Source organism: Helianthus annuus, chromosome 13, assembly GCF_002127325.2.
Source record: "Helianthus annuus cultivar XRQ/B chromosome 13, HanXRQr2.0-SUNRISE, whole genome shotgun sequence".
Classification (NCBI taxonomy): Eukaryota; Viridiplantae; Streptophyta; class Magnoliopsida; order Asterales; family Asteraceae; genus Helianthus; species Helianthus annuus.
This window is the reverse complement of record NC_035445.2, coordinates 20,018,990-20,091,078: the sequence shown is the minus strand read 5'-3', so window position 1 is coordinate 20,091,078 and position 72,089 is coordinate 20,018,990. Positions and strand designations below refer to the sequence as shown.

Genomic DNA, 72,089 nt, shown 5'->3' with positions numbered 1-72,089 from the left:
ATACGTGTAATCGTATAAGCATGTATTTATACAAAACTTATATAAAATATTGTATTGAACAAGCAAGGGTGTTACAAGTTGGTAATCAGAGCTCATGGTTAAAGAATAAAGTGTGTTCCGTTCGAGGCCTGATCACAAATCCGGTAAGTACATGTATGTTAATGATTTAGCATGTTAAAGTGTTGTAAACAACACATATGGTTATCGTGTAATACACGTTACACCAATAAAACGATATAGAGCAGATATAGTCAACGAAATTACAAGCGTTGATGCGTATAGTAGAAAAGCCTTGTATTATAATGCGGGCATCCATTAATGTCGAGATTGCTAACTTTTGTGAATGTTTTAATTGAAGGACACTCGCATCTGAAGATGACGAGAGTTGAAGGAATTGTGGATTTGACGGTGGAACGGTCCGAGGTATGACGAGAAGAGCATACTCATCAAGGAGCTAAATCGCGTAGTGATCGCAAACAAGGATAAAGGCATGGAAAGCCCGTTAGGGTAAGCACTACCAGGTGCACGCTTTTAAATTTAATCGCACGAATAGTAATATGCAACAGATACGTAGAGACTGACCGTTGCATATGTAGATTAAAAACTTGGAAAAACCCAAATAGAAAATGTATTCGGGATATTGTTTCCAAGAGAAACAAATAGAGGCATTACTTACATAGGGCGTGATGTGAAAACTGTAAAAAGGTCATGCGTGTCATATGTTAATCGCTTACTCTGGCCAAGTAAGTAGTTGCATATGATACCATGAACTTCTTATAGCGGACACATTTACATCCGATGTAGTAAGGGCGGGGTGAATGGGACTAACTTAAATGGTACCCAAATGAATCAAATAAATAAGATGTTTGATAGTAAACGTAAACGCAAGTCGGACGACGGAAGCGTATTACGTTAAAATGACGAGCCCGAGAGAAGGGACAAAGATCGAAGTAAATGAAAATATAAACCAACTAATGAGAATGCTAAGGCATGGGGATAAAGGTATGACTGACATAAGTGATGAGATTCACATGGACAAGTCAAACGAATTAAACAATGAATAAAGGACTTAATTGAATAAAAGCGATGGATTTCGCTAAGACGACCAAATAAATTAAATGTCTAAAACCATATAAGAATGGTTACTTGATAATGAATATGGTAAAGATACCCGATGGACGGGTAGGATTGTGGGTGAATGCGTAAACCGAGAGACGGGAACGCGAAATAGAAAGTCAAAAGACTCGGAATATGAGTCATGACTAAAAGATGACAAGAATTTTCGCAAACATAAATTTTGGTAATTACGTTCAACCATTTCAAAGTTGGACGGGACAATTAAAGAATGACGTATGACATTCATAAGCAATGAAAATTCACCCAAAATGAGTCAAACGAGTCAATTAAGGAATAACGCTTAATATAATAGGAAAACGCAACCCGGTGAAACCGGAGAGCTAAAAAAACAATAAGATAGAAGGACCCAGGTAATGGGTTGTAAAGGAGTATAAGTATGAACCGGGTAACGGTAAGCGTAGGACAAACCGACGTGTAAATGACGTTAGAAGTCGTAAAGTCGGAAAGATAGTCCGAAAGTAAACAAATGAAACCTTAGACTACGGTCAAGGTCAACTAAAGTTCAAAAGCAAAATTAAATGATTCCAAACCTAACAAAGGATGCTTTAAAGCTATATATGTATAAATAGACAATTGAATAAAGACTAGAATAAAAGATGATCTACGGGATCATCATAACCTACGGGATATTAATTAATGTAAAGGTCTACGGGGCCAAAATGACCCACGGGTCATGAATTGAAGCAAAGGGATCATAAGGGCCTCGCCTTAAAGAGGTGAAAGCTTAAGGAAATAGCCTACGAGGTTAAGTGAAGGAACATACGGGTCGATAGTGTAAGGTGAGGGAACTTGTTACGATTCCCCGCGTAAAACGAGAACGGAAAATAATAAATTATGGGTTGTCAATTTTATTGATATGACTAGTTGACATTGTTAAAGAGAAAAACGCTAAACTAAAATTCAGTTTTAGTAAATAATAACGTTTTTACAAATATGAATTCTATAGACATATAAATAGTAAGCATGAAAGAGATAAGTCTTGACACAAATAGGTGCAAGACGATATATTCGAAAAGTGATACTTTTGAAAATAAAAAGTTGATATAAAATTTGGCATGACGTGACATGATCACGGTAAAAAATGCAATGTGAGGTGGAATCACATTATAACCAGGTGAGCGGTAAAAGGTAACTGGATTAATAAGTCTAGTTAATGAGACCGGTTAAGGTCAGCGTTTCAAATCAAGAAATTTAGTTTGCTTGAAAGTGGTGGATTCGGTATAACTGAACCGAATAAATAAATTTGAAAACAAAAGAATTTGTTGCTAAAAGTGGAAGATTTCACTAAAGACCTTTAAACGGGTAGAGGTAACGGATTCATAAAGAATTCGATAGTATATGAAAGTGATGAATATCGTTAAGTTAACTAAACTAGTGGAAATAACGAGATTACATTATTTCGAGTTGCACTATGTCGTATGAGATACGTAGACAATTAGTAACTAAAAGGATGTTACCATACTTTTCTGGTAATACTAACAATCGGTTAAAATATGAGAAATGCTTAATTGATTATCGAGAGCAAAAGCATTGAGTTTAAACTCAATGAATTATGTAAGAAAAGGTTTCGAGGACGAAACCTCTCTAAGGGGGTAGACTTGTAACATCCCGAAAACGGGTTTGGTAATCAAACTCCGTTAATACTAAAAGACGGGTAAAGTACCGTTAGTAGTAAAAATAACCCGGTAAATATTTGGATTTAAATAAGAAATCCTAATATTAAATACAAGCGAATCAAAGTTTTAAGGAATTGAGTTTATAAGAGCCCAAGTTAACGGGACTTAAAATAAAACGGGTTATAACTCCCGGGACCCACCAAGTAACTAGGAATATTAACCTAGTTAGTTAGTGTCTTGACATAATAGAACAAATATGGTTAAAATACCCTTTAAATAACTTGTGTAAAACATGAGGGACTAATATTGCCAAGTGGGAAACTTGGTTTATTAAAACCAAAAAATAAAACATAACACACACACACTTGGTGTGTGTGTGTGTGCGTGAAATCGGTCTAGGAGAAGGAGCAAGAGCTCCAAACCCTAGCTCATCCAAATTCATCAAATTGGAGGGCCAAACGACGCTTAAATTCACAACCGAACGTGGATTAACGATCACCAAGTCAAGGGGATCGTAAGGTATGTCGAATTTCTAACATTCGTGAAGTTGTAAAAATTTGATAATCATCCTAATCGTGAATTAGGCATGGATTATAGAAGCTATGGCTAGATTAGTGATGTATACTTGCTTAGGAATGAAACCCTAAGTGAAAATCATACATAATATGCTATGAATTGAATGATTGAATGAATTCCCACACTAGGCTAAGTGGGTATTAGTCATAAGATGGATTTGATGATATGATTATGATTAGAATCATCATGCATGTTAAGAAATCAGGAAATACTTAAACAATTTGCAAGTTTGAGTATTTGATCATAAGTGATAGTGGTTGAATTTTGATGTTAATCTTGGTAAAAATGACTAGTTATGAACTAGTTAGCAAATGTGTAGAATTATGCCCATTAGGTGTTTGCTAAAATGCCTAAATGAGAAGTAAAGTGTCGAAATTCAAGTGAAACGCGAAATTGGCAAGCTTGACTAATTACATGAGATATGGGATAAAACGGGTTCTAATCATAATGTTGATTTGCCTTAATCGTGCATATTATATGATTAAAGGTAGTTGACTTTAGAAAGTCAAACAAACCTATGATAAAGTCGAATAGAAGTTTCGACATAAGATCCGTAAGATGAAATAGTCATAATAATGATGACTAATCTAACCATCTTACGAATTATGATGCTAGTTTGACTCTTGACAAGCTAGATGGAGGCTTGGGGAAAGAAGCGGGTCAAACGGATCGTATACGCGGAAAATAGCATAATCCGGATACAAGGTAAGTAAAGCTTACACTCTAATTATTTAATACCTATTGGTTTGATAGGTCGTGAATAGAAATTCTTGTTTTAATTTATGATGTTCCGACACGGCAAGTGCGGTCCGGAACAAAAGACAATAGTCATAGATCATGTTTAATGGATAAAAAGGAGCTAATGCGGTTAATTAGTCATGAAAATGACTAAAAGATAGCGAGTTTTTAAATGGTTACCTTATAAGGTAAACCATTGCAAATAATAAGGGTAAAATGGTACTTTGGTCACTTGTTGACAATAACCGTTAAATTGGGGAAAGACACGTTATAGCATGGATTATAATGGGTCAAAGAAATCAATAGATGATTTACAAGTAGAACGACTATACGGTGTAAACCGGAGTTAGTCATATGGATAAGATGGTAATAAATACCATCTCATAGAGTTTCATGGTCCTTTAGACCAAACGGGTCAAAAGGTGAAATTATCACCCTTTGACAATATCGACTAATGGTTTGTTGAGCTATATGATTATAGGAATAAATATCAGATGGATATGTACATCGCTATTGCTTAGCGGCTACTAAAGCAAGGTATCGAAACGGGTCAATATATTGATCCGAGCCAGGTTTGTATAATGATTCAACTCATCATGTAGAACTTGAGGTTCTTTAAGAGTTAGACAAGGATAAAATATAGATATTCGGTTATCTTTGTGGTAAACCAAATAAGTTGAGTTATGATTATGGTATTCTAGAAATATAATAGTTTCTAAACAAGATTATAGTTTTAAAAGTGGGATTTTGGTCGAACATGGCTTTAAAAGTCCTTCGTCGTAATAGGAGGGGTAAAATGGACCAAAATGCCCTTATAAGTGAAATTGAGCAAACGACCCTTAAGGGTTGTTTAGAAATGAGAATGATGATCAAGCAAATACTTAGAATAAGTATAGAAGCTGAAAGAGGTATTATATTAGTCAAATGGCACTATTTGAGTTTATGCCGTAAAATAATGATTCGATAGGTAAAATTTGGTTTATATAGATCACCACATTAAACCCACCATAAATACAGTTGTGGTGGGAGATTATAGGATAAGAAATGAGGTGATGGAATGCTAGAAGCAATAGAAAGCGATTTTAGGCTCGAAAGTGCTTTAATACCCTTAATGGGTCAAAATAAGCATACGAGCGAAAACGAGTTTAAATTGTGTAATAAACCTGTGATTAGAACTTAAAATGGTAGATAACATTAATTTGAAGAAGTGTATGTGATATAGGGATCAACAAATACGTTTGTTTGATAAAATGCATAAAGGGGTTTAAAATTCGGTAAAAAGGTGACGAGTCGAAGGCCTAGAAGTCTCAAAATTTATTATGTTGAATGTTGGATTTTAACTCCTTATGATGGAGAATTAAATTACGGACGCGTAGGAAAAAGAATCGGGTAAAACGGATTAAAAACGAGAGAGTTATGCTCGTTTCCGTGAAATCGGGTCATGCTGGGAATGTGCAGCAACAGTTAAGCAACAGTCTGTGAAAAAGGGGGCTAGGCGTCACGCGACGCCCCCCAGCTATGAAAAATTGTATTTTTTTTGTTGTTTTGACCCATGGGACTTGTTTAAACTTATTATTAACTATCAAAACTAACTTGTAAGTTGGTTTTGATCATAGGTGATCGCCAAGAGTGCCCGGATGAAGATCAAGCTAGAAGAAGAACCGAACACAAGAGATTAAAGCTTCCGCACGGCGTTACGTCGTATCTTTTAAACGACGAATTCAATTTATTAAGTTATTTTAGTTTTAAATTGTAAAACTTTTAGTAAACTCGTATTTTATACATACATGTAATCGTATAAGCATGTATTTATACGAAACTTATATAAAATATTGTATTAAACAAGCAAGGGTGTTACACATACACTTTTACACTTAACAATTTTTAACCAAAACAACCCCCTCCCCATCTTGACCATCCCCTATGGGACCCACACACCAAAACTTGTTGACTAATATCTTGTTTAGTCAAAGATGCCACTTTGATATCCATGAGTTAATAGAATGGAGGGAGATTAATGACCATAAGACAAAATACCTTATCATCACCTTAAAACACCATCAAACCACATCATTATCATTTTCACCTTCACACCACAACTCACTCTCCCTCTCCTCTCTTGTGTTCGGCCGTGAGCCACCCCACCCCCATCCATCATCTTCAATCAATTTCAATCAAAACCAAGGCTCATCTAAGGTGCATTAAGGTGATACAAGAAGGTGTCAAGCATTGGATCTTGAAGGACCTCTCATTAGAGCTTTTAACCACCATTTTTCTTCATCATCATCTTCTAGTTTCTACCCTAGCCTTGTGCTAGTAGTAAGTGTATCTTGAACTCATTTTTACATCTTGTTGTAGTGGTTAAAGGTTATGTATAACTAAAAATCTAAAGATCTTACATAAACAAGAAGATGAACATAAGAACAAAACTAAAAATCATAAGAATATAAGTTGTTTATGATATGTGATGAACTTGTTTGATGATTTCTTGTGTGTATGGCGTTAAACACCACATAAGTGCTTGCTAGATGATGATTTAAAACATGATCTAGCAAGTATGATGTTGGATCTTGAAAGATCCATGTTGAGCATACTTTATGTGAAGCATGAACTTGAAAAGTAAGCATGATTTTGTGATGAAATTGGTTCTTACAAGGTGTAGATCATAAAAATGAAGGATTTCAAGTTTTAAAGTTTCTAAGGAACAAAGTTTATTTCATAAGAAGCATGATTTGGTTTTTGAAAGAAAGTGAACTTGTTTTATGTGTAAAAATGGAACACTTGAAATATTTAGAGCATGAAAAGTTCAAGAAGATGAATATTTGCAAAAATGAGTTATAAGTTGTAAAGATGGGATTTTTCCAAGAATGGTTTTTATGGAGTAAAAATCATGTTTTTAGTGTTAATGGATCATGTTAATCACCATGTTAAAAGACTACAAGTTTTTATAAAACTTCAAGTTCATAACTTCATGAGGAAAATGCATTTTGTGCATATGTTAGGATGTAGTGTTGTTGATGATTACTGATGATTTTTGAAAAAAAAAAGATATGCTTAAAGCATGGAAACCTCCATTTTTCAAAGGAAACTATGGCAAAATTTTTGTAGAATTTAAACACTTAGATAAATATGTTTTAACAAGTGTTTACAAGTAATCTTGAATCAGGGTTTTAAGTATAAAAATTGCAATAATTTTTGGTACAACAATTACAAGTAATGGAGGTTGATTTTCAAAAATAAAAATGACTAACTATATATTTAGGAAAATATATATTTAGAAATCACACAAATTATGTGCTATGTGTATATTATTTGTATCAGTTATACTAAAATTAGGAACTTGAAAATAATATACCACACAAAAATACCAAAAATTGTAATTAAAGAATTACAAAAATTACAAGAATACAAAAATATATACATCTTGGACAAAGAATGGATTTTGGACAAACGGACTTACCGGACATAATAAACTCTATATATACATATATTCCGAATTGAAAATAATATATCAAGGCTTGGGAAAAATATATTTTCCTGAAAACCGAACAAGTGACAAAATATATTTTTACAAATAATAAACTATATTTTGTCAAACTTGAAAATTTATTATTGTGAGTGTAAGAAAATATTTTCATGAACAACTTAAAAATATATTATTTTGGTGGAAACTAAAAATATATATTTTTCTAACTTTCATCTTAAAAATAGATTATTTTTAAGATACATGTGAATATATATATTTTACCAAGTCAAAATATAAATATTTTTCTATAAACTTATCTTAAAATACATATATTTTAAGAATACAAGAATATTGATTTTTTTATTTGTGCAAATACAATATTCCAGAAAATTAAATATATATTAAGTATGAAATACTTAATAAATACAAGAAAATACGTATTCCTATACGTACAAATACATACCAACATACACTACCAACACTTGGTAAAATATCCTTGTACAAGTATTATACATAAATATGAGAATACAAAGTGACATACTTAACATACTCATAATACAAGTATACCTATACTTGGGAATACGTATAAATGTATAATACTCAATGAACGGTATGTTGGCTATGGAATCTACAAACATGCGTATATGAGAACCCTATGAGACAATGAGTTAAAAATATATTATTTTTAACAAAACCCCCCGAATAATTGCATGAAAATAATGTAAGCTAAAATATAATTATTTTAACTAATATATTAAACGTTGGGATTATATAATCATGAAAATTATATCTACATCATATACACCGAAAGTGTAACTCAAAGTAAACACAATTCCAAAACAAGTCCTAATAAATAATTAAGACTAAGAGTCGTTACACGACCGAGGTGTCTAATAAAACATAGCACGTGTGTAGGTAGTGATACGACTCGCGGACATCGACTTTGAGTATACACGATCTCGGACGCAAACTTGTGAGTTCATGTCCCCCTTTTCTCTTAACTGTTTTCGGATTTATAACTCTCGAGGGTGAAATACATGTTTCAATGGTATGGTTTAGCTAGGGAATGAACTGTTAAATCATGTGGATGGGTAGTATCTCTCCTAAGTGCCATTAATCTTGTTTAAGACCAAGGGACAGAAGTGGTAGATCTATCGGGTGTAGCGAGCCCCACTCATGGGTCCTTGTGTGGCCGCATGTAGTGCTTTTGTTGTTCCAGCCGGATGGGCCGGAGGAAATCCGCTAGGTTTGAGTGCTTCCTACGCCACCACACATATTAATGTTCTTGCAAAACATTAATGATCTGTTCATAGACGCTTTACATACTTGTTATCAAAAGAATCTCTCAAATGTTTACAAGTTTATTTGGAGCTCACATAAAACGCATGAACTCACTCAACTTTTGTTGATTGTTTTCAAACTTACATGTATTTCAGGAAACTAGATGGATCTGTGGCGTAGGTGTTGTTTTCAAGACGTGAATTTCAAGTTTAGATGTCATCCACTTTTGAAGGGTTTGACTTGTATATCTCATCCTTGATGAGATATATGATACAAAGCCTTGTGAAACTAGTCTTTTGTTGAAGAAGTCCTTTTGTGTAACTTATTATCTTTTGTTGGTTTGTAACTTAACTTAAAACTATGTTGGTTGGAAAACTTAAACAACTTATGCTTGTAATATTTTAAACTTATGAATGGATGAACATCATTTTAGTCATATAGTTGTTTATTATAATCGAATGCAATGAAAACTGATCAAGTCACACGTATACGCTTCCGCAAAAGTCAGGGTGTGACATGTAATGGGTTTTGTCAAGAAATTATGTTAAAAACTCAATTTGCATGAAAAGGGGCATTTTAGTCCTTTTAAACGCATGATTTACGATTAAATAAATAAACTCAGTTTATGACCAGAATGTTAGCATTAAAATATGCTAAATATGTTTACTTATCAATACATAACTTATTTGCATGCTCATTTATAATTAAAACCTTATTTTTAGACAAAAGGGCAATTTAGTCAACATTTAAGCATAATAACTGAACTTAGCAAATGAACTCAGATTACTATGTGACATGTAATATAACCTCAGAGGGTTATACTACAATATAATATGGTCACAAAGGAACCTTAAAACAGAATAAAACTATACTAATTCGGGTCAGAACTGAAAGTCAAAGCAGAAGTCAAACTTCGCGACTTTCGGTTGCGAACCGGCCTTAAACCTGGAATTGCCAGGTTGAACATGTTTACACATGTTCTAATAATTATTACCAAATTATTAAAGTGATAAAACATATTTTATAACACCTACATTATCAGTTATGAATTAATTTCAAAACTGACCCATTTGACTTTTTAAATTAATAACTTTGACCGGACAATTAACCAAGCAAACGTGATTATTAGGAGGTGCCCTTTTGAGGGATTAACACCTACCTAATTACGATCACGTAGCCATGTTCTCCCCGAACAATGGCTGGACCGTAATGGTCTAATGTCACAACCCCCGATCCCTCAGGAACGGGTGGCCGTGAGCCAGTTCGGTGGTATCGTGTATGGTCTAATTTGGCAGCGGAATTTTTCATCAGGACCGTAGTTAGGAAATATTTTATCAGAGTAAACCACCACATTTTATAACATTAAACACATGGGATAACCCAAGTTTTGCAGTACATACATTTTCATAGGACCAAATCCTATTTTGTTTAATAAAAACATCTATTTTATTTTAGGTAACTTTATTGTCACTTTTCCAAGCCTTCAGTGCTCTCCAGCTGGCTTTTATTAGCTTCATACTAAGTTACCTGAAACACGTGTTTAAAACATTTTACCAGCAAGAAATACTGGTGAGTGAATCCAAGTTTAATCAAGAAACATTTTATCGATTAAAGCAGTATCGAGGACGATTACAGTGTTTATGTCTACACAATTACTCCATTTGGTACTATCAATCCTGACTTGTGGGTCATATTACCCATTGGCTAACTCATTGTCCAATGGTAATGTATTGTCATCCCGACTTACTACTCGCAAGTAGTACAAATTTTGTATACAAAACCCCAACATACCGGCAGTAATTGAAGAACTACAAAGACTCAATCACCGCTTAATCACATTGTAAAACATTTAAGGTTTTGTAAATTATTCCAAAAACATTAACAAAAAGAGGATAAACTCACATTGCTATTATAGGGCTTTCCTTTGTGATTCCCTGGTTATAATCTATGTAATAAACAATGCACACGCGTTAGTATAATAACCCATTTTAACATTAGTAATGCCATCCCCGAGACGGCATTCAAACGACTACGTCGGGCAGAACCACGACAGCCGTTACGGAACCCTAGATCAATAGGATAGCGTATCTAATATGTATCCAGGGGTTATGATACTTACAACGAGGCAGAGCTTCGCTAATTAGGGGTATAATACCCAACTATAATCTCAACTACTTCAGAAATTCGTTTAGAAAGAAAGATGTGAGCGACGGAAAGTGAAACCCGATGGCCTTCATATAGTGCTGAAACTGGTTCCCACGCGGCCCGCGTAAAGAAAGGACAAGGGTTACGCGGCCCGCGTCAACCCTGGTCAACGGACTAGCTTGTCCGGCTCACCCTCTAGACCCGCCACGATGATGACACGTGTCATCACTGGGCTGCGCCACAACTTCGATCTCTCGCGGCCCGCGTTAACTTAACGGGGTCTTACGCGGCCCGCCTCAACTTACTATTTCTTGTTTTTAATTTATATATTGTATTTCGGGATCGGTTTTCACGTATGGGATATATTTTAGAAAGTGTAGGGTGTCAGGGGTGTTTTAGGAGGGTTGTTCTATTTTGGGTATCACTCATGGGTTATTTAATAAATATATAGTGCACTCACATTAAGTATAGCAACCCAATTCTACTTTATCCCTACGTCACGAGACAGAACCCCAACGAATTTAGGCAGAGCCTTGTCATACGTTACGGGGCCCTACATCACTTGGACAGGGTATCAGTGATCAGGGGCTACAATACTTAAAACGGGGCAGGGTTTTGTAGAAATAATTAAAGAAAATGGGGTATGTATCTTTGGCGTGAGAAAGAAAATGGACAGGCAAAAAAATGAGTAGCTGTGCTTCTATTTATACTTCACATTAACTTAGGGGTTACGCTTTGGTTGAGACACGTACACATCCATCATTTAATTCCTTTTACGTATGCTTATATCATCCCATTTCAATTCTTATCCATGAAATCTAGAATGTATGAACCTATTTAGGCTTTACATTCGTAGGCATGCACAAGTAATAATATGTTGTATCATGCATATACTATTTTTATATTTCTAATGTTTAGTTAATTATTTTTATTATATTATAATTAATTTAACTGCTTCACTTATTTGGTGTTTATAACTTTTAAAATATGATGTTTTCTAAAACAATGAATATGTCATTAAACGAGAATATCTGTATCTACATTTTGAACCAAGTTTCATTAAAAACATAGTAGGTTCAAAATTAGTTATAAACGGTTCCTACGGTTGCCCAAAATATTTCATATTTTCATTGGTCAACTTACCCATGATACATCCTTAATAACATAAGTTTTGATATATTTTATATAGATAAAATTTTGGGAATGTTACATCCTCCCCACCTTGTTTTAAATCTCGTCCTCGAGATTCCCTGAAATATGGAGGAATATTTTTAGTTAGTTTAGTTTCTAGGTATATTCTGGTCTTTGTTCTGAATTTCACTTTACTTTGACCAGAACTATTCTCTATGCTTTAAGATTTTTACCTTTAATTTGTATGATCTTTTAATGGATTTAAAATTTTCATTTACCTCTATAACTTTGAAGAGGTACAACTAAAGATTTATCAGTTAGGTATGTATTCCTGTCATTTCAAATAAATTTAAGGGTTCCGAATGGTAAATCTTAGTAGAATTATAGGGGAAAAAGAGTTTTATTATTATTATTATTATTATTATTATTATTATTATTATTATTATTATTATTATTATTATTTTATTTTTTTTTTATTTTATTTTTTTTTTGATGTTTTGTGTCTTAGCACAACTTTTGGTTACAGGCTTCCTAATGCATTAATAATCGTAAAAGGAAATCTTATACTTTCCATGGCGTCCCAACTTATAGGGTTCCCGTTGTTCATCTTGTTGCACGAGTTTCGAGACGGATAATCAAACGAAATAATGTTTGATATTGGAATTATAGACGTATACGAAAGAGATTCCTGATAATTAAATCTAGAATTATCATTGACACACTTGTTCGTGATTTATTCCTAATTGTCAATCAATATGGTCTTTGAATTTTCTCATAGATATATATATATATATATATATATATATATATAATCATATATTTCATATACTGTAATATACACACCATTCATCAGGTCAGTGTATTTAACAGATTTGTATTTCCAAAAACAGGTCAAACATCAAGTCATGGTACTATTTAGGGAATTTCATTATCATAACATATACCCCATCTCACCCGGTCTTGCCAGAGAGGTACCCCCATCTCACCCGGTCTTGCTAGAGAGGTACCCCCATCTCACCCGGACAAGCTAGAGTGTATACCACATCATACCCAGACTTGCCGGAGAGGTAGTTATCATTGTATTTCCCATAAATAGAATTTTCTCAAATAATGATTTCAGAAGTACATCATTTATTATGGCTTGTATCAAGGAACAAAGAAATTAGTATTCTCATGATGGATCATATTCTAGAACGGAGTAGTATCAATAAACAAGAAATAACAGTGGCCAGTTGTTATCGCTTATTTATCATACTTGCACTGTTCTAGTCATCATCCTCACGGGATACCAATAACCATCACACTTTATCTATGCAAGTAATTGGCTTATCTCAAAGCTTTATACTAAGGCATTCTCCTTAGGTTCAAGTCTAAATACTGTCCTGGTTGTTACCAGTGAATATCAATATCCTAACTATTTCATTTAAGCACAGATATTATTATGGTTGTGGTTTTTTTTTTTTTTTTTTTTGGTTTAAAAATGGAGTTTCAAGTATATCATTATCTCCATTGACACTATGGCTAGGTTCAATGTGAAGGGTATGTTTACAGCTAACTTTATTAGATTCCGTCACAAGGAATATTTTATTGAGACAGATAGCATTTTAAAACATAGTAGGTTTCATGGTTTATAATGACTTCATGTTTTCATATGAATCACCAATGATATTCTCTCTTATTTTTATCTTATAGAAGATATTATATTGGGTATACCATCAAGAAATTCTATTGGGTATATGCATATATGTGTATAAAATTTCAAATCTCTAATTAATATTAAACTCACGTAATATATCCACATATAATAACTATACATCCGATGGTATTAATTATCAAGCTTATTTCCATGACTTTATTTTATCCTTTTATAAAAGTAGTATATTGAAATAAATTTCTGTCAAATATAATATTTTGGAATTAAAAGTTTAGGGAAATAAATTACTCAAAATATATATTTTCTGGACTCATAAAAACAATTTCATTCTTAACTAATGGGTTAAATTGTACAAGACTTACTATTTATAATACCTTAATAATTTTTCCTCAAGTAACCATCTATATATATATCTATTCTAATTATCACATTCCTACCTTTTCCTTTATAAGAATCCATTATAATATACTTTTAAGATTGAAAAACATTATTTAGAAGACTATGTGCATATGTGACTCATGACAAGGTATTTATGGGTTACCCAGAGATATATATGCTATATATAAATTACTTTCTGTAATTGAAAACTTTAGTTATAGCAATGTAACGGATATATATATTAAATATTAATATATAGTGTAAACTTAATTTTTTTTTCAACCTTGTGTAGCGTACTTCATCCTATACTATCAAAGTATGTATATATTCGAGATCTATATATATATATATATATTTTTTTTCAAGTATTTAATTAAATAGATCTTTTATAGATTCACGTAACCGACTTTAAAAATTTTATTTGTGTTACGGATACATCACTTGATATTTTATTACCATAGTTACTTTATGAGACCTCCATCTCCATTATTTAACCAATCACAATTCAATCTCATATCTTTTATCTTCATTATAATCTTTTTAAAGTATGAGAATTTCGAGACTACTTAAAGTAAGTTTAACATCCAATTTATCAACTCAACTCATTTACTAATATTGTATTATTTAGCTATTATACATCAGGCAACTGACTTGAATACTTTTCTTTATAATTTAGGATACACAATCCTTTAACTAATATGACTAGTTAATCTTATAATATTAATTATTTCCAGGCATAAGACCTATTCTGGACATACCTTAATACTAAAGATTTGTAAAAATGCTTTCAACGTTTAGTTAGGCCTTTCTACGTAATCCAACCAATCCAAATCTCAAAAATATTTAAATGATTTTATTTAATCATGAATATCCATCATATCCATTTAACCATTTATTTTATCGCTAAGTATTTTAATATAAATCTTTACAAGTAATTCCAACATCAGTTATTTCATAAAACTATGAAAGTATGAAGTCTTAGGGTCAACTGGTTATAAACCATAAGGGATAAAATGGAGTGGTAAATTGGTATACCTAGGTTTCAAAATTTGCTTTGGCTCAATCTACTAAAGCAATCTTTTAAATTTTATTAATTTTGAAATCCTTTTGGTTAATTTAATAGCTTTGGTTTTTTTTAAATTAATTTGAAACAATATTATTAAAATCACAAAGTTTTAAAGCTTTATACCATATATTCCAATATGTACTAGTCACTTACCCGCGCGATGCGGCGGGAGTGGCAATTTACAATAGTATAATTGTTTACCGTTAGTTTATCCGTCGTCTCGTGATATATTGTATAGTACTTAAGTTAGTTTTCTTATTCGTGATATGATGGCACTGGTTTTTCTGTTAGTTTATCGATTCTTTGGTGATCTTCTACAAGAAGAGTACAAAACAAGGAAGTAGATGTAACTAAAAACAAGAAGAGTTCAAAATAGTCAAGTAGCTGGACAAAACAATAAAAACAAAATGTGGGGAGTCTCTTGTATCTCTTCCTGTTTTACCAATACATCCGTTCGCTTATGACTTTCTTGCATCTTCTCCTCTACTGTACCAGATTTCAACACATAAAAAAAATGTTAGACACTTACAGGTGATTTAAAATAGTAATTAAAAGGTAATTTCTGGAAGCAAATAAGGCACAACATCTACTAACTTACCTTCTTTTTGATAAGGATGCGATTAATTAATCACGCAACACTTCCTGGTAGACAACATTTGATGTGTAAACTCCGCGTTGTTTGAATTCTTTGGCGAGATGTACCAACACCTTCGTACTTTGTCTTGAAATCCCTCTTGATAACGCGACATAAAGTTGTCCATGTGAAAATACAGAATCCGGTAGATAAATACCAACGTTCGGAATTGTTTGACCTTGAGCTTTATTAATCGTCATGGAAAAGCTAAGTCGAATTGGAAATTGTTTTCTTTTCAGCTTGAATGGGAACATGTCATCTTCAGAAAGGGTTAGAGGGATTCTTGGCAAAAAAAACTCTTTTTCCGGCATGTTGACCAACTGCAATTTCCGCATCAATAACATTTCGCATGAAACCCTTACATATAAACCGCGTGCCATTACACAGGCCATGTGATGGATCGATATTACGTAACAATATTATTGGGCATCCAATTTTTAAACGACTAATATTTAGCGAGTTTAAGAACTCGACCGGATAGAAGTTACGCTGATCGTCTTCAGCTTCATCAAAACTGTAATAAACTTTTTCCTCCCCTTGAAAAATTTCAATCATTTGATTATTAATCTCGTCAACACTCTCATTTTTAGTGGACAATATTGCTCTAGAGATTATATAATCTGAAGAATATACATTATCTTCAATTGATGGAAAGATGGCATGGATCAATTCTTTTATAGCGTTTTCTCTGTCGTTGCATTGAATTGTCATGTCATCAGGTATGCGAATATAGTTTCCTTCGATTGGTTCTTCAGTTCCATCGCCGACTCTTAAAAGAAATTTAGAAAACCATGGATCTTTCAGCGCTCTCATATTTATGGTCAACCGCATCTTCTTAGTCAAAGACCAAAGAGGTGACATTCGTACGCTGGAGTCTACAATCTGTGCTCGAGTGCCACGTTTAATAACCGGAAACACCTGTCTGAAGTCACCTCCCATAACCATTATCTTCCCACCAAATGGGAGACTAACGCCTATAATGTCTTGGAATGTACGATCGACTGCCTTTATCGCCTGTCGTTTAGCCATCGACGCTTCATCCCATATGATTACTTTGGCAGACCGAATCAGTTTAGCGGCCCCACTCTGTTTTTTGATATTGCACATTGAATTATTTTCAAGATTAAGAGGAATCTGGAATCTTGAGTGAGCCGTTCTACCTCCTGGCATATTATTAGCCGCTGCACCTAATGAAGCTGTTGCGAGAGCAATAAGACCACGTGACCGAATTTCAGCAAGCAAGGCAATGTACAAAAATGTTTTTCCAGTTCCACCTGGGCCATCAATAAAGAACACGCCTGGAAGATCATTATCAACATGCATCATGATCTCATCAAACACGTTTTTTTGGTCCGGATTAAGTGAATCTTTGGCACTCAAGTGTTCAGGTTCCAAAACAATTCCATACTCTTCTTGTAACTCATGACAACCTGCATCTTGTAAGTTAACATCGTCTGTTATCTTAGGAAGGTCGAATTCATTGATATTTTTACCCATGGATTGTAGCAAGACACTAATTTCAGTAAGAACCATATTTTGAACTCGTTCTATACTTTGACAGTGTAACCGATGATCTTCAGACAGTGATTCAAAATGGTCATTCCATAACTTTCGAATATCTCCAGGTTGGCAAAAAATCATATGGTCGCAAATAACCTTCGAAGAGCATTGGGAAACTGAAACGTAGAGGCTTCTTCGAGACATTGTGATAGATATTCATCGTCTTCTATTAAGCCTAACTCAAGAGCAGCTTTTCGAAATGTCTCACACCGTTGACCATTAACTGTGCAAAGATGTTCAAAAGAAGTAGGCCCTCTGACATTTGACAAAAGTAGGCGTAAGTAGTACCTTTCTCCTTCGGCTGGATTAGCGGAAACGATACAACCTCTTTGTTTTTTACCGCCACGAGGATTCCAACGGCGTGTGCTTCCATTCCACGTAAAGTGTTTTGGAAAATCTTTATACAAATATACCCTTGCTGTTTCATCGATCCTATTTCTCTCAAAAAATGCTGTTAGCATGGTTCTCTTATCTCTTTCCCTATCAACAGTATTAGACATTAAGTCATCATCTCTAAATCTAACCATCTGATTATTTGGGAGATGAAGCTGTAAGGCTAAAACAGAAGGAGAGATTTGAGAAAGAGAGAAGGAAAAAATGCGCCACATAGCCTCTGGGGGCGATATGTAGCGTGCATCTTGAAAGCTCTTTATCTCATTAACAACAACCCCTGGCTCACTTTGATCAACTTGAATAACCTGTTTGTCATGTCCTTTATAAACATATTTAAAAAGATATTTCACAGATTTTATACTTGAGCAAACTTCAACATTGATGTGGCAGTTAAACATCATCAAAAGCCTTAGGTATATGGGACCACCCATCTATTATCAAGTGTTTTTCCTCGTACATCCACTTCAATCCCAGTGTCTCTCCTTCGATACAACGGATACGCATCTTCTCCTTGTGTTGTCTGTTCATTAAATTGTCTAGGATAATGAAAACGACAAATTTTAGGATCACCCTGCATACAAGGACTGCTTAATCGTAAATTGCTGCAAGGACTGTGAATCATGTGCTTGACAACCATCTCATGCAATTTGGGATGTCTTTGTTTGTTAGGAATTTCAGCACACACAACCTTATCATAATGGTCGGCGTTATTGATCTTGTGTTGCGGGTACATGATAAGGAGAAAATGTGCGTGCGGCAAACCACGCTTTTGAAATTCAATGACATAAACGTATGACTTAACTTCCCAAGGATATGTTTCTTGAAGAGTTGTTCCTTAAGATCTTCTAATTTACCCCGGAACACTCTTGAAACAAGGTCTGGACGATCTTGTGCAGTTTGACCAACATGTAAATTATCACATATCTCAGGCCACTTAGGATTACACGTCATTGTAAGGAATATATCAGGCTTGCCGTCGTCTTGAACTAAAGTCATCGCATCTAGAAACCGACGTCGCATGTCGCGAGGCCCTCCGATGAAAGATGCAGGCAACACAATTCTTTTCCCGACTATGTTTGCATGAACCTCACCAGCATTGACGCAATCCACAAGACCTTGGTACAAATCGGCACGTATCTTAGCCTTGTTTCTCTCACAAAATTCTAAGCGTGATGTCTCAATTTTTATGTAAACATCTACCACAAACTGTTGTAGCAGTCTACCACCGAACAGAAGCACGTTTTCGGTAGATCGAATCTGGAACTTGTAACAGTAGTACTCTCGCATAGCCACGGTTGTTCTACCACTTCGTGTGTTAGACTCTGAACGATGAAGATGTTTTAAAAACAAACTATTAATAAAAATAAGACGCATTACGGTATTTTTATGATCTTCACTTAAAAAGGATAATAAATTGTTGGTACCTTCCATTTCTCCTTTGATGTTGTCATTGTTGCGAACCTCATTTATTGATACTCCGTGACGTGGTATGTTTGCATGCCAACCCGACTCACCATTAGGAAAAAATAGAGGATACGACAATGGATCGTAACAACTGAAGTACGGCTGAATAGTTTGGCTATATTCAGACCTACCATACACAACAATACTTCGTTTATACGAAGTGATATTGTCATTACCTTCAACCCAAATACCAGCAACCTATATAATCGTGAACTATAAGTAAGTAAAATAAGCAATACTATTAAATAATTGTAATTAATATAAACTATTTTATATACCTCCGATGTCGTTGGTCGGTTGTACACCCTTTGGTCAAGTTCAACCGAAGCATTCAAAGTGACTCTATAGTTGTCCAGAGGTCCTAGTTCTGCAAGTCTTCTAAATGTATCGACATATGGGTTTGTAGAAAGAACGCGTGTCAAAATTTGAGTAATACGACGATCAAGATTTGGCCATTGGAGTCTGAGATCTAACTCGGCATCAGGATCATAAAAATACAACTGCAGGTACCTAGGGGTTCCATCCCTCGGAACTAATTGGTCGATTTTGTGATATATTCCTCTATGTGCACGAAAAGTATATACACCGTCTCTCATATTGTTCAATGTATCATCCAACGTCACTCCCATTGAGGCAAAAGAAAAATTGGTGTTATAAGCACGAATGTTTTGCCTAAAAATATTTCCAATTTCATCTTGCGATGTGAAAAGTCGGTGCAATTCCTCTGGAATTTCTGAATTTGCTAACACAGTTTTCCCACTCATACAACAAAAGGTATCAAATTCAAATTGAAAACGTTTTGCTCCACAATCAGGACATGCACCACGTTCTTTTAAAACACGATGTTCTCTAGGTAAACGATCGTAAACAAAGTTATATGGATCATCTTCTACATTCTCATTTTGGAAGGAAGGTTGATCAACTACTTCAGAAAGTTGAGGTAAAAGTGTACGTGGTTGAATTCGAACACCTAAAAAAATCGTTGTCTTAAGTAATGAAGGTTATTAAAGATATCAAATTCAATAAAGAAATCAATGTTAAACAAATAGAAACCTCGTGATGTTCTGGTAATGACTTCATCAATTACATTGGGGAATGTGGTTGTCGGCGTAACATCATTAGTCGGGGTTGATGTAATTTGACTACCGTTTGAAATATGCATTCCATTGTACTCCTTACGTTTCACGGTAGAAATACTTGACGCGTTCATGTTTGTCATTTGGGTAAATTGAGTAATATTAGTCTGTAAACTTCTTAACGGTGTCCTTTCTGCTGATCTATTACTCATTAAAGATAGTGATGAAGCACTTTGGGAGACCTCACTACTCCCAAATTTTGGGACTTTGTTATTTTCTTTGCGTGCAACATAATATCTTTTGTTATACCCTTTTCGTTTTTCAGCTCTAGTAGATGAACGAGAGCTAGAAGCTTGATTAAGATGGTTTGGTTGTCCATTAGTCATTGTAAATTGTTAAAGTGTCAAATACCTTGCAAATTAAATAAAAGATAGTTATAGATGATGAAATTCTGAAATTATTACAAGAATAGTACACGACACTTAAACAAAATAACATGATTACCAGAAATAGAAAACCAAAATTCTTAAAACATCGAATACATAATGATAACATTAAGTGAAAGCCAAACTAAATACTTGGTGAAACAACGGTCTCCACAAACACCGCACCCTTATAACCACGAAACCAAGTAACTGGATAAAGAATTTCGAAGGGCTTCGTATCCATTTCAATAGTAAAAAGCTTCCCTAATTTAGTCATCACAAACCAATTACCATTCGTCACGTAATGTGTTATATCGCCCCACAATGACAATGATATTGGGGGGATCGGAGGACACGATAAGACCTTAATCCAGTAATCCTCTTTTAGCGTCCACAGGTCAATTGTTATCTCAAACCAGCCAGTCGTAGCAAACATGTGAAGCTCATTTTTTACATTCACTAAAACACCTTGAACAAATCCCGTAGATGGAACAGGTGGAAAGCTTATCTCCTTGAACTGCTCTGAATTAATATCAAAACAAATCACCACATTTGTACCTCCAACCCAACATTCGCAAAGAGTGAAATACAGAGTACCACCACAAAATGTGCCTGGTGACCAATAGAAATTGGGGCTAAGGTACTCTTGTCTTGTTAAGAAAGGAATATTTCTCCAAAAGTTTAATTCCCTAGAATAAACATAGCTTTCATATACACCACACCTACGCTTGATATGCAAGACCTTGTAATCATCGGCATCATCAGCATACAAACCAACGGCATCAAGATTATTTATATAGATTCCAAGAGAATCAGATGTTGACAAACGCTTGAAAGCAGTAGTTGTTGGATTCCAAAGAAGCAACTCGTTTGTATGATTCAAGCAAACACACAACAATCCATTCAAATGTGAAAGTATTGACACATCATTATTTTGGTGGTCGAATGGTAATGTAACTATTGACCTTGGCCCATAATCATAGGATTGAAAGATGATCGGATGAACAGAGCATGTTAGGTCGTCAATTAAGAGAACTCTCTGGTTAGATGAAACTAATGAGCGAGAACAATGTACCCTTATGAAATCTCGAGTTGACAGCAACGCATACCATTCCTTGCAAACACTCCTAGAACGTCCTACGACCTTCGCTGGCACCCTCGTTAATATCTCAAATATTGTTTCAATAGGAAGGTCAGCCATGGTGATACCTTCGTTTAAGATAAATAATTACTTTTTAGTTGTCCAACCTATCTAGATTATAGTTTGGTGAAAAATAGGTGTAACCATTACTTTTTAATCAAGTAATATAACATACTTGTTATAACATAATATAATATTAAACAAACTAAAGTATACTTCTACAAGTAGGAAAGAAACATAAAGGCAGTTAACCAAAATAAAATCACAAAACACCATCATAGATTTTAATATTCAACAACTAAAGATATAAAAACACCCAATCTTTCTATCATGAACAGGGACTTAAGTATAGATCCATAATTTGAATATCTCGTGCCTCGAGCATATCTGGGTCGTACGTAATCCTACTCAGTTCTGTAGACTTCAAAATATTAACTGAAAAAACAAATAAAATACAACTTTTATTAAATTACATGACCCATTAAATGTAACTAATTTTTTAGAAAGTTGATGTTTAAAGCATAACGTACTATCCGGTAGGTGAACCAACTTGACACGTGATACGTATATGATAGACTTTCGTTGCACCGCTTGAATGGTACATATAACATCGGAAGGCTTCAGGAAGGACAAAAACATTTGTATTGTATGACCACTGTACACAACAATTTTGGGGGAAGTTCTTTTAAAATTAGTTTTTTGTTACATACGATGTAATTATTATGTCTCTAATATGTTAATAATGACTTACGTCTTATCTCGAAGAGAAAGTTCGAAACAACAACGATCCCGTTTACCTTCTACTATCCTCCCAACCACATCTACAATGAAATCAACCAAATTGTATACACCATATCTAATATCTAAATATATAAACTTTTATATGTTTAATCAAAAAATAAAGAATGGGATTTTATATGTACCAACAATAAATTTTTTAGGTCTTCTGTCATGCTTCAATTTTTTAATGGAAGGCACCAACGGATATATACAAGCACCTCTTGGAATCGTAAGCTCCAGTGATAAAAGCTTCGTATATTCATTGATGACGATTTTTTTCTCCGAACAGACTAAGAGGTAATTATGGTACTTTGGGTACTCATGATAGTGGAGATTCTCAATTTGGAAATGATTCAACAAAAAAAAGCCACCCATCAATGTAGCGTCATTATACAGGTGTATCAAATGTTGTGGAACGATCGCAACAATTTTTTGTCTCTAAAAAAAGAACACATTTAGTGGTGAAAAAACATTCACACGTATAACATATATAGCAAATAAAAATAATGTTCTTACTTTTTGATCAAGAAAAATAATCACTAATCTCTTTCCCTCGACGTCATGCCAAATAAGCTCGACCATAACAAAGGTTAGATTATACCATGCTCTATCATTTCTCAATGATGAAAATTCGTCGACCGTACAATGACCAGACATATCCTATTAATGTTCAATGTTAGTCAAAGAAAAAATAAAAATTACATATATTTAAATTTATATCTGTTTGATTTTTAAGGTCAAGTAGATAAGAGAGGGAGCCAGCTAAAATTAAAGTAATACATGATTAAAATTTAAATAACCTTAAAATAAAAAAGTTATATTAATACATAATTAAAACCGAAACATCTACATAAATAAAATTCAAACTAATACAAAACAAAAATACATTGAAATAAAAATAACTAACACATAATAGAACATTTAGTAAATCACATTAAATATTACTAAAACACAAAACATCGAATCATAGGAGAATCAATCATTATCATCGTCGTTTCGGTGGATGCATTCATCAATAACGTTTTTTTAGGGTTCCCAATTCATTTCTTCATCCAAGGGTGGTTCGTATTCCGCTCCAGGATCGGTTTCGTACCCTTCAGCCCAATTCGGTACTCCTTGTGTTTGATGGGGGTTTTCCACTTGACGGGGGTTTGAAGATGGTGGATGGTTTGGCACTGTAGGAGTGTTTGCCAATGGACGATAATGCCCCTCCCCAATACGTAGTGCCCCAAATTGTAGTTGAGCAAAGGTATAGTCATACGCCCAAATCAACTCTTCATCCGTCCAAGTATTTGGATCATTATCTTGAGGAATTGTGACAGGAGTTGGGTTTGTGACGGGAGGTGGGTTTGTGACGGGGGGTGGGTTTGTTACGGAAGGTGGGGTTGTCTCTCGAGAAGGGTTTGATCGTCCATGACTTGAAGGCCCTTGTGGTTCAACTGGAATTGGATAACCACCACCCATACCTCTCAATTGATATGTGTTTGGAATGAATTGTAAACTGAAAAATATAATTTTGATTGGATATAAAGATCAATTTTTAAGCAAATAAAATTAGTTTAAATACAATTTTATTGGATACAAAGTTATGATATTCTGAAAAAATAAATTATTGACATCGATTGTAGCCGGTTCCTTTGTCTTTCTTCTTAAACAAAACAAAAAAGATTAACTCACCCTAATATCTAACAATAAAAAAATTATGTGGTACTAAAATAATCCACATTTTAGTTCCAATTTTTTATATGTATCATTATATTTACTTATAAATAAATTGCAATTCTAGTTAACTTAACTATGCCAAAAGGATATTTAAATGACTAAGTATACTTTAATTGAACTGACATTTATGAATTACATAAAAAAATTAAAAAATTAATATATGCTAGTTGCATTTTTTGTCACGTTTTATAATCGTTTATCACTCATTTTTTACCACATATCATTCATTTTATAATCTGTAAAGTTAATTATTTTGTGCAACACTTAAATTAGTAGAATGAATTTTACTGTGAATTGTTTATCTACTTTTTTTTTGTAGATGAGATGTACTTGCTAAATATACAATGAGGATTGAAGATAATTAAAAGACTCCAGAATGAAGTAATTGAAGAATGTAGTTTGAACTCCTTCGGAGCTGCATGCATGAATAGGCAGGCAGGCAATTAAAAGATTTTTTGGACTAAAATAGTCAATTAAATGCATGGGATGGGATGTTGGGAGATTCATTCATGTAATGTAACAAAGGAGGAATAACTGATAATGGGCCAAATATAAATTATTTGGGCTAATTTATAAGGTGATTGGGTAGGCCCACAACGACTATTGATTGGTGGTCCAATTTACACAAATTTGTGATCCATTTGTTTGAACGGTCTGTTTGCTTGACATTTAAATAAAGTTTAAAAAAAAATAGTGTGATTTAAAACTAAAACGGATTAGCACAAGCAAACAATGTTACAAGAGTAAATACGATGTGTCACAATTTCAAGTATTGAATATTCAAGATAAACATAGATAATGAGGCCGTAACCGTTGTCCTGGTCATAGAAAATGAAATATTTATGCTTTCGTGAGGAGGTACCAACTATACATACCAAGTAAGTAAATGAATGACATCAATGAATTGAAGTGGCAGTAGATTCAAAGCTAGATTGGTTTCACAAAATAGGCAGGAATAGACAGACTATAATGAGGTATTTTCTCTTGTATTCCTTAATTATATTAGCACTAATAATTGTCTCAAGAGACTTTGAGATGGAAGATGTTAAGATTGCATTTTTACATGAAGAGAAGATTAATCGGCCTCTGGTTTTTTTTTACCCTCCATATATATATAAATAGCAACAGAACCTGAATGAGAATTAGAAGTTGAAAAGCATGGAAGCATCATTTTCTTACATTTTTGTTTTTTGTTGGACTATTAACCCATTGCAAATTCTGGGTGTAAAAAATTTAGAAGAAAACAGAATACTTGTTGTAAATACTATCTTAATTTAACTCAAAGAGAGACTTGCTTGTGTATAAACATAACATTGCCGGTTGAGGTTCACATTGATATTTTTTTACAGAACGGGAAAAAGTGAAGATTGTTATCACATATAAAATAAAACAGTCGATAAGTCTTAACAACTAAAATAGTGTAAGATTTTTACAATCGGTGTATCAAACATTGTTATCACTATGTAAGAGTACAACACACATACAAAATAAACAGTCGAAATGTGAGAAATACTTACCACAACGCAGAACCAAGATGTTAAAAATAGAGAAATAATGCAAGAATCAAATGTATAGAGGTGAGAAACAATGGAAGACCCAGATGAAAATAGTATTCTGAAATGAAATAAAACACAATTTGTTAGGAATATAAATATAACAAAAGTGAGCTTTAAAAGTAACCTTAAGTTAAACTGACACTAACTTACAATTAGACGGTTGAATTGATTTTCTGAATGTTGTTAATTCCATGTAGCAGCAAACTGAAGGTGAAGGTGCGTGTGTAGTGTTCGTAGAAAGTTGGATGAAGTTTATGGAGCTTAAATTTACTATATATAATGTCAAAGGTTGTTGTACTTTTGACATCTACTTTTTAAACCTGAATATATAATGTCAAAAAAGTAAACATATACTTTTTAACCCAACCCAGCTGTAAGTTGACCAAAAAAAAGCTGTAAGTTGAAAAAAAAAGTAGATGTACAGACTGAAATCTGACCATTGTTCACCTTTTTCAGCAGACTGCTGAATTCTGACCACAGTTCACCTCTTTTCAGCATACTGACCACTGTTGACCATTGTTCCCTCTTTTCAACCAAGCTGAGTTCGGACAGTTGTTCCCTCTTTTCACCCTTCTGACCATTGTTGATCACTATTCCCTCTTTTCAACCCAGTTGTCCACCTCTTTTCAACCTGTGCACATAACATCTTTTAGTTGGGGCTTGTTCAAATATTAGTACAAAACCAACAAGATATTGGTTTCTTGTTTAAAACCAACAAGATCAAGTATATCTTCTTAACGAACAGTATCAAAGAAAAAAAATATGTCACTAAACTGATTTATCAGCATACGCAATCAAATAACATGATAACACAGCCAAATCTAATACCTTGAACACAATTACATTAATGTGCACTGATTTTAAATGTATTTTTTCTCCATAAGTGATATGTAGTCATTACACATAAATCTGATTTTAAATATATTTTTTCTCCATAAGTGATATGTAGTCATTACACATAAATGAAAAAAGAACCCATTCAGGAACCAAGAAGTCTTGTAACAATAAACAAGTATGAATGTGGACTAACTTATCACATTTATCATCATCTGGTAGTAAGCCAAGCATGTGAGAACCACAAATATAAAATGTGCGAATCAAGCAAAGAAATCAATCAGGCAAACCTTTTAACAGATCATAACTAAATAGCATCCCAATGTAAAGCATATGCTCAGTAACTCCCTGTAAACATATGAATAATAACTAAAAGTTGGATAGAAAATTTTTAGAAGTAAATAAGAGAGTACTGTCTGAAATTGTGAATACCAGAATAGTTGTTTCAAGCAGACGTAGAATAGAACTGCTTCGGTTGAAACTTTCTGAATTTAGTAGAAAAAACAAACCAAAATGTTGATTAATAAGGATGGGTAGATATTATCACATCTAAACGGAACTAAGAAACAGACTGAGTTAATTACCTCCCTAACAACCGAAGCAAAGTTATCGTCCAATATGATGATGTCACTACTCTCTTCTGCTACTTCAGTGCCTTGAGTACCCATAGCAAGACTAATATCCGCCTCATGTAAAGCAGGGGCATCGCCAGTTCCATCTCCAGTAACCGCAACGACATGTCCTCTTTTCCTCGGAGCTTGCACGAGTAACAGTTATTGTTAGGAGACGACTTCCCCATCACCTGTCATTATCCACCACGCATATGTCATCTCTCACATGCATGAATCAAGAGGGTATTGTTGTAAAATCACATACCGATATCCTCTCAGCTACTTCGAGTCTTTGTGCATCCGACATTGCACGGAAGGACTTCCTTTCAATTAGGTTTGGCTTGGTAGCGTCCGCATCTAACCCGAGTATACCGCATTCTAACGCAATTGCCTTGGCGGTTTGAAGATTGTCACCAGTCACCATTCTTACCTTAACACGGGCCTTTACGCACAGTTGGACAGCAACTCGGACACCGGGCCGACATGGATCCTACAACGCAAAAAAACGTCACCATCTAACACAACATATAAGATATAAAGATAGCCAGATGAGCATGTTTTCATGGGTTAAGAACAAGATCATACCTTCAAACCAACTATTGCTAGCAAAACAAGATCACTTTACGGCAACACCGCCTCGCTTTTTCTCATCGGTATGTTGCTTACTATATCCAAGGCCATACGAACATGATGTTTCAAATTAAATCCGACTCTCCTTCGGTGAAGTAAATGGAACAAACTTCCACTTTACAAAAACATTTTACGGAGAAACCCATATGATGCCAGGTCAATGTTTGCAGAAAAGCCTTTCAAACAGTTTACGGATAAACCCATATGATGCCAGGTCAATGTTTTACGGAGAAACACATTAGTTCCTTTGTAATTGCAGAAAAGCCTTTCAAACAGTTCCTCTACAGAGTAAATCCAAGACTCGGATATATACTATATTTTACGGAGAAACCCATATGATGCCAGGTCAATGTTTGTCTAATTTGTTATATCATTAAGTATATATTAAAAAGTGTGGTATGATGAGCACTGTAATGTTAAGTTTTTTATAGCGGCGCTATGCAGTTAATAGCGGTGCTATAGCGGTTAGCGGACGTCTGGGGTTGTAGCGGTCCAAATAGCGGTGGCTCATAGCGGTTCCGCTATTAGCGGCGCTATAGCCCGCTATTTGGCCACTATTTGCCGCTTTTTGGAAACCGGTATAGCGGTCATAGTCAAATTAGGTCAAAGTTTAAAAAATCGGTCAAAAGTCGCCTATAATCGGACCAAATCAGACAAAACTGGATCAGATATTAATCAAAATTTGACCACACGAAAACGAAATGAACGAACAAAAATGGTTACACAGCGACAAAATTCAACCGGAAATCACGATCTCCGTCGTGTATCTCGGCCACATTACCTCGAAACCGCCTCAAACCTCAGCCACTTAAAATCTGAAACATAAAGAGCCCTAAAAAATCTGAAAAAAAAATTTGTAGAAAATTTTCCGGTTCCGCTATTAGCGGCGCTATAGCCCGCTATTTGGCCACTATTTGCCGCTTTTTGGAAACCGGTATAGCGGTCATAGTCAAATTAGGTCAAAGTTTAAAAAATCGGTCAAAAGTCGCCTATAATCGGACCAAATCAGACAAAACTGGATCAGATATTAGTCAAAATTTGACCACACGAAAACGAAATGAACGAACAAAAACGGTTACACAGCGACAAAATTCAACCGGAAATCACGATCTCCGTCGTGTATCTCGGCCACATTACCTCGAAACCGCCTCAAACCTCAGCCACTTAAAATCTGAAACATAAAGAGCCTTAAAAAATCTGAAAAAAAAAATTGTAGAAAATTTTCCGGTACCGCTATTAGCGGCGCTATAGCCCGCTATTTGGCCACTATTTGCCGCTTTTTGGAAACCGGTATAGCGGTCATAGTCAAATTAGGTCAAAGTTTAAAAAATCAGTCAAAAGTCGCCTATAATCGGACCAAATCAGACAAAACTGGATCAGATATTAGTCAAAATTTGACCACACGAAAACGAAATGAACGAACAAAAACGGTTACACAGCGACAAAATTCAACCGGAAATCACGATCTCCGTCGTGTATCTCGGCCACATTACCTCGAAACCGCCTCAAACCTCAGCCACTTAAAATCTGAAACATAAAGAGCCTTAAAAAATCTGAAAAAAAATTTGTAGAAAATTTTCCGGTTCCGCTATTAGCGGCGCTATAGCCTGCTATTTGGCCACTATTTGCCGCTTTTTGGAAACCGGTATAGCGGTCATAGTCAAATTAGGTCAAAGTTTAAAAAATCAGTCAAAAGTCGCCTATAATCGGACCAAATCAGACAAAACTGGATCAGATATTAGTCAAAATTTGACCACACGAAAACGAAATGAACGAACAAAAACGGTTACACAGCGACAAAATTCAACCGGAAATCACGATCTCCGTCGTGTATCTCGGCCACATTACCTCGAAACCGCCTCAAACCTCAGCCACTTAAAATCTGAAACATAAAGAGCCTTAAAAAATCTGAAAAAAAAATTTGTAGAAAATTTTGTAGAAAATTTTGACTGTTTAAAGAGATACTTTGACTTATACTTCACTCCAAAAGAGCCTTAAATCATGAGGGCTCATCATAAAGAACCATAAATGGCTACTTATATATCAACTACTTAATGGATAAGTACAGAACTCAACTTCTTATTTTATCACTGGTCTCGGAGACAGAGATAAGTTCTTTATCGTCTTCGTCCATAAACCTAATGGCAAAGAACAGAAATCATCAAGTGGGTCATCTTTAAAACATGACTAAAACTACGGATCTGAAAGTAACAAGATCTGCAAGAAAAAAGTTACAGATCTGGATCTATTTCACAAATCAAGTAGAAACAAACCCTAAAATTTAACAGATCTAAGTAATATAACAAACCAAAAATGCCGATAAGGTTAATAAGATAGTACTTGAGATGTGAAAACGCCGGTGAAATCCATCTATCTCTAGGGTTATCGCCGGAGAAAGAAACCCTAAAATTTAACAGATCCAAGTCAAATAACAAACCAAAAATGCCGAGAGGTAAAAAAGATGTTACCTGAGATTTGAAAACGCCGGTGAAATCCATCGCTCAAGGGTCATCGCTGGAGAAAGAAACCCTAAAATTTACAGATCAAAGTCAAATAACAAACCAAAAATGCCAATAAGGTTAAAAAGATGGTACCTGAGATGTGGATTCGACAGAAAAAACCATCGATCTAGGGTCATAGCTGGAGAAATCCATCGATCTAGGGTCATAGCCGGAGAAAAAACCCTAAAATTTAACAGATCTAAGTCAAACAACAAACCAAAAATGCCGATAAGGTTTAACAGATCGTACCTGAGATGTGGATTCGCAGGTGAAATTCGTCGATCCAGTGAATTCGGCAGTGAAATCCATCGATCAAGGGTTATCGCCTGGTGAGAGAGAGAGAGAAGAAATGGGGCGGATGTGAAAGACAGAAACCCTAATGAGCTGATAACGTGGTTTTGTTCTCTGCCTTGTTTTGTGAGTGAGGGTAGAATAGGAAAACCAAATTATGTTGTGCTTTAGAGGATTGTACATCATGCTTTAGGAGTCTTTTAAGGAAATTTTATGACTTTAAGAAGTCCCTTGAATATGCTTTATAAAGTAGTATAGATTTTAAATCAAAGTAAATGATTGGTTTCAAAAGAAAGTTACGAACATGATTGCTTTGTTAACAACTAACTTAGTTTGATGTATATTATAATATTACTTGAGTAGGTGGTATTAATTATCACCGACAAATTTCTAATATAAGCATTTGGGTACAATCATAAAAATAGATTGATTAAAAACGACGAACATTGCGACTTATATATATATATATATGTATTTATATATATAATTATTATAAGCTACAACTGGAATTTAAAACAGACTAGTGATTATGCATCCGTGACTTATTTTAGTTTATCTAGGTTATAAGAGTATTATGCTTAATATGCCTTTATGTAAGGTCTATTCTATCTCTTTCCCCTACTAGGTTGTTTATTTAATGGGCAAAATTTCTGGCTCATAGGTGGCATGGGTGTCGGTACTGGTTTGGTGGTTCAACTATTTAAAATAAGTTAGCATCTACTGTTGTAGTGGCTAACATATGGAGATTTGCCCATTGTTTATCTAATTCATCTTTCCACGGTAGGTCATAATGAATAATGATACCTTTGATCATGAGGAATATTCAATATTGTATCATATGATTATATTCCATAATATAATTTTGGGTTTACCTGCTATAGCTATAACTAGGGGATGTAATTCAATTTTAACATCAAGTATTTGTACGAGGGATATACCATTTTTATTTTTGTATAACTGCAATATAAAAATAGTCACAAATAATTTATATTGAAATAAAACTATGTTTATGTTTTGTGTTACTATTTACAAATAGCTGTAACACTTCTATTTGATATCAAATAATTTAAGTTTGTGTTTTATAAGTAATTAAATAAAGTTTTATATCCCTAAACTGTGATATTTGAAATGTGGCTTTGACAGTATCATATATATATATATATATATATATATATATATATATATATATATATATATATATATATATATATATATATTTCTAAAATATGGAATAAATTGTTTCTTATTAATTACTACAGTATCACGGTGCAATATTCAAAACTATTATTAAATTGATAGAAAAATTAGTTTTATTTATTTCGAATATAATTATATAAATGACCTCATGCTTTATGCATTGATGAACTCTCATCTCTTCTCTAGTCTTCTTCCTAGGCATTGATGGCTACGAAGTCTCACACCGTTATTCATCTGCTAGTTAATATTATCTTATATATATATATATTATATATATATATATGTTTTTACGTGTGAATTGCACTTTTAATTACTAACAAAATTTCAACTTATAAATATATTATGTAAATTGAGGCACTTACCTATTTAGGGAACAGATGCAATTTAAGAGTACGGCATTCCTATTAGAGACCTTAATACATCTGCCTATGTAGCCTATGGGTACATGTAATCATATTGATTACTCATACTGTAGACTAACAAATAGTCAAATAACATAAAACACATAATTACATAAGTTATTTCCTAACACATAATTTAAAACTTAAGTGTCAGCGGAACACTTCCTTGGCTTGAGCCAGTGGCAAAGCTCTGATACCACCTTCTGTCACAACCCCCGATCCCTCAGGAACGGGCGGCCGTGAGCCAGTTCGGTGGTATCGTGTATGGTCTAATTTGGCAGCGGAATTTTTCATCAGGACCGTAGTTAGGAAATATTTTATCAGAGTAAACCACCACATTTTATAACATTAAACACATGGGATAAAACCCAAGTTTTGCAGTACATACATTTTCATAGGACCAAATCCTATTTTGTTTAATAAAAACATCTATTTTATTTTAGGTAACTTTATTGTCACTTTTCCAAGCCTTCAGTGCTCTCCAGCTGGCTTTTATTAGCTTCATACTAAGTTACCTGAAACACGTGTTTAAAACATTTTATCAGCAAGAAATACTGGTGAGTGAATCCCAGTTTAATCAAGAAACATTTTATCGATTAAAGCAGTATCGAGGACGATTACAATGTTTATGTCTACACAATTACTCCATTTGGTACTATCAATCCTGACTTGTGGGTCATATTACCCATTGGCTAACTCATTGTCCAATGGTAACGTATTGTCATCCCGACTTACTACTCGCAAGTAGTACAAATTTTGTATACAAAACCCCAACATACCGGCAGTAATTGAAGAACTACAAAGACTCAATCACCGCTTAATCACATTGTAAAACATTTAAGGTTTTGTAAATTATTCCAAAAACATTAACAAAAAGAGGATAAACTCACATTGCTATTATAGGGCTTTCCTTTGTGATTCCCTGGTTATAATCTAAGTAATAAACAATGCACACGCGTTAGTATAATAACCCATTTTAACATTAGTAATACCCTCCCCGAGACGACATTCCAACGACTACGTCGGGCAGAACCACGACAGCTGTTCACCCTAGATCAATCGGACAGCGTATCTAATATGTATCCAGGGGTTATGATACTTACAACGAGGCAGAGCTTCGCTAATTAGGGGTATAATACCCAACTATAATCTCTACTACTTCAGAAATTCGTTTAGAAAGAAAGATGTGAGCGACGGAAAGTGAAACCCGATGGCCTTCTTATATAGTGCTGAAACTGGTTCCCACGCGGCCCGCGTAAAGAAAGGACAAGGGTTACGCGGCCCGCGTCAACCCTGGTCAACGGACTAGCTTGTCCGGCTCACCCTCTAGACTCGCCACGATGATGACACGTGTCATCACCGGGCTGCGCCACAACTTCGATCTCTCGCGGCCCGCGTTAACTTAACGGGGTCTTACGCGGCCCGCCTCAACTTACTATTTCTTGTTTTTAATTTATATATTGTATTTCGGGATCGGTTTTCACGTATGGGATATATTTTAGAAAGTGTAGGGTGTCAGGGGTGTTTTAGGAGGGTTGTTCTATTTTGGGTATCACTCATGGGTTATTTAATAAAATATATAGTGCACTCACATTAAGTATAGCAACCCAATTCTACTTTATCCCTACGTCACGAGACAGAACCCCAACGAATTTAGGCAGAGCCTTGTCATACGTTACGGGGCCCTACGTCACTTGGACAGGGTATCAGTGATCAGGGGCTACAATACTTAAAACGGGGCAAGGCTTTGTAGAAATAATTAAAGAAAATGGGGTATGTATCTTTGGCGTGAGAAAGAAAATGGACAGCCAAATAAATGAGTAGCTGTGCTTCTATTTATACTTCACATTAACTTAGGGGTTACGCTTTGGTTAAGACACGTACACATCCATCATTTAATTCCTTTTACGTATGCTTATATCATCCCATTTCAATTCTTATCCATGAAATCTAGAATATATGAACCTATTTAGACTTTACATTCGTAGGCATGCACAAGTAATAATATGTTGTATCATGCATATACTATTTTTATATTTCTAATGTTTAGTTAATTATTTTTATTATATTATAATTAATTTAACTGCTTCACTTATTTGGTGCTTATAACTTTTAAAATATGATGTTTTCTAAAACAATGAATATGTCATTAAAACGAGAATATCTGTATCTACATTTTGAACCAAGTTTTATTAAAAACATAGTAGGTTCAAAATTAGTTATAAACGGTTCCTACGGTTGCCCAAAATATCTCATATTTTCATTGGTCAACTTACCCATGATACATCCTTAATAACATAAGTTTTGATATATTTTATATAGATAAAATTTTGGGAATGTTACATCCTCCCCACCTTGTTTTAAATCTCGTCCTCGAGATTCCCTGAAATATGGAGGAATATTTTTAGTTAGTTTAGTTTCTAGGTATATTCTGGTCTTTGTTCTGAATTTCACTTTACTTTGACCAGAACTATTCTCTATGCTTTAAGATTTTTACCTTTAATTTGTATGATCTTTTAATGGATTTAAAATTTTCATTTACCTCTATAACTTTGAAGAGGTACAATTAAAGATTTATCAGTTAGGTATGTATTCCTGTCATTTCAAATAAATTTAAGGGTTCCGAATGGTAAATCTTAGTAGAATTATAGGGGAAAAAGAGTTTTATTGTTATTATTATTTTTTATTATTTTTTTATTTTTTATTTTATATATTTTTTTTATGTTTTGTGTCTTAGCACAACTTTTGGTTACAGGCTTCCTAATGCATTAATAATCGTAAAGGGAAATCTTATACTTTCCATGGCGTCCCAACTTATAGGGTTCCCGTTGTTCATCTTTGTCACACCCCGATTTCCACGTGTCTCACCGGTGGGCCCGGTGGGGGATTACCGTGACGATGTTGGCAACAATATAGTCAAACCACACAATTATATAAATGCACAACGGAAGCTTTAAAGATAATATATACTTCAACCTCTGATTGTAATATCAAATGTATTAAAGAAGTCGAATGTATCCACAGCGGATCAAAATAAATAAATATTGTTCATTCAGATACGGCATCGAGTTTGCGAGACTATTCGTGATGCTTAGGAAGCTAATACCAGCCAATTTCGTATAGTACCTGCACTTAATCTTTTTGGGGAAAATACGTCAGTTTACACTGGTAAATACATTCAACTGACACATTTAAAAATGCTTATTAAAATTGATTTGAATGCACAAGGCACAAACTCTTTTATAACTTGGGAAAATTATAATAAAATCTTGTGAATGTTTTACATGTTCTTTTATGCGTTCAGTAGCCCGGGTCGTGGCGGGTTAAAGATTTATAGACACACCACATTGCGTAAAACCGTAGTATAAAAACCAACGGCTACGTCTTTTAATTTAATGTCGACAATATATACCGGGTGTACGCCTACACCGGGATGTCGATGGTCGTGGCCATTTCGTAAAATGATGCCAAGGATATCCGGGACAACGGTCATTAAACCCCCCAAAGGCTTTTAAGAAACAAAACTGTTTAAATGAGCCGATCATATTATTTAATTAACCACCTAAGCGATGGAAGAATATAATGCTCAATCAAGCGGTATTAATATACCGTAACCCAAGCCCATATAGGGGAAATAAGTTAAAGTATTTACCTTTGCAAGTATATTTCCTTAATTTGGATTAAATCACCGATAGCTTTTACTGGGGCTCCTAATCTGGAACGAAGGTTTTAATTAACCTCTTAGAATCCTAACGAGTCGTTATAATGGCCGTAGCCTAGACCGGTTGGTTCCGTTATGTGAATACGGTTTAATCGCGCGAAAAGGCGAAAACCGAGAATGGAATGTGATTCTGCCCCAAACAAGTTCAGAGACTTGTTTTATATGGGTTCAAGGTTCACACTCTGGATTTTGGGGTCCAATTAATATAATTTGACCCGTATCGGCTAATTTATGAAAACTAGTTTCATAAGCCGAACCGTGCGCGCAATAGGCGAAACGGTTAACCATGAGAGTCGTACGCTTATTTCCTAAGTCAATATGCCTTAAAGAGGTTGTGGTATCAGTAGGATACCTTCCGTGATGCCCGTAACGAGTTTAAGTTAATATTATGCCCCGTAGGGGCTTTTCGGTCATTTTAAAGACTTTTAAAGAGCTTTTCGAGTTCTACAGGAAATATGAGTTTCCCGAACAGCTTATAAAGCTTAAAATACTTTATTTATTATTTAAAATCAGTAACAACTGGAATCGGGTCAAAAGACCTTGTAGAACTCATGTTTTGGCCGAAAAGGGCATATTCGGTATTAACCGAACCGTAGCCATAACCGCAGGTTATGAGCAAGGTAAAAATTATTAAAAATCTTTAAAATTCCCAAAATATTAATTTATAACAGTGGGTAAAAGATTTGGTGACGAAATCTTGGTTTAGATAGGCGTTATGCTAATTGCGCCGTTTATTACAAAAGTTTATTTTAATTTGCGCTAATTAGCATATCTCCCATTCTAGACCTCGGATTGACGTGAAACTTTACGGACATGCTTATAATTTAATAAGCAAGGTTCTGGTCCATTCACGTGTCCGGAATACTCGTTTTATTTTAAAAAGGCCGTTACGGTCAACTTTTAGGCGAAAGACGGAAATACGTAAAAGACTCGGATAACTCATGAACCGATCACAGAGGTTTATACCAACATGTGACCTGGTCCTAAGAGTGTCCTAAGGCATATCTATACCTCACTAAAACGGGTCAGAACTGAAGTCAAAACAAAAGTCAAACTTTTGCGACATTCGGCTCCGAACCGGTTCATTATAGCAAATGGTCGATTCAAACGAGCGCAAACAAGTTTATATACTTAATATCATGTTTTATAAGTGTCAAAACAGGTTTCATAACATATACATTACAGATTATGCATAAATCGCTAAAATAGCTTTCTATTGACTTTTTAACCGCACGTTTGACTTGATATTTGACATAGTTAGAGTGGTGATCAGGGGGAACCCTTTTAGAGGTTTATTACCCACATAATTACCTACTCAAAACTACTTTTGATCCGTCATAAGACTGAACCATTTGCAAGTTATTGTAATGACAACCGTTAGTTACGACGGTTGTGTTTATAGGCTAAAACTATGGAAATGCAGGACCAAAATGAGTATGAACGACTTACAGAAGTGTGTTCTTGCTTATAGAGCAGAGAAGGGTGCTTGGGAGCTCCTTAGAATGATCAGAGATGTATGTTTGAGTTGTGTGAATGTTATGAGCCAAACTTGGGTATTTATAGTGAAACTAAGCCCTCAAGATCATCACAACTCAGCCTACATTTGATCATGGATCATGGGCAGGTGTCCCTAAGGTGTATGGGTTGAGTAGGGGGCACCCATGCCTCATTGATTGATTGTTTGGTCGTTCATAAGCTCCAAAAGGCATGTAGTTACTAACATTCTGCATCTGGGCACTTTACGCGACCCGCATGGAAGTTCCATGCGTTTATAATGCGGGTCGCCTAAGATTTATATATCAGACGCGTAAAACAGGAGGCTCGCGGCCCGCCTCAACTTAAGTCTAACCTTCACGTGGGTCGCGAGATGTTGAAATTCCAGAAATCTTAAATCTTTTGAAATGATTACGAAATCCTGGTAATTAATAACGAAATCTTTCGTAATAATTTACCTGACCTTTCGGGTTTGAAGGGGTAACTTTGCGGTTTGGCCCTCGGTTATTTACCGATAGGGGCCTCGTGTTATTTACCCGCATTATTAAGTCCCCGGCTAGTTTATTAATTATTTGGAAAGCCTTAACTTTCACTGTTGACGCTTTTAACCCTTCTCATACGAATTTGAGTATAACTCTCTCGTTTTAAGACGGAACTTCGCGGAATTTATACAGTATTTTCTAGTGAGCGTATAATACTGTTACGAAGTCTTGGGAACGTTAAAGGGTCACTCAGAGGTATAATTAAACATGTTGACACAGTTAACCCCTGTAGCTCATAATCTCTCACTTTCTTCCGCGTTTCGCTTCCGTACGATCTATGATTTATTCGTTTGAAGGTACAAGCGTTATTTAGGGTTACTATACAGTATATTTACCCTTGTTGACATTTATAACCCTCGAATTTATATACTTTCAAGGTTTGTCAAAATTAGTCCTTTATTTATTATAGATGCCACGTATAATCAAATGACACGTGTTAACACATCATTGGACACAAAAATTCGAGGTGTTACATCCTCACCCCCTTAAAATAAATCTCGACCCGAGATTTACTCAAATAAATAGGGGTACTTTTCTTTCATTGTTTCTTCAACTTCCCACGTATATTCGGGACCTCTACGAGCATCCCATTTTACCTTTACAATCGGCACGTGTTTTCTTCGAAGCTTCTTCACCTGTCGATCTTCAATCGACAAAGGTTTTTCTATAAACTTTAAGCTCTCATCTATATGCACATCTGTGTGTGGAATCACCAACGATTCATCGGCGAAGCACTTTTTGAGATTGCAGATGTGGAACACATCGTGAATTCCATTGAGCTCTTCAGGCAAGTTCAACTTATAGGCGACTGACCCGACCCGTTCAATGACCTCAAAAGGTCCTATGTATCTCGGACTCAGTTTGCCTTTCTTGCCGAAACGCATCACCCCCTTCCAGGGTGACACCTTAAGTAATACCTTTTCACCCACTTCGAAGTGAAAATCCTTACGCTTTGGATCAGCGTAGCTCTTCTGCCTATCGCGGGCAGCCTTGAGACGTTCCTGGATCTGGACAATCTTGTCCGTTGTCTGGAAAACAATCTCCGGTCCCGATAATTGGACCTCTCCTACTTCCGCCCAACAAACAGGCGATCTACATTCCCTACCGTATAATGCCTCGAAAGGCGCAGCCTTTATGCTGGTGTGGTAGCTGTTATTGTAGGAGAATTCGATCAGGGGTAGATTCTTATCCCAGTTACCGCCTAAATCGATTGCACATGCACGAAGCATGTCTTCTAGCGTTTGGATAGTACGCTCACTTTGACCGTCCGTCTGTGGGTGGTAAGCCGTACTAAAGTTTAAACGCGTGCCCAAAGATTGCTGGAAACTTTTCCAGAAGTGAGATGTGTATCTAGTATCCCTGTCGGAGATAATAGACACAGGTATGCCGTGTAAGGCTACAATCTTATCAACATAAAGTTGGGCTAACATATCGGAGCTATACGTCTCCTTGATGGGTAGAAAATGAGCTGATTTAGTCAGCCTATCGACTATGACCCATATTGTATCGTTTCCTTTCCTGGTTTTGGGTAACTTGGTTATGAAGTCCATAGTTACGCATTCCCACTTCCACTCAGGAAGTTCAGGCTGTTGTAGCAAGCCAGACGGCTTTTGGTGCTCGGCTTTGACTTGAGCACAAGTCAAGCACTTTGCTACATGGGCGGCTACAGACTTTTTCAAGCCTATCCACCAATAATTTGCCTTTAAGTCTTGGTACATCTTGTCAGCACCAGGATGGACTGAGTATTTGGAACTATGGGCTTCCTGGAGGATAACATCTCGTAGTCCTCCATAAATCGGAAAACATATACGTCCGTTCAGCCTAAGAATTCCATCCTTGCTAAGAGTCAACTGCTCCTCAGTTACTCCCAGCTTTTCATTAGGGTAATTAGCTTCCAACACAGCCTCTCGCTGTGCAGCTAATATCCTCTCAATCAAATTGTTCTTGACTTCAATGCTCTTGGCATTGATTCGAATAGGTTTTACCCTTTCCTTCCTGCTCAAGGCATCAGCGACTACATTCGCCTTGCCGGGATGGTACCTGATCTCGCAATCATAGTCATTCAGGGTCTCCATCCAACGGCGCTGCCTCATGTTCAACTCCTTCTGGTTGAACAAGTGCTGGAGGCTTTTGTGATCAGAATAAATCACAAATTTAATACCATAAAGGTAATGCCTCCACAATTTTAGTGCAAATACAACGGCACCCAACTCCAAATCATGGGTGGTGTAATTCTTTTCGTGCACCTTTAATTGCCTTGAAGCATAGGCAATCACCTTGCCCTTCTGCATAAGCACACACCCCATGCCCGTGTGTGATGCATCGCAGTAAACTACGAATTCATCAGTACCTTCAGGTAATGTCAACACAGGTGCGTTGCTCAGCTTTTGCTTCAGGATTTCGAAGGACTCTTGCTGCTTTGGGCCCCAAATGTACTTTTCTTTCTTCTTGGTCAAGGAAGTCAAAGGCGCAGCAATCCTCGAAAAATTTTCGATAAATCTCCGGTAGTATCCTGCTAACCCCAGGAAGCTACGGATTTCGGTAGGCGTCTTTGGCTCTTGCCAGTTCATGACTGCCTCTACCTTAGCGGGATCTACTTGAATACCGCGCTCACTCACAACGTGTCCTAAAAACTGAACCTCTCTTAGTCAGAATTCACATTTCGAGAATTTGGCGTAGAGTTTCTCACGCTATAATAATTCGAGAATGCAACGGAGGTGCTTCTCGTGGTCAGCTTGATTCTTGGAATATATAAGGATATCGTCGATGAAGACGATGACGAATTTGTCCAAATACGGCTTGCAGACGCGATTCATGAGATCCATGAGCGCAGCCGGTGCATTTGTGAGCCCAAAAGGCATCACTAGGAACTCGTAATGACCATAGCAAGTCCTAAATGCTGTCTTATGTACATCCTCATCTCTGACCCTTAGTTGATGATAGCCCGACCTTAAGTCGATCTTTGAGAAGTAGCTCGCTCCTTGTAGCTGATCGAACAGATCATCGATCCTTGGCAAAGGATATCTGTTCTTTATGGTAACTTTATTTAGCTCTCGGTAGTCGATGCACAACCGCATCGATCCGTCCTTCTTCTTTACAAATAGGACTGGTGCTCCCCAGGGAGATGAACTAGGTCTGATAAAACCTTTCGCCAGCAGTTCATCCAACTGGGTCCTCACTTCTTTCATTTCCGTCGGAGCTAATCTGTAAGGTGCTCTTGCTATCGGAGCCGCTCCAGGAATGATGTCTATTCTGAACTCCACTTGTCTATCTGGTGGCAAACCAGGTAGTTCTTCGGGAAAAACCTCGGGGTATTCAGAAATGACAGGAAGATCTTCTATCTTCGGCTTAGGTTCTTCAATTATAACCTGAGCCATGTAAATTATACAGCCTCTGTTCAAACACCTTGAAGCTTTGAGCATAGATACGTCCTCGGGTAACCCGTACTGCGTATCTCCTCGAATGGTAAGCGATTCACCACTCGGAGTCTTTAAAACTATCTGCCTCTTGCCGCAAATGATTTGGGCCTGATTACGGGATAACCAGTCCATGCCTAGCACAATGTCAAAACCCGCTAATTTGAAGGGAAGTAGAGATAAAGGAAAAGAATGGTTCCTAATGGACATTTCACATCCTTCTAGAACAGTTAAGACGGTTTCTATCGTGCCGTCTGCTAACTCTACTTCGTATTTCGCATCGAGGGTTTTGATAGGCATATTTAGTAGTTGGCAAAATTTCTGGTCTACAAAGGATTTATCAGCGCCAGAATCGAATAGTACTCTTGCAAATATATTATTTACGAGAAAAGTACCTGTAAGCACGTTGTCGTTCTGGACCGCTTCCTTTGCATCCATGCGAAAAACTCTCGCATTTGACTTCTTTGTTTCTTCCGCCTTCTTGGCATACTTAGGGCAGTTACTCTTGATGTGCCCTTTTTCATTACAACCATAGCAGGTTGCATCCTTGATTTTCTTGCACTCCACAGTCTTATGATCCTTGGACTTGCATAGTCCACAGGAAGGAGTCTTTGATTGCGACTGTGAGTTTGATGCAAATCTGCATTTCCCAGAGTGGGGTTTCTTGCAGATCTTGCAGTTGGGCCTTTCACCAGTTTGCCCATCCTTCTTTGCCTCCGACCCTCTTTTGCCTTCACCGCTTCCACGGTGCTTCTTCCCTGATCTTCGTGAGGTATCATCCTCACGTTTTCTCTTCTCAGCCTCCTTGTTCCTTAGCGTCCTCAGGCGGACAGCGTCTAAGGTGAGAGACAAGGAGAGGTCAGTAACTGACCTGAAGGTCGTCGGCCGAGAGGCTTTTACACTCGCCTTTATTGCGGGCTCCAAGCCCCCAATGAAACGGGCGATTCTTCGAGGTTCCGGTGTCACAAGGTATGGGACCAGACGAGACATTGTATTGAAACTCGTCAAATATGCCTGGCAGTCCAGGTTCGTCATCACCAGTGACACAAAGTCAGCCTCGATCTTCTCAACCTCATGCTGAGGGCAGTAGTTTTCTTTAATTAGAGCAATAAATTCCTCCCATGTCATCTTGTACAAAGCAGACTTACCAGATGCCTGCACCAACGCCCTCCACCATGCCAGGGCCTCACCCTTAAAAGACTGGGACACATATTTCACCACATCCCTCGCTGCACACCCGCTGATGTCCACAATAGTGTCCATCTCATCTAGCCAGGTGATACAATCAACAGCACCTTTCTCCCCTGTAAATTCCCGGGGATTACAAGATACAAAGTATTTGTAGGTGCAACCCTTAGCATTTGATGCATCAGTATATTCTCTATCGCGATGAACGCTGTTCTCAGTGGACGAGTGTTTGTCGTCATCTTTCTTGGGTTCAGAGGGTGGTTTGGAGTGTGTCTTTGGTTTAGAGGGTGGTTTTGACACGGTTCTGCCTTGGGACTCAGTATATTGACGATCAAGAGCTGCCTGTACAGCATTGTCAATCAGAGCCTTCAGTTGTGCGCCTGTCAAATGCACTGGCGTATTGTCGTAGTCATTATCATTAGTATGGCTATTCTCTCCGTTGGGATCCGCCATTGTAACTTGAATCTGTTACAGAAGATAACAAAATTTTATTCAGGAGATTATTATATAATTGTCTTTTTATGACAATTTGTCAACCATGGTACAGAGACCATATTTGGTTAACTTATTATTTCATTATATATTAGGATTTGAATATATCCTATTTCAGCTATATAAATAGTATTGGCGGCATAAAGCCTAATCACGAGGATGTTTTATAATTTTAGCCGAGATTTCTGAGAATCAAAGGCATAGAGATTTGAACCGTAGTTCTTTTATCTCTTTCTGACAGGGAGTCATAGACCACCACTACCTTTTGTCGTTATAAGACAATTATTACGGCCCATAGGCACTACACCTCTAATGGATGTTTTTATATGGTTGGCCCGTAGGCACTACATCTCTAATGGATGTTTTAATATGGTTGGCCCGTAGGCACTACATCTCTAATGGATGTTTTAATAAGGTTGGCCCGTAGGCACTACATCTCTAACGGATGTTTTAATAAGGTTGGCCCGTAGGCACTACATCACTAATGGATGTTTTTAATAATACTGGCCCGTAGGCACTACATCACTAATGGATGTTTTAATAATATTGGCCCGTAGGCACTGCATCACTAATGGATGTTTTAATAAGATTGATCACCTTCATTGGTGATTTAACCCACGATTTATAAATCATTTAGTTGGGTTTTGAAATCCTTAAAGGATTATTGTATAAGAATGACGTGCGTGATTTTAACGAATCACATCTGCCATGATTGTTAACATGCGTACAGAGGTTAACGGGGAATCAGAATCTTTTCAATTAGGTCGTACCATCTTGACTGGATCTTAAAAGACACCAAGCTAGGTTTCACCTTTTAAGATTCTTTATCTAGGCAGATCAATATAAAAGGAATGGTTTTGATTTATTTTATACATATTAAAACAAAACTCATAACATACATTCCATAATCTCAAATACAATTACATATTGCCCTAAACGGGTCTTTCAAATAGTACATACCTCCATAGAGGTTTAAAAATAAGTGACAAGTCCACGTAGGGACTAATACAAGATAGGTGTCCATGTAAGGACTAAAAGATAAGTCCACGTAGGGACCGAAATACGATAAGTTGTCCACGCAGGGACTTATTTCAAAGTAGAAATTACATCAGTACAACTATTAAGGGCTAATGGTCACGTTTCTTCTTTTTGCCCTTTAGTAGGTTCGCCAAGCCTTTGAGAAATCCTCGGTGGCTCTTTTTCTCTTCTTCGAACTCTCTCTCCACACGATCTAGTCGATGGAGTATTTCTTCCTGTTCAGGAGGAGAGAAACGTGGTTGTGGCGCTTGATGCGGAACTGGAGGTCTGGGAGGTATTGGATACCCATGAGCTGAGTAGTCCGGTGGTCCCATGTTTCCATGTGCTCCGTCAGGGTAGCGCGCATTATATCTTGCCGACACCACATATGGGTCGCGCTCATAGCCGTAGTTGTATTGTGCTTGTGACGGTTCGAACGGGTTGTAAGCCGTTGGACCCGTGTAAGCAGGTATGGGTTGGTCATACCCAAATGGTGGCGAATTTTGTGCAGCTGGTGCGGAGTTCGCCTCCTGTATAGGACTTGAAGGTCCTTCTTCTTGTAGTGGCGGATAGTGGCTACTACTAGAATGTCGAGGAGTGCTGAAGTGGATACCCCCTCCTCCTCGTGTAGACATACGAGCATTTGTCCTCCTACGCCTTGGCGGATCAGGTATTACTGGTTGTGCCGGTGGCGGAGGTGGTGGCGTAACTGCCTCAAAGCGTGAATCCTCAGAGGGATCCCGTGGATGTCGCGGTTGTTGAGATGTCTGTTGAGGTGGCGTGTAGTACCAGTCATGTCGGTCAAACAACGCTTGGAAACTGTCTGGTCCTTGATAGGGTGTACCATGGAAGGATGACCCATCAGAGACTTCTATCGGATGCGTGGGCGTACCACGCGCAGGTTCAGTCGGATCAGTATCTTCATCCATATGGTCCTCGGAGAAATGATCTTGTGGCCCTAGCGGAACAAAACTTGAAGGTTCCTGTATGTAGTCAGCTGGATTAAATTGACCTATGTAGTAAGGAGTAGGGTCGTCATAATTCCGGGTCGACACCGAACGTTGTAGACGTATGAAGGAAGGTTGTGGGTTGTTGGGATCATTTTCTGAATTTGGGCCAAAGGAGTGCCGGTAGGATGGCGTCGAGCTGTGCGAGGTGGAATGCCTCGCGGGTTCGTAAAGATCTCTTCGTCGTTGTGGCTCTTCGCTCCGTGTCATCGAAGGATGTCTTGTACCAGATGGTCCAGCTTCGTTATCGTGATGTGTCACGACTTCTCCTCTGCCTCTTCTTCCCCTTCCTCTTCCTCGGAATATAACAGGTGGCATTTTCCTGCTTAATAAAACTTTAAATACAAATAATAAAAGAAAAGACAAAATTGGGATAACAATTCGAATTTGTCCTAAGTTCTTGTCTAGACTCAAGTATGTGCAATTGTGTCATTGAGATTAAACACAATAGGATAGTGTTTAATTCACTCAATGTTGGCTCTGATACCAACCTGTCACACCCCGATTTCCACGTGTCTCACCGGTGGGCCCGGTGGGGGATTACCGTGACGATGTTGGCAACAATATAGTCAAACCACACAATCATATAAATGCACAGCGGAAGCTTTAAAGATAATATATACTTCAACCTCTGATTGTAATATCAAATGTATTACAGAAGTCGAATGTATCCACAACGGATCAAAATAAATAAATATTGTTCATTCAGATACGGCATCGAGTTTGCGAGACTATTCGTGATGCTTAGGAAGCTAATACCAGCCAATTTCGTATAGTACCTGCACTTAATCTTTTTGGGGAAAATACGTCAGTTTACACTGGTAAATACATTCAACTGACACATTTAAAAATGTTTATTAAAATTGATTTGAATGCACAAGGCACAAACTCTTTTATAACTTGGGAAAATTATAATAAAATCTTGTGAACGTTTTACATGTTCTTTTATGCGTTCAGTAGCCCGGGTCGTGCCGGGTTAAAGATTTATAGACACACCACATTGCGTAAAACCGTAGTATAAAAACCAACGGCTACGTCTTTTAATTTAATGTCGACAATATATACCGGGTGTACGCCTACACCGGGATGTCGATGGTCGTGGCCATTTCGTAAAATGATGCCAAGGATATCCGGGACAACGGTCATTAAACCCCCCAAAGGCTTTTAAGAAACAAAACTGTTTAAATGAGCCGATCATATTATTTAATTAACCACCTAAGCGATGGAAGAATATAATGCTCAATCAAGCGGTATTAATATACCGTAACCCAAGCCCATATAGGGGAAATAAGTTAAAGTATTTACCTTTGCAAGTATATTTCCTTAATTTGGATTAAATCACCGATAGCTTTTACTGGGGCTCCTAATCTGGAACGAAGGTTTTAATTAACCTCTTAGAATCCTAACGAGTCGTTATAATGGCCGTAGCCTAGACCGGTTGGTTCCGTTATGTGAATACGGTTTAATCGCGCGAAAAGGCGAAAACCGAGAATGGAATGTGATTCTGCCCCAAACAAGTTCAGAGACTTGTTTTATATGGGTTCAAGGTTCACACTCTGGATTTTGGGGTCCAATTAATATAATTTGACCCGTATCGGCTAATTTATGAAAACTAGTTTCATAAGCCGAACCGTGCGCGCAATAGGCGAAACGGTTAACCATGAGAGTCGTACGCTTATTTCCTAAGTCAATATGCCTTAAAGAGGTTGTGGTATCAGTAGGATACCTTCCGTGATGCCCGTAACGAGTTTAATTTAATATTATGCCCCGTAGGGGCTTTTCGGTCATTTTAAAGACTTTTAAAGAGCTTTTCGAGTTCTACAGGAAATATGAGTTTCCCGAACAGCTTATAAAGCTTAAAATACTTTATTTATTATTTAAAATCAGTAACAACTGGAATCGGGTCAAAAGACCTTGTAGAACTCATGTTTTGGCCGAAAAGGGCATATTCGGTATTAACCGAACCGTAGCCATAACCGCAGGTTATGAGCAAGGTAAAAATTATTAAAAATCTTTAAAATTCCCAAAATATTAATTTATAACAGTGGGTAAAAGATTTGGTGACGAAATCTTGGTTTAGATAGGCGTTATGCTAATTGCGCCGTTTATTACAAAAGTTTATTTTAATTTGCGCTAATTAGCATATCTCCCATTCTAGACCTCGGATTGACGTGAAACTTTACGGACATGCTTATAATTTAATAAGCAAGGTTCTGGTCCGTTCACGTGTCCGGAATACTCGTTTTATTTTAAAAAGGCCGTTACGGTCAACTTTTAGGCGAAAGACGGAAATACGTAAAAGACTCGGATAACTCATGAACCGATCACAGAGGTTTATACCAACATGTGACCTGGTCCTAAGAGTGTCCTAAGGCATATCTATACCTCACTAAAACGGGTCAGAACTGAAGTCAAAACAAAAGTCAAACTTTTGCGACATTCGGCTCCGAACCGGTTCATTATAGCAAATGGTCGATTCAAACGAGCGCAAACAAGTTTATATACTTAATATCATGTTTTATAAGTGTCAAAACAGGTTTCATAACATTTACATTACAAATTATGCATAAATCGCTAAAATAGCTTTCTGTTGACTTTTTAACCGCACGTTTGACTTGATATTTGACATAGTTAGAGTGGTGATCAGGGGGAACCCTTTTAGAGGTTTATTACCCACATAATTACCTACTCAAAACTACTTTTGATCCGTCATAAGACTGAACCATTTGCAAGTTATTGTAATGACAACCGTTAGTTACGACGGTTGTGTTTATAGGCTAAAACTATGGAAATGCAGGACCAAAATGAGTATGAACGACTTACAGAAGTGTGTTCTTGCTTATAGAGCAGAGAAGGGTGCTTGGGAGCTCCTTAGAATGATCAGAGATGTATGTTTGAGTTATGTGAATGTTATGAGCCAAACTTGGCTATTTATAGTGAAACTAAGCCCTCAAGATCATCACAACTCAGCCTACATTTGATCATGGATCATGGGCAGGTGTCCCTAAGGTGTATGGGTCGAGTAGGGGCACCCATGCCTCATTGATTGATTGTTTGGTCGTTCATAAGCTCCAAAAGGCATGTAGTTACTAACATTCTGCATCTGGGCACTTTACGCGACCCGCATGGAAGTTCCATGCGTTTATAATGCGGGTCGCCTAAGATTTATATATCAGACGCGTAAAACAGGAGGCTCGCGGCCCGCCTCAACTTAAGTCTAACCTTCACGCGGGTCGCGAGAGGTTGAAATTCCAGAAATCTTAAATCTTTTGAAATGATTACGAAATCCTGGTAATTAATAACGAAATCTTTCGTAATGATTTACCTGACCTTTCGGGTTTGAAGGGGTAACTTTGCGGTTTGGCCCTCGGTTATTTACCGATAGGGGCCTCGTGTTATTTACCCGCATTATTAAGTCCCCGGCTAGTTTATTAATTATTTGGAAAGCCTTAACTTTCACTGTTGACGCTTTTAACCCTTCTCATACGAATTTGAGTATAACTCTCTCGTTTTAAGACGGAACTTCGCGGAATTTATACAGTATTTTCTAGTGAGCGTATAATACTGTTACGAAGTCTTGGGAACGTTAAAGGGTCACTCAGAGGTATAATTAAACATGTTGACACAGTTAACCCCTGTAGCTCGTAATCTCTCACTTTCTTCCGCGTTTCGCTTCCGTACGATCTATGATTTATTCGTTTGAAGGTACAAGCGTTATTTAGGGTTACTATACAGTATATTTACCCTTGTTGACATTTATAACCCTCGAATTTATATACTTTCAAGGTTTGTCAAAATTAGTCCTTTATTTATTATAGATGCCACGTATAATCAAATGACACGTGTTAACACATCATTGGACACAAAAATTCGAGGTGTTACAATCTTGTTGCACGAGTTTCGAGACGGATAATCAAACGAAATAATGTTTGATATTGGAATTATAGACGTATACGAAAGAGATTCCTGATAATTAAATCTAGAATTATCATTGACACACTTGTTCGTGATTTATTCCTAATTGTCAATCAATATGGTCTTTGAATTTTCTCATAGATATATATATATATATATATATATAGATATAGTCATATATTTCATATACTGTAATATACACACCATTCATCAGGTCAGTGTATTTAACAGATTCATATTTCCAAAAACAGGTCAAACATCAAGTCATGGTACTATTTAGGGAATTTCATTATCATTACATATACCCCATCTCACCCGGTCTTGCCAGAGAGGTACCACCATCTCACCCGGATAAGCTAGAGTGTATACCACATCATACCCAGACTTGCCGGAGAGGTAGTTATCATTGTATTTCCCATAAATAGAATTTTCTCAAATAATGATTTCAGAAGTACATCATTTATTATGGCTTGTATCAAGGAACAAAGAAATTAGTATTCTCATGATGGATCATATTCTAGAACCGAGTAGTATCAATAAAAAAGAAATAACAGTGGCCAGTTGTTATCGCTTATTTATCATACTTGCACTGTTCTAGTCATCATCCTCACGGGATACCAATAACCATCACACTTTATCTATGCAAGTAATTGGCTTATCTCATAGCTTTATACTAAGGCATTCTCCTTAGGTTCAAGTCTAAATACTATCCTGGTTGTTACCAGTGAATATCAATATCCTAACTCTTTCATTTAAGCACAGATATTATTATGGTTGTGGTTTTTTTTTTGTTTAAAAATGGAGTTTCAAGTATATCATTGTCTCCATTGACACTATGGCTAGGTTCAATGTGAAGGGTATGTTTACAGCTAACTTTATTAGATTCCGTCACAAGGAATATTTTATTGAGACAGATAGCATTTTAAAACATAGTAGGTTTCATGGCTAAGGATACTTACAAAGGGTCCTAGCTCGAATCTTTAACTGAAAGGGAGTCTCCTTAAGCCAGGAATCTCCAAGAGAGCAATAGATAAGAGAAATTGAGAGGTGCAAGGAAAATGGATGGATGAACACCTCTATTTATAGTTTTTTTAAGTGTTCTTGGATCAAGCCAAGTGTCTAGGGAACTCTAGAGATCATTCCAGGTGTCTTAGGAGGTTTTAAAAACCCTTAATAAGCTCATGGTATCGATTTTCAGAGTGCATGGTAGTATGAATGGGGAGTAAGGCTGCAACCATGCAGTTGTCGTTATTTTTCTGCCCAGAAGGGCTTCTCGCGGCTCGCGACAGAACACAAGGGGGGCGGTCGCGGCTCGCGACCCCCTTTAATTCCGGTAAACCAAGTTTAAAACTTGGCAGAATCAGTCCCTGGACCTTAAAACCCATAATAACTTTCATTTTTAGCACTATTGTCCCTTCAAGTTCGGTTTTAGGTGTTCTTGGAAGTATAACAAACATCGTTAAGCTTCGGGTTCGTTAAAAGGTCACTCAGAGGTATAATTAAACATGTTGACGCTTTTAACCCTTCAATTCATAAACTTCTGTATTTAATTACAAACGGTTTCATTTATCCAACAAATGATCTGTTAAAGGATACGAACACCGTATAAGGTCTTTCAAAGGCATAGTTTGTGCATGTTGACACTTTTAGTCCCTCCACATACATCTTTTTGTCGTTTGACAACATTAGCCCTTCGTAGTCAATGTTTGACTTCATTAAGGTTTAGAACACCTGTCGTCACATCATTGGACACGATTTTACGAGGTGTTACAGGGCGGCATGTCCAATCGCTTGGAAAGGAAAACATCATCGTGGTGACCATGAGGGTCCTACCCTAAAACTACAAGCGGTCACGTCTCAAGATTTATGGATTTGGTATGCGTACTTTGGCATGGCCGGTGCGAACAATGATATCGTTGTTTTACAATCTTCGAGTCTTTTCGACGATGTCATAGATGGTGTTGCACTAAATACTTTATTCTATGCAAATGATGTGGAGTATAAGTATGGGTATTATCTTGTCGACGATATTTATCTGGAATGGGCTACGTTGGTGAAAACTCTTTTGTGTCCAGATGACGAAAAAAGATTGTATTACAAGAAAAAACATGAGTCGGCAAGAAAAGATGTCGAGCGGGCTTTTGGTTTATTAAAAAAGAGATGGTCTATCATTGGCCAACCGTCGAGGATACTTGAAAAGAGTAAAATGAGAAACGTCATGTATACGTGCATCATCTTGCATAACATGATATTGGAGGATTCGGGCAAAGCCTTTTGGGCAGAAAGTTATGATGAAGGTAACCAACCGGCGAACCCACTACTCACCTACGCTCAGAAGGAATTTATCTAAGCGAGGATACATGACAGGGACACACACACCTTAATCTTCAAACTGATTTGACTGAGCACCTATGGTTTGATCGTGAACAAGAAGGAGACGGCGAGTGAAGGTGTGTATATTTAAGTTTAACCTAGTTAACCTTTTAAGGATTGTATTTTCTTTAAGTGACACTGTATTTTTTATTTAAATTATGCGTTTTATATTTTATTCATGTTATTTAAATTTAAATAAAAAAATAATTAGGTAATAATGATTGGGGTTTTAAACCATTGCAATGATGTTAAAGAAAGAGACTTTAAAGCCCCTCATATAAGATGGCGCTGACTTGGCATAATAAAACCACTACAAGCTTTAAACCACACCCGCCAGTCTAACCACTCACTATATACATCACATGACATTTTTATAATATTAATGTATATTTTGGTACAGGTCAATATAATAATAAATATAATAGTGAATTAAGATCAAATACAAAGACTCCTTAAACTAAGAAGTGTGCAAAGGCTTCTAAAAATAGAATTCGACATTTAATAGTTCCAAATATACTATTATATGGGGTGTTTAGTTTTTTTTAGGTTTTTTTTTTTTTTGGAGGGGGGGGGGGTTGTTTAGGTTTTGGGTAGTGGTGTAAGAGCATTCACATCCAGCCCTCTAAAATTATACATACATTCCATTAAAAAGCAACTCCTATATCAATATATTTCCACTAAAAACAAATACTTTTTCTCTCTCATTCCCAATTAAATAATATTTTTATACCTTTATCATTACATTTTTCTCTCTTCTTCACTCACAACCACTTTCAATATATATTAAAAAATTATAGTGGGTGAACAGTGTCCCCCAAATATACAGATGAACAGTAACATTTTCTCTCTCCCCCACTCACAACAATTTTTTATACTCTTTATATTTTAAAAACCCCACACTCACAATTTAGTTCTTTGGATGTGAATGCTCTAATGGGTTTAGATTTTAAGTTATTGGATATTTGCCACTCTATAAAGCCTTCTTAAACTTCCTACAATTAGAAGCTTTTATAGAATAACTTAACCCATATAATAGTATATTTGGAACTATTAAATGTCGAATTCTATATTATTAAAAAAACGTAAATAGTATATTAAATAACTCTAAAACCATGTGGGGGTCATGTGACAAGTGATGAAAAAGTGTAAGGGAGGGCTTTATGGAGGCTATATCACAAAAGAGTGTAGTGGTAAGAAGTTTATATAACCCCTTCAATTATACATACATATGTAAGTATATGTGTATGAGTAGGGGAGAAAGAGGCATGACGTAATATTTTTCATGGATAATCAAAATTTCAATCCCATAGCGCCGACTGTAATGGTATTACCGAACACTATGGGATGCTATGCTCATCTCCAGCACCATATCACGCCCCATTACGGAGGCACCAAGAAAAGAGGAGAAAAAAATGTTGGCATCAAACTATTTGCTTATTTACATTTTACCCCCTCTAAAATACCAACATATCAAACGTGATGCCGAAGCTACTAAACTAAACTAAAGTAAGTAGTGTGTAGAGTCTATAAATTAAGAGCTCCACAACACTCGCACAAACCCCTCACAAAACTGACTTCAATTTCATCCCAATCAATCCTTACCCAAATGAAATCTGCATCATTTAACTCCGATCAATCGAACAGATCGATGCTGATTCAGCCTCGCCGAGGCCAGAACAAAATTAAACGTATGATCGTGAAACAGCTCGTTAATTCGGTTGCTTCGATCATGATGATGAAGAAGAAGAAGAAGAAAGAATCGGACGGTAGTTCAAGCTATATAAGCTCACCGTTAATTGCTTCCGACACCGATTTGATTTCCGACGGTGGTTCTGATTCCGGCAGATGACGGTTGATCTTCGGCATGATGGAATTGGTTAAGTATTAGGTTGTGTTAATGGTAGATAGTGTATTGATTTTTTCAATTTATTATATGTTTTGTGATTGTTTTTTAAAAGGCTACTGCCTTTATTGTGAATATATGTTGTATAGTGTAATTATTAATTATTATATGTTAAATTGATTTCGCAATAGAATACATACGAATTTCTAGTTTTCTGCTGATTTTGAAGATGAAAGAGAGGTTGGTACAGAGCAGAGCAGAGTAACTAAGTTAGGGTACTTTGTTCAAAATAAGATGGTGTTTGGTGGTTGTGCTGTTTTGTGGCTCAAAAAATGTTTGAAATTGGTTCTCTTTTGAAAAAGAGGTGAGTTGGCTTGTCTTGGTTTGTAAACGAGCTAAGGTCGAGTCAGCATAGGTTTGGTTAATGGCTTGTTTTTTAGCTAGGTTGTTGTCTCGTCTAAATTAGACCATATGTAATGGTTCAAGCCTCTTAGGGGCGTTTTCTACTATATGGATGCCACGTCATCAAGGGTTTTTTTCATTCAAAATGGGTGCAGTGGTTCAAGTCCCATTCTTGCCTCTTCAATTTTGTTCAATTATTTTTTAAATAAACTAGGGAGAAAGCCCGTGCGATGCACGGCATGCATAATAGCTATTGTTTGTTCGTGGTAAGACGTCTGACACGGCCGGTGCATAACATGTAAGACAATACGCATACAAAGGGGCGTGCTTAAACTTTATTAAACCATGGACCATAAGTTGTTTCCTTGGCAAAACTTGCCGGCCAAAAAGAAGTGAAAAAAAAGATGTCTTCCAAGGAAAAAAAACATGAAACAGAAAAAGGAAAAACGCATAAACTCTCGCACGCCTTCCTATCTTATTGGATAACACATAGACCAAACTTTAGCTAACACATGCCACCGTCACCCCCAATCCCATTACCAGCCAACTGACTGCAGTGAAATAACGAAAAAAAAACTATTAAAAATGGTATACTATGTTTACGTATATATGCATCGAAAAGTAGTACAGGTTTTCATTACTAACACTAAGTGCAGACGGTATACCTTTCATGTGGGTCACTGTCAACTGTTTCTTCTGAATCCGAATCTGCATAAGCAGGCCTGCGAAGGAAAAGCACGAAACATTTATGTAGACGGTTATCTAAAAATAAATATGCACAATTACATTGTTTATGGAAATCAATCAATTATAGTTGAAAGTTTTTTTGTTGCCTTTCCATTTATAACGACACCAAGTTTATTTTTTTCAAAAGCCAACTTCTCCCCTTATATGTCTTTACACATTCGAAGTGATGCGTTACCAAGTTTTTTTATTCCTATTTTTTTTAATGTAGAACAATGCACTTTTATATTTACGAACTCAAGTTTCCGACTGTTGTAGCCTCCTAATTTTAAAATAGAGTAAACATATACCAGGTATGTAAATAACATTTCAGATCGAGTAGAAAGGTAAATAGCACATCTTTAATTAAAATGGTTTATTAAACAGGGCATGAATAAGCCACAACAACTATTGCGTGATTTATATAATTGTATCTTTTGTCATGTAAAATGTGGTTCACGTGTTTCTAGCTAACATGAAGGTACTTTTAGTGGTAGACAAATATGTGCAGTTGATCACACTTCACCTTCTTCATCGTGTACATCTTTCCGTACATCCGCTGTTTGTATATCTGATAAAAATAAAATAATGGGTCCACATCAAAATCTGCAACGAACTAAAAACAGCAGTTCGCGACAAAATTCACACACTATAATTGCAAATAACAAAATTACACTCAATCCATCTTAAAAACTGAAGTCAGAATTACTAAACCTCTGCTAACAATATGCTATAGAGAAGACTCTTTTAAATAAGCTCAACTTGTTCTTGTAGACCACATATGACATGCGGAGCGTAGTGACAATTTAATACATAACCAAAATACATAATACACATGAATGCAATATGTATAATAGAATACTAATAAAAAGAAAGAAGGATTACTAAAAATTGAAGTTAGAATTACTAAACATTTTATTATTATTGGGATAACTATTTAACTTTATGAAGACTGTTAAGACTTCCTACATTTATCATTTATGTGTTGGTTGTAATCCCCTAGGCTTATCATAGATAGTTCATTTAAAAAGATGACTTCTTTCTCTTTCAGTAATATATTTATTCTTTAATTGTGTGAAACAATCTTCTAATAAGAGACGTCCATGATTATTTTTAGTTCTAAAATCGTATTTTCAATTGATGCCCTAGAAACAAAATTGTTTTTTTTTTTTTTTTTTGTGTACGTAATCCTTAATCCGGCCTTCCTCTTCTCCCAGTCCCCAAATTGATTCAAAAACGTTATGAACATAAAAAACTGAAGAGTAAAGCTCAACATATTTGACTATAAGAAGATCGACCAGAATAAGGTTGTTATTGTTGCTGCCCATAACTGTTATTCCTTCTTGAGGGATACTGGATACATTCTGCACGATCCAAAAATACAAAAAATAAAATAAAATAAGCAGACAGGCAAATTAAACATGTTTAATTTTTTACAATTAAACCATATCTTTAAGATATTCAAATTATTATATATAATAAACCATGTCTTTTACTTGAATTTTCATAAGATATTAAGGAGGTAAATCAAACCTCATAATTCTTTGTATCCTTTGCTTCTTCTTGTCGGAGTTATATCCAATTCAATACTTCATGTGCATGCTTGACTGATTTTTCTATTGATTAGACCATGCCTTTTTGCAAGTCCTTTTTCATCTCTGTTGGCAGAACAACAACGAAAAGTAAAAAAGAAGGAAATAATAAAGTTGATAATTATTAAAACCCATTTCTACACACTACTATGCTTGACTTTAAAAAAAAATCCACTCAAGAATTGGATAACTCCTATATTATACACCAAGATAACAACACAAAACAATCCCTCACATTTCTCTCTCTGGTCGAACTCTCTCTAAACACCCACACTTTTCTTTTTATTTTTAACATAAAATCCTAGGATCCATAATCAAGTTCAGGTGTTCTTTCTTTCAAGAGATTCTCAAGAGTTCAAGTTTTGGTTGTGAAGGTTCAAGACCTTCCCTCTCTCTCTCTCTCACAAGATCCAGCCACCGGAGCCGTTCTCCGGCCGGCACTCCGGCGCCGGACCTCCGGTACGCCACACCCACACCAAACTAAATAACCATCTCTCTCTCACTCCACTCTCTCTCTGTTAAAGAAACGGCCGACCACCACCATTTGGTGGCGGCGAACGGCAAGCAGCGGCAGCGAACCACCACAGGTAGCGACGCTTTGGTGGTTGGCGTTGGGCGTTTGGCAGCGGATAACGGCAGCAACAGTAGTTGCGGTGGACAGCGGCATCGCCGCCACTCCAAAAACCCCGACGACCTTGACGGCGGCGGTGATGGTGGTAGTTCAATTCAGGGGAAAAACAAAGTGATGTAGCGAATGATATGAGAGGTTTCAAATGTTTTGGCAAGTGCTTTATATTCACCCTAAATGATACTTTAAGACCAATCAAACGGCTGCAAATTGATTAGACTCTTCGAATTCTCTTTTACGTATACTTAATTGGCACAAAACCAAATTTAATTACTTTAAATGACTAAATTAATGATTTTTTTTTATAAATTTTATTCATTTTAATAGTAATGCAGAAATACAATTTTGCCCCTTTTACTATGCTAATTAAGTGTTGTACCATAAGCATTATATCTTGTAATTACTTAAATTTTGGAGGTACCCTTGTGAAATACTTTATAATATAGTATAGATAAAAATTTATTTGATACCAAACTAAACAAAACGTAAACAATATTAAATATTAGTTATCTAATCACCAATCAATCCTTTAAGGTGAATTGTTATGAAAAGTCTATAAACTCTAAGTTAAACATTAATATATGGAGAAAAGGAAGAGCCTCATTGATTACAAATGGTCATAAAGGCTCGTACTATTTCATTAAAGTTAATTGTAATATTAAATATTAGTTATCTAATCACCAGTCAATCCTTTAAGGTGAATTGTTATGAAAAGTCTATAAACCCTAACTTAAAACAACCATAAATTTTGGATGTATTTAAGAGACTCATAATGAAGGTTGTAAAATTATGAAAAGTCTATAAACCCTAACTTAAAACAACCATAAATTTTGGATGTATTTAAGAGGCTCATAATGAAGGTTGTAAAAAAGTTGATACAACTAAATTTTTAAGTATATATATATATATAAAAAAAAGATTCAAAATAGACTTGGGAGGATCCTATTGGCCATTCAAAATCATCTCAGGCGTGAAAAAGAAAACGCCATTAAAAAAGGCAAAAAAACGCCAAGAGGGGCGGTATGGTGGGCATTGTGAGCGTTTTTGGAGCATTCCACGCCCAATTTCACGCCCACTACGGATGGTCTTAAACATGGTTGTAAAATTCCCGACTAGGCACCGATTAATCCCCGATTAATCACCGATTAATCTCGATTAATCACCGATTAATCTCGATTAATTTTCGATTAATTACAATTAATCCCGATTATATCCGATTAATCCCCGGTTAATCCCGATTAATCGCTAGTCCCCACCTTACCGACCGACTAGCGACTAGCGATTTCTACAACCATGGTCTTAAAGTTCAAATTATATTTTTAACCTAAACTTCTAATATGTTTTTAAGCAATTATTGTTAGATTGTAAATGCTGTTTTATTAGTCTAAATGCTCTTTTATTTATTTATATCATTGTGTAAAAAAATACAAAATAAAAAAAAAGTAATGTTTTTTTTTCTAATAAATGAGCCAGTTCTTTTAATTTTTGACGAGCCAAACCCGAAACTAGTGTTTGGTATACAATATTTGGTTTAATGATTCCAAATTGAATGAAATTTTGTTTAAAGATTTCAAATTTGATGTTTGGTTTACAAGCTCATGGATCAAAACAAAATTTTAATCAAATTGATTCGAGGATCATCTATTTGGTAATCTTAAGCTCACATTAAGTTAACGATGGGTCGGTTTTGAGCTCAAATCGATCCGAAAACAAAACTTCAGTTTTCAGTTTCTAAGAAATCGGTTGATTTTGGTTTTTAGTATTACGTATGAGTTCCGTTTAAGTGACGGTCAATTTTACACATGGCCGGCCTTTGATGTGGGCGGGGAGGACCACCGGCCAGGGCCCGATATTTTGAAAGGCATGTTATTTTATGAAAAAACCTGACATGTATATGTAAAATATTTTTTTAATAGGGTATACCCGTACAAATATCAACACAGGCCCACTTACAAAATTATTCTTATGGTTTAGATTAGTTATTAGCTCATTGGCATTAAGTTTATACTTTAGTAAGCTCGATACCCAATTTTGTTACGGCTTAAAGGCACGTTTTTTCAAGATCGAACAGGATACACGAATTCTAAGGGCCGGTGTTGATTTTACACAACGAGATCCGCAATTTCAACCAACCTAAAATTGACAACTTGTTAACCCAACACTGGATTTCACATAATGCACAGAAAGAAAAAAAATCAAATGTAATATATACATATATATCCTTATCACAAATTCAAAATTAATTATTTATAGCTTTATACCAAAGCCCACACAATTCATTTCACTTGACAACAATCAACCAAACACTTATGGTCTTACGCTTCAGTATCAAAATCAAGTAAGACTTCCCCAAATTGACAGGATCTTATTATATATAAAATGTTCATACGTCAACAACAACGCGTTATTATATTTTATTATTTTCGTTCACATAATTTGTATGATTTTCAATTGTTAAATTATAATTTGTATGATTTTCAATTGTTAAATTGTAATTTTATTGAATCCTTAACATTTACATATGTCGTTTAAGTAATAGTTTGTATAAAAGTCAATCGAAGGTTCAAAATTTACCATTTTCACTTGATAATATTGTTGGGACTTTGATATAATAACTCACAAAACATATTAATAGAACATGATATATCTACCTATTAGAATTGATATTATTAAATGTCTTTAAAAAGGTATTTGATATATAAATTGGGTTTCACTTTGACATATGTATTAAATACTAGTTTACTCGTGTATTACACGTCTTGCACAATATCAAATATATAAATTATAAGTTGTAAATTTAACACGTGACCTTAAGGGGGTGAAAATTTTAATTTAAATTAGTTTATTATATATAATTACATATTACATGTAATACACGAGTTGAAAGCCTATAGCATTCTAATTGCAAATTAAGATTAAATAATATGTGAAATGAAAAAACATCCACAATATAATATATATATTTTTTTCTTTAATCTAATTATTTTTTTTAACGTATAATAATTTACATCGAGATAGTTGGTAAACGGGCAACAAGCTGCGCCGCTACCCCTTTTTGAATAGCAACATTGAGGATTTTATTTGTAACTTTTTATGACTAACACGTTCATGCGTTTAATTCTTTAAAGTACCGCATATAGTTGCCCATCAAAAGCAATATGATTCATGATGTTAGTAGAACACTAACTCATGCTAGAGCATTGAATTTACGCAGACCATTGAGTTTGTATGACATGTTAGTAGAATGGTAATACCGATTGAAGAAAATAACATTGATTGGTTGAGTGGTTGTTTTGTTTCATTATTTCAAGATAACACCTATTAAGATACCTATCCATTGCCATATTTGTGTCACACTCATCGTCAACTAAACTTTGGTACAACAAATAGCATATTAAATTACAAAAAGAAGGGTCACTTGACCCGTTTCATAAAAATTACCCACTTGACCCATTCAATAAAAAAATACCCATTTGAACCGTTCATAAAAATTACCCATTCTATAGTTTCGCCCCATTTAACTTTATGATACACGGGTTACACAATAATAATTACGTAAAAGCAAGAAAAGTTATTTTCATTTATAACATATATATTAACTACCCATTTGAATCATTTAGGCCCCCCTTATTTACACATACCCTATATCTTATTTTCATACCCCTTATTGTATACGGACCGTATAAAGTTATACGACCCGTATAGAATGTTTTCAATAGGAAAATGTGCAGTGAATGTTTTTTTTGATTTTACTATATACGACCCGTATATAGTTATACGAGCGGTATACATGTGTATACGATTTGTAAAACGTATACGACTCAATAGATTTATTTTGTGAAGTTTTTGATGTTACCAAATGTATACGGGCCGTATAACTGTATACGGGCCGTATAATTGTATACGGCCCGTATATAAGGATGTTTTTTCAAGTATCACGTTTTTTCCAGTAAAAACACAATCATTCTAGGGTTTCTAAACTCTTCATCACCTTTTATAATGTCGATAAACGTTGATCGAAACAGCCGCTTAAATCGGAGCACAAGTAGAGCAACGTTACCGATCAGTCCGTTGATGGAAACCTTTGTCACACACTGGCTTTGCGGAAGCGTGGGTTAATTTGGTGTGACTTCTTAATACCATAGCTTAATCACAACAAAGCTATATGAATTTAAAACCACGCAAATCATCCATTAAATATTGTCTTAAAAACAAAATAACACAACATTGTCTTAAAGCGTTGACACATGCAACGGAAATTACAACCTAATAACATAAAAGCATTGTTTGAAAGACACAACCACAAACTTAAAATAAACACCGTTTAAGACTTGCGACTCGTCCAGGTAAAAGTCGCAATCCCTAAACGTGGATGATCCCGTAACTCTATTGCAGCGTGAAAACGTAGCATACCGTGCCAGAATCCTTAGTTCCCTGAAATATATGTAAGTTGGAAAAATCAACAAAATTGTTGAGCGAGTTCATGTGTAGTGAGTATGTAAAAACCTTTGTAAGTATAAAAACCCTGGTATGTAGCAAATAAGGAAATAAAGAGATCACCAATGGTTTGCAAGACCATTGATATGTGTAATGTGCAGTAGGAAGACTCAAATCTAGCAGATTTTTGCGTTGGGTACAAAGTCACCCCGAGGTCCGTATTGTTGGGCCTGGGGCTGGGCTCGCTACACCCAGATAGATCTACCGCTACTGTCCCTCGGTCCTATACTGAGGATTAATGGCCTTCAGTTCCTGCCTACCCACTCACATGATCTAAGTAGTAACCCTCCTTACGCTAACCATACCATGTAAAAAGTATTCATAATCATAGTAACATGTATTTCACCCCCGCAGTTTAAAAACTGAAAACAGTTAAGAGAAAAGGGGGACATGAACTCACAGTGGTGCGTCTCTAACAAGAAAATCTCCTGGTCAATCAGCTGTGCGACGACCTACACGTACTAACTTCTATTAGACGGACGGTCGTGCCTTAGCTTAAGGTTTAAGTTTTTGGGAAATAGTTAGACAACTATTTCGTGTTTACACTTCGTAATTATTTGGTAAATATATTCCTTCCCAAGGATGGGGGCTTTAATTTGGACATCAAATCGTGAATGAAAAGTAAAAAGATTATGACCATCATCAACACAAAAACAAACGGCCAGTTTCCCAGCCGAAAGAATGGGAAAACAAATGTGCTAAGACCTGTAGTAAACCAGAGTCAAATGTATGAGGGTGCGAGTAAGAAGAGTCTTCGAATGTCGAATGATTTTATCAGAATCTCGATAATGTTGTTCATGCTTCTTTTTTCTACTTGGCATTTCTATTGATTGGCATTGATTTCAATCTGGTTATTATGAAACTCCAATCCATGCTTCTGGGGAAGTCTCTCCACTTCCTCTTTAGTCGCTTGGGGTGGGGGGGTCTAATTTTATTAGCATTCCTTTTTTTTTTGATCCGGAAACCATGGGGAAGATGATGGATCCTTCGGGGGCCTCTGGCTCAGGATCAGGTGAGGGAAGAGGCTTCCGGTGGACCGATTTATTTGGAAGCAGTTCCACTGGAAGTTCCGAGACCAGCGTAGCACTGGACCCGACCTCTACCCATCCTGGTGAACCCGCAGCGCCTATTGCTGAGGTTTATCTTCCCTTACAGGAAGACGGACAAAGGCGTCTGGAGCTCAGTCATCGTCTGAGCATCAATACTATTAGGTATCCCTTGCCCGATAGTATTTTTGATGACATTATTGAAACCCAATTCCGAACGGAGCTTCAGATAGAGAAAGCGCTTCGTTCGGACAGGGTTCAAGAAGATGACTTTCTAGAGAAAAGGCACCAGATTAGGGGAGTCCTATTCTATCCTAATGGTAGGGCATTCTCATTAGAGACCTACAAGGACCACCTTAATCAAATAGGTACCTATGGGACCCACCGTAGCCTGCCTTATAGAAGGCTGATGAGTGCGATTCATAACTTTGATTTAGACCTGGACTTTGCAAAAATAAAGAGGAATAGGTAGGCAAGTCCATCGCGGGCACTACCCGACTTCTTTCGGTAGTAAGGCAAAGCACAGAACAATTTCACTGCTGACATGGTAAGGTTCAAAGTGAGCTCAGGTTAGCATCAATCCGGAGAAGATGATTATACAGTCGAGAAATCCCTCATTAAGGTTGTTAAACTGTGTTTTGATTTGAAAGGTCTACAATGGTCATAGAATTAGTTTGATAGTTGTTATAGAATAGTTAGATTGACAGTGTTCGCTTCACCATGAGAAAGGTTGTTAAACTGTGTTTTGATTTGAAAGGTCTACAATGGTCATAGAATTAGTTTGATAGTTGTTATAGAATGCGCAGTTTGGTTAGATAGAGATAGTGGGTTTTATTACCCAGTTTGTAGCAAGCCAAAAGTTTGACTTTTTCTTTTTCTAAGAGAAGGAAAAGTATACCTGGTATTTCCAACCCAAATTAGAATGAAAGATTATCTAAGTGTTCAATCAAACTATGTTTGAAAGAAGGACGTAACCAGTGCTAGTAGAATCATCCCTTACTCTTCTCCTAGTCGGTGTAAAAGTAAGCGCTCTTTCCCTACCCGCTGTTACAGCTCGAGTAGGAGTTCTTGGAGATGAAAAGAGAGGAATGAGATGCAGCGCTTAGGTCCCTCTCGTCTTCTGCATCGGCTACAGGTAGAGCTCCTGTGAAAAGAGAGAAGCTGATGTAGAGGTATTCCATTCCCCTAAAACTCTTGTTTTTCTCAGGATCAGGGTAGTGAATTGAACAGCTGGCGACCATGCAAGGTTACTTCATAAAAGTAAGATTGCTGGTCTCACTAAGGAAGACTGCATTGGATCTTACCTGCTGGCACAGAGGATAGTGAAGTTGGCTCGGCGATCGGGACTTTAGCCTTCTATTTTTGAAAGAGTGTGCTTCATGTCTCCAACGAGTGGTGATAAATCACCCCATGAGGCCCTTCCTGTGTCACTCAATTGGTCATGGTATCCCGGCATTTCATCGTAAGCTTATTGCGCTCTGACATTATAGTCAAGCTTTATCTGTCCGCCCAGGAACAACTTTTCAAACTTAAGTAAGGGTACGTGTGTACATGATAACAAGGAAATTTGAATGAAGCAACGAGCATGCCAATGTAATTGTTTTGTTTTAGTCTTGATCATTAGTTGTTTGCCCACCCGGGATATACAGAATAGGAGTCAGTGTTCAAGGAAAGTATAAGTGAAGTAGTCCATCCAGTCCGGATCAATAGAGTGGGGAAAAGAGATATGGTAGGCATTGAATGGAATTGGATTCTAAAATCTTGCACGGGCTATCTCATTAGTCAGGGAATAGGCGCACTGCACACTTTCTATTCCAGATCTTACGCTGATCCGAGGTGACCGGCCCTTCGAGGCACTACTGAAGGGCACATTGGGCCTGTCAGTTTCTCAATCTCGTTCTCTTCCTTCGATTGAAGTTTCTCCAGCGTTTGAAAAGCAGGAGCGAAGCGGTACAAAGCCAAGCACAAACAGCTAGAGCCCTACATTGGGGAAAGCGGGGATAGGGATAGCGGTCTGGTACCAGTGTTGCGCTTTCGTGATCGGGAGGGTCAATCCAAGACATCAATCGTACCCTACAGGTCGTACCCATAACGGACCACTTCGTCCGGGAATGAAGGAAGCGTGGCTTAGGTCCAGATATGCATGGGAATCGCTCACACAATATACATGACAGCCCCACAGCACTCTTGCTATCAAGTCATGCCCCACCCCGACGGCTATAGTCAAGCAGAAATGACTTATCTATTATTTAGTAGCTGAACCAAAGAGAAAGTAAGCCCCGCCGCTATCACTACAGCCTTTCTTAACCGGGCATAGGGCCTCTTTCCTAATTCATCTACGGTCTTTCTTACAAGCACCAGAATGAGAGAAGGACTTCCTGGCTTGACTTTCTCACATAAAAACTTCATTAGTATAGATCTGTAGCCCGTTCTGGGTCTTTAACCGAAACTGGGACTAGGCATGGAAAAGCTCGATCAACGTCCTTCTCTCCCGAGGTTCAAAATGTGGAGGTACCTTTACCGTCACCTGCTAACTCTGTCCGCCACGGGTTAGCGACATAAAGTGCGAATAAAGGTTCATCGGGACATTTTCTTCAACAACTGAAGCCCTTATTATCCCCGCAGAGCCTCCAAAGGAAGTAAAGACTACAAGTCCCTAAGGAAGTTCCTTGCCCACTTCTTGGCATCTGCCTTGATTATGTTTCATGTCCGCAAATAGTATTCATGTCCGACCCCCCTTCTCTGTTGGCGAATCGACTTCAGCTCCTGTACTTCTTTCCTTAGGGCCGTCTAAAAAGTCTTAAGTTCTTTAAAGATCTTCGGCTCCTTTTGAAGCGGAGAAAGGGTGAAAGCTAATAATCACTTTTTCCATAACTTACTTGGAAAAGGGAAACTCATGCCTTTCCTTAATCAGTTACTTGCCTCCTTCTGCTACTAGTGATTCAATTCCAAAGATGGAGGAAGTGTTACCCAGCGTCGAAGTGAAGTTCCTTGTCTTAGCGTCCTTCTTCCTATTGGAAGGGCCCCATTACTTTGGCAAAGAAGGCCCTACCTCAGACATTCAATCAACCGGTTTAGACAAAAAGTAGGGCAAGTCATCAGGTATCGAACTAGGGCATCGTCTCTTGGGCTTTTGAATGGCTACCGCCTAATGTGTCATTTGACCTCAGTCATTCCAGGCAAAAGGATCCGTTCCTGGACTTCGGTTAGGGCAAGAAGGCTACGGTTAAAAACCACCGACATGTCAAGATCAAAATTCGAAAGGTAGATCATTTCCGTAACGCTTTCGCAGAAAGGTTCGGTCTTTAATCTATATCAATAGCAAACCAACCGAATCGCTGCCTTTAAGGGGGAGTACTGCTTATGGCTTTGTACAGGTAAAAGGCAGTATTCCAGTCATGGGGGCTAAGCTTGTCATAATGTACCGAATTGGGTATTTCAGGGGATGGTGAGTCATCTAAGGGATTTGGCATTTGAACAAGAACCTTTGAGCATTTCCCAATCAATAGGAGTTTGATTTATGAGTCCAAATGAGCTCGTGAAAATAGGAACTCGTCTTTCCGCCCTGGTCCTACGAAATAAGTAAGACTTCAAAAGTCCAATGGAAATAGAATAGGTGCCAGTATCCATAGGCTTGTAGGTATGAGTTCCCGAGAGCTCGGCTGCGAGTATCTCCCTTTCAGTGACTGGGACAGGAGACAATTTTCTGAGTTTGCCTTGTTGGCATGCTCAGTGGTCATAACGCCTTTGATTGAAATTCCATTTGCACCCGTCTCCGTTGGGGATCCATTAAAGTGATTGGAGTGGAATGGAAATTCCACCTATCCGCACCCTATCTCGCTGAAATTTAGATATGTGAGCCCGGAAACACATTTTCAAATACGCCTGTCAGCGTAGCTCTTTCTGGAACGGTACGAGCAGACCACTTAAGCAGATACCTAGACTTCCATTTTGAACCACCAAGCAAGGTAGCTGTGTAGGCGAAATATAGTATCCTTCATCGGAATCAGAACAAACTGAAGGAACGAGACAACACCAGATCAGCTTTAAAGAGCAAGCAAGAACCACTGAAAGAGGCCGGTACCTTTCGTATAAGAGCCAGCAAAGCTACTCATGCACCTGGAGCGAGCCACCTGGCGATTGAGGGGCAATCATATGCTTCTGTGAAAAAATGATCCTCTCATCGGTGTTCTACCGAACTGAACTAATAATAGTTTATCATTTAGAAAGAATGGCGAAAGAGGCCTCCTTGCATTGCCCAACTAGAGCGAAAAGCCTTATTGCGTTGCGGCCCTAAGTAGCTATGGGGTGTTGATGTACTTGGAACCTAGACCGGTTACCTGAGTATGGCGGTTCGGTAGTCGTTCAATGATAGCATGAGATCCTCGCTTCGACGTCTTCCCACAGATCTGTCTTATCGAGGCGGGGGTGCCATTAAGGCAATGAAATCATTTTTGTACAAAGAATAGGAGGCATATGCAAAAGCAGGTTGCACGAAAGGAACTGACATCTCATCGGAATAGGAAGCGAATCCGCTCTTCTATGTGCTAGATGTCGGCATTTCCCCTCTTAGCATACGGCATGAACTTCACTGACGCCTACTGACCGGATCGGGCACGAAGAAGGCAGGCACTGAAAGTGATCTTGATGAATGCTTGTCGGATAGAGCGACATTCATTCCCAACCTTCGGTTGTCCCCCCGTTGGTCGAGTGACTTCGTTCCTTACTGTGCGGGTCTAGTTCAACCTCGTGCTGGGTAATCTATTACGATAACATTAGGCCTTCTGTCAAGACTCTCATAAAGTCTTGATTTGATCGATCCCTTCGTACCAAGTCAAGACTCATTACTTTCTCCAAGAGCCCTAATATAATAGGGAGGATGGTGCTTATAGGGTCTTAAGTAAGTTAATTAGTGTCACAAGTACGGTTGTAGGGAAAGAGTGAATCGAGTTAGTGTTCTTTAACCTCCTTCTTAAGTTATAGGCACAAGTAAGGTATGAAAGAGTATGAGTTAGTAAGGAGTGGGAGCTAGCCCTAAAAGAAAGTAGGGAGAAGACAAGTTCGCGAGCGTTGCGGTATGCCACCCTCAAAGCAATGGCCAAGCTGAGGCGGCGGTCCCCATAGAAATCGGTTTACCTAGCTTTCGAGTTCAGCATTACGACCCTGAAGTCAACGAACAACTCATGAGGGAAGCACTAGATCAACTGCCAGAGATGAGGCTCCAAGCAGCTCTTAAGCTAGCAGCACAGAATAACTGGATGAGCAGGATTGAAAACAGGAGAGTCAGGCACAGACCTTTGATAGAGGGAGACCTGGTGCTGAGAAGAACAACAGCGGTAGGAAAGGTAAATGTACATGGAAAATTCACAGCCAACAGGGAAAGCCCCTACCAGATCTGCGAGCAGGTGGCACCAGGGTCATACAAGCTCATGACTGTAGAAGGAGAACCACTGAAAAACAGCTTTAATGCAGATGTCCTGAAAAAGTACTTCGTTTCCATATTGTCATTAGCAATATGCTTTGTAAGAAAGGCCAGTAGAGCCCAAGTATGAAATAAAAGAACTCTTAAAGTTCTTATTATGAATTATTCGCACTAACATTTGCTCTTATCCGTGCACAATTAGATGACGTTAATAGTCCTTTAACAAAAAGGGGCCTAATCTACAGCAACGCAAAGGCTTGAGTTACAACCTAATCTACAGCAACGCAAAGGCTTGAGTTACAACCTAATCTACGACTAGCAAGACACGAAAGAAAAGCAGAGGGAGGAGCATAGAGCCAAAGCCCTCTGCAGCAACGCAAAGGCTTGAGTTACAACCTAATCTACAGCAACGCAAAGGCTTGAGTTACAACCTAATCTACGACTAGCAAGACACGAAGAACGACAGGCAAGGTTGAAGCATAAAGCTTAGCCCAAGCCCACAACAGTCGAGGTAAAGACTGAGACCCGAGCTCGGTCAAGCCATATAACACGGTAAAGCTAGGCAAAGATCTAGCTAAAGCCAAACAGTCGCAAGGTGGGACATACTGCTCAATAAAGGCTGAAACACGAGGGCAGCGGAAGTGTTTGTTAAAGGACTTACACACACGAAAGGCAAGTCTAAGGACACAAGGCTATAACCTTGAAAGAAAATACCAAAAGTGATCAACAAGGCTGCGAAAGAAAATACCAAAAGTGATCAACAAGGCTGCAACAGCGGACTACACCAACACCTCATACAGGAGAATTCCTAACTACGGTTACAGGCCTATCTAGAGGCCAGACATCCAGCAGGGAAATACTGCGCAGCGACTGAACTCATTAGGACTAAGGAAGTAATGAACTAACATACTAATGAATGCAGCTCTTCCGATACCACAGACATGTTGCTACCTGCCGGATCTGCTTGACTTGAGTGAGAGCTCTCTGCTCGGACGATTAAGACCAACTTCGACTGAAAGAGTATACTTGATTGTAGTTCCTGACGTTAAGAATCTCCTCTTATGCTTCGCCAGCACCCAATAAGGACCGCAAAGTGCATTATTAATGACCACTGGAGAATCTTCCTTGCCTCTGCTCCTTGATAGAGCCGCTCAAGGAGTTGCTTCTTTGCCAATCGAAAGAGGAAGAGATTGCCATACTGTTCAGGATACATTGTCTATGTCTCTTTTCTCTGAAGGCTGTTCCTATTCATATTCTATTCAAATTGTTAGATAGCTTCTATCTTTATATGGTTCTCGAGGTTCTCAAGTTGAAATCCAGATGTAATGGATTGTATTTCACCCTCGCGATAAGAACTATATGGGTAAATTCTTGACGATCTATCCAAAAGGAGCAGTGTCCATGCGGTTTTCCTCTCTCGCATAGAGCCAACCTTACTCTATGTGCTGTCCTGGGTGGGCTACCATCCTTTTCCATTCCACTACTTTACATGTTAGTTCGTCTCTGTCTTCGTCTTTCTGTCTGCCGATTCAATTGATGCTGCTCGTCCGTCAGTATGGCTCGACGTGGGTCCCTGTTCTTATTCCTAGTTCCACCTTCTTGACATAGTTTCCGTCTCTTGAATACCAACTTTCTGCAGGGGTGTCTTGACCTGTGGAACAAGCATTTGTAAACATCTCCGGGTCCTTGAGAAAAGACTGTGGCTGGGTCCATACCTACTATCTGAAGCAGCAAGAAATTGACCAGGCTACAATCCCAGTTGGGTCATCAGGAAAATCCTAAGTGCCAGGAAGTCTTTCCAGGACTGATCTGAACTCTACCGGGCATAACTGATGGAATCAAGAAGGCTTACTCTTGCTCCCTCTTTATCCAAGAGAAAATGTTCATGACTGGTTCCTAAGCTCATGTGAATTGCATTGAATGGCAGGCTGACAACTGTAGACAGTTAAAAAAATGGGCAGGTTGCACAGGGAGCAAGATGAATCATTTGGTTCTTTCTCCAAAAAAGGACAGGAAATTGGATCCATCCCTGGAGGCATAGGCATAGACGAAGAAAGCAGAAAGATAGGGGTAGATGAAAGCTGGAGCAAAGGGGTAGATGAAAGCTGGAGCAAAGGGGATTGAATGAGGGATGAATCTTCTGAACTGCTTGAGAGCTGGAAGATTGGGATATCCCGACTTCCAATTCTTATACCCGCTTTAAAGGTAAGATATCGACCTTTGATGGAGGGCTCTCACTGGTCTACTCGCCGGTGCTCCTTCCCTTGCCAGTCCTAGCGGGGTTATCAGGTACTCTGAACCCTAAACCTTTTCCATGTGAAAGTCAGGAATGAACCTGAATACTGGTACGATGGTCAACCTGATTTAGGAATGGGACGAACCGCATTGATTGAGAGCCTGCTAACACCTAGAAAGGAAGGAAATGTTTTACCTTTTGGTAAAAACATAAGGAGCATCAGAAAGGATAGCCTGATTCACGAGCTGAGGACTAAGTTGAGATAAAGTCTTTCCTGAGCTATCAATTCTCTTCCGTTCTGTCTGATAGTCAGTCCCCGCGCTTCTTCTGGCTTCAGTCAGTATGGTTGCTTCCTTGGTTCAGTCTCTCTTTCGGTTAAAAAGATCCGTATGCCCCTGGCCTTCCTATTGGCTCATCAACCCGCCATTCAGTACCGTCCGCATCCGCTGTCACAGGTTTTGAACCCTTAGACGAGTCTCGCTTGGAGTAGTACTCTGTACTCTCCACTACTTGTAATGTCCATTTACTACTATAATGCCTACTTGCAACAATGCCCGCATTAAACGCCGATTCTTCCCATGCGACGTGCTCCCCCTATATGGGTCATCAGTTCGAGTGGCATCCGTGTAGTCAGTACCACTTGTTTCTGTCTCGGACGACTCTTGCCTAGATAGCTCAGGCCGTACCGCCACTGGCGCTTGCTTTCCGTGCGTGGGCAGGGTCCCTTCGGAAGACGAAGCCAATCCAGATTCCAGAAACACACAAGCTACGACTTTCTCCTTCGGACCCTCGCAAACTATGGTTACAGCTCCAGAGACCGAGTCGATCCTAGCTTCCCTCCACCTCAGCTTGCCTTCTTTCTTTGCCTCTCTATTCTATGTCCGTTGCTTGTTCCCTTCTCTTTCACCATGGAGATGTGATTACAAGATTTGGATGCCAACAATCTCGATAAAACGCACTGTTCATGCCAATACACAAGGGTGACATGAAGAAAAATATACTAATTTCCTTTCCCGGTTTTGATACCATTTTATTACTGACATGACGAAAAAGAAGCGAAGTAGACTTTGCCTTGAACGAACGATTCTTCCTTTGTTGAGATAGAGTCGACAAACTAAGCTAAGCGTTTTGACATTTTCAAAAAGAGGATCCTAAGTTCTCAAGATGGGCGTATAACCAGTTTTTACTTTTTTGAGGACCTAAAGCGGGCATTGATCGATAGTACACCTTTCTATTCCTATTCATATTCTTTATTCCAATTTGGCTGGTTCACCCGCGTTGAACGTGACGAGAATAGGCTTTTCCAGCATAACCACCGGCTTCTACAGTCTAGCTGGAATCCCTCCCCCCTTCGGGGTCGAGTTACTTCGTTCCCTTCTTTTTTTGCCAATAATATCATTTCATGTTCCAACCTGGGCATTATGGTGGAGACACGAGAGATCACATCTGATCCTATGATCCATCCTGCAATGAAAATGAATTCTTGGTAGGTTTCGCAATCAATCCTTCCTGGGCGAAATGGGTTGAGTCTTTCCTCAACCCAGCAGCAGCAGATTGCGCGGCACCTAGCGAAGCTATCCATTCTAACCTGTCTTTGCCTAGCAAGATACGTCTAGTTCTCCCTCCGCTTGCCTATCTCAGTAGGAAATTGGAACAGTCTCCGATTTCCAAGGCGAAGCCGAGGCAAGAGCTATACCTTCTGGAACCAGAGCAATAACTGCTATAAAGGAAGCAGATGCGCAGGAACGATCCCTAAAGCAAATACTCGGAATGCTCCACGACTAGGTATACCCATTCAGACTCGCTTTTGTTCAATTATAAATAAATAACCACTTTAATGGAGATTTATAGCATCATTCAAGTAAATACAGATTAAGATCGTAAAAACATAAGCTTGTAATATAGCTACACCTAATTCCAGACCGGTTAATGCAAGAACTATAAATAAAGGACCAAGATCCCCTATAAAATACAAAAGATCATTCATACATAGCATAGTCCAAGCGAACCCACTTAAAATCTTTACTAAACTATGACCGGCCATCATATTAGCAAATAAACGTATTCCTAAGCTTAATGCGCGAAAACAATAAGAAATTAGCTCAAGGAGTACTAAAAAAGGTGCTAATGG

General features: G+C 37.2%; 6 protein-coding genes and 3 long non-coding RNA genes across 9 annotated transcripts in view; 1 reads left to right on the top strand and 8 right to left on the bottom strand.

The window, feature by feature from the left end:
- Positions 1–16,083: 16,083 nt before the first annotated feature.
- On the bottom strand, positions 16,084–17,355 carry LOC110900454 (ATP-dependent DNA helicase PIF1-like). The gene has a single exon (XM_022147342.1). It carries the CDS (start codon positions 17,353–17,355, stop codon positions 16,084–16,086), a length of 1,272 nt encoding a protein of 423 aa, XP_022003034.1.
- A 104-nt stretch (positions 17,356–17,459) lies between these two features.
- Positions 17,460–20,701, bottom strand: LOC110900453. The gene is made up of 6 exons (XM_035982140.1): positions 20,293–20,701; positions 19,518–20,209; positions 19,200–19,437; positions 18,538–19,097; positions 18,200–18,295; positions 17,460–18,080 (listed from the first exon to the last, which is right to left on the bottom strand). Exons 1-6 carry the CDS (start codon positions 20,699–20,701, stop codon positions 17,460–17,462), a joined length of 2,616 nt encoding a protein of 871 aa, XP_035838033.1.
- A 184-nt stretch (positions 20,702–20,885) lies between these two features.
- On the bottom strand, positions 20,886–21,941 carry LOC110900452 (putative F-box protein At3g24700). Its single transcript, XM_022147340.1, has one exon. It carries the CDS (start codon positions 21,939–21,941, stop codon positions 20,886–20,888), a length of 1,056 nt encoding a protein of 351 aa, XP_022003032.1.
- A 313-nt stretch (positions 21,942–22,254) lies between these two features.
- LOC118485430 lies at positions 22,255–22,525 on the bottom strand. Its single transcript, XR_004876053.1, has 2 exons — positions 22,412–22,525; positions 22,255–22,316 (listed from the first exon to the last, which is right to left on the bottom strand). It is a non-coding gene; the product is annotated as an uncharacterized LOC118485430 (long non-coding RNA).
- Positions 22,526–25,763: 3,238 nt separating this feature from the next.
- LOC118485429 lies at positions 25,764–26,158 on the bottom strand. The gene is made up of 2 exons (XR_004876052.1): positions 26,090–26,158; positions 25,764–25,997 (listed from the first exon to the last, which is right to left on the bottom strand). It is a non-coding gene; the product is annotated as an uncharacterized LOC118485429 (long non-coding RNA).
- Positions 26,159–27,254: 1,096 nt separating this feature from the next.
- On the bottom strand, positions 27,255–28,124 carry LOC110902435 (calcium-transporting ATPase 8, plasma membrane-type-like). The gene is made up of 3 exons (XM_022149083.2): positions 27,970–28,124; positions 27,650–27,899; positions 27,255–27,575 (listed from the first exon to the last, which is right to left on the bottom strand). Exons 2-3 carry the CDS (start codon positions 27,806–27,808, stop codon positions 27,417–27,419), a joined length of 318 nt encoding a protein of 105 aa, XP_022004775.1. The 5' UTR covers positions 27,809–27,899; positions 27,970–28,124; the 3' UTR covers positions 27,255–27,416.
- A 2,221-nt stretch (positions 28,125–30,345) lies between these two features.
- Positions 30,346–30,648, bottom strand: LOC118485428. Its single transcript, XR_004876051.1, has 3 exons — positions 30,609–30,648; positions 30,483–30,543; positions 30,346–30,417 (listed from the first exon to the last, which is right to left on the bottom strand). It is a non-coding gene; the product is annotated as an uncharacterized LOC118485428 (long non-coding RNA).
- A 20,439-nt stretch (positions 30,649–51,087) lies between these two features.
- Positions 51,088–52,025, top strand: LOC110900442 (protein ALP1-like). Its single transcript, XM_022147331.1, has 2 exons — positions 51,088–51,493; positions 51,970–52,025. The coding sequence occupies exons 1-2, from the start codon at positions 51,088–51,090 to the stop codon at positions 52,023–52,025; spliced, it is 462 nt and encodes a 153-aa protein (XP_022003023.1).
- An 18,095-nt stretch (positions 52,026–70,120) lies between these two features.
- Positions 70,121–72,089, bottom strand: part of LOC118485427 (ATP synthase subunit a) — a 2,767-nt gene continuing 798 nt past the window's right edge. The window contains exon 1 of the mRNA XM_035981519.1: positions 70,121–72,089. This exon is cut by the window's right edge and continues 798 nt beyond it. Coding sequence (XP_035837412.1) covers positions 71,793–72,089 — 297 coding nt within the window. The 3' untranslated portion in view covers positions 70,121–71,792.

Bases quoted from the DNA above. Each gene is read 5' to 3' on its own strand.
- LOC110900452 (XM_022147340.1), bottom strand. From the start codon at position 21,941: ATGGCTGACCTTCCTATTGAAACAATATTTGAGATATTAACGAGGGTG.
- LOC110902435 (XM_022149083.2), bottom strand. From the start codon at position 27,808: ATGGTGACTGGTGACAATCTTCAAACCGCCAAGGCAATTGCGTTAGAA. The intron at 27,576-27,649 runs GTATGTGATTTT...GGATAATGACAG, and splicing joins AAGTAGCTGAGAGGATATCG to GTGATGGGGAAGTCGTCTCC.
- LOC110900454 (XM_022147342.1), bottom strand. From the start codon at position 17,355: ATGGTTCTTACTGAAATTAGTGTCTTGCTACAATCCATGGGTAAAAAT.
- LOC110900442 (XM_022147331.1), top strand. From the start codon at position 51,088: ATGGCCGGTGCGAACAATGATATCGTTGTTTTACAATCTTCGAGTCTT. The intron at 51,494-51,969 runs GTAACCAACCGG...ATTTTGGTACAG, and splicing joins GGCAGAAAGTTATGATGAAG to GTCAATATAATAATAAATAT.
- LOC110900453 (XM_035982140.1), bottom strand. From the start codon at position 20,701: ATGACTAATGGACAACCAAACCATCTTAATCAAGCTTCTAGCTCTCGT. The intron at 20,210-20,292 runs GTTTCTATTTGT...CGATTTTTTTAG, and splicing joins CATTACCAGAACATCACGAG to GTGTTCGAATTCAACCACGT. The intron at 18,296-18,537 runs GTTTGCCGCACG...TTTAATGAACAG, and splicing joins CATTGAATTTCAAAAGCGTG to ACAACACAAGGAGAAGATGC.